The sequence below is a fragment of the Anastrepha obliqua genome, chromosome 2, assembly GCF_027943255.1.
Source record: "Anastrepha obliqua isolate idAnaObli1 chromosome 2, idAnaObli1_1.0, whole genome shotgun sequence".
Taxonomy (NCBI): Eukaryota; Metazoa; Arthropoda; class Insecta; order Diptera; family Tephritidae; genus Anastrepha; species Anastrepha obliqua.
The window spans coordinates 94,088,624-94,160,712 of record NC_072893.1 but is presented as its reverse complement, the minus strand read 5'-3'; the positions used below and the strand labels follow the sequence as shown (position 1 = coordinate 94,160,712).

At 37.7% G+C, this 72,089-nt stretch overlaps 3 protein-coding genes and 1 pseudogene across 3 annotated transcripts; 3 read left to right on the top strand and 1 right to left on the bottom strand.

Moving 5' to 3' along the window:
* The first annotated feature begins 25,042 nt into the window (after positions 1–25,042).
* On the top strand, positions 25,043–33,911 carry LOC129239095 (uncharacterized transmembrane protein DDB_G0289901-like). The gene is made up of 2 exons (XM_054874388.1): positions 25,043–25,369; positions 32,115–33,911. Exons 1-2 carry the CDS (start codon positions 25,297–25,299, stop codon positions 33,800–33,802), a joined length of 1,761 nt encoding a protein of 586 aa, XP_054730363.1. The 5' UTR covers positions 25,043–25,296; the 3' UTR covers positions 33,803–33,911.
* A 6,496-nt stretch (positions 33,912–40,407) lies between these two features.
* On the top strand, positions 40,408–41,463 carry LOC129239096 (uncharacterized; annotated as a pseudogene).
* Positions 41,464–42,435: 972 nt separating this feature from the next.
* LOC129238276 (uncharacterized) lies at positions 42,436–43,350 on the top strand. Its single transcript, XM_054873315.1, has one exon. It carries the CDS (start codon positions 42,436–42,438, stop codon positions 43,348–43,350), a length of 915 nt encoding a protein of 304 aa, XP_054729290.1.
* A 12,715-nt stretch (positions 43,351–56,065) lies between these two features.
* LOC129238275 (uncharacterized) lies at positions 56,066–58,857 on the bottom strand. The gene is made up of 2 exons (XM_054873314.1): positions 58,794–58,857; positions 56,066–56,844 (listed from the first exon to the last, which is right to left on the bottom strand). The coding sequence occupies exons 1-2, from the start codon at positions 58,855–58,857 to the stop codon at positions 56,066–56,068; spliced, it is 843 nt and encodes a 280-aa protein (XP_054729289.1).
* Between the last annotated feature and the right edge of the window lie 13,232 nt (positions 58,858–72,089).

Sequence of the window (72,089 nt, the reverse complement as noted above, 5' to 3'; positions counted from 1 at the left end):
AGTCGGTTTCTTTATCAACTAGACACAGCAGAAAATTTGAAAAATGAAAATTTTTTATTCACCCAGAGTGGTCCCATAAAGGGGCGTAATACCTCCTGTATGAGAGCATAACAACTTTATAAATTTTAGTGCAGTCTGAACAATAGCGATTACAAAAATATAATTAAAACACTTGGCTTTCAAGTTAAAGGTAACTTAATGCATACATTGGCGTAGTCAGAGAAACTTCACTTCCATTTTTATGAAAGCCCCAGTTGAGGGCAAATGAAAATTCGAGGGAGTAAGGACTTCAAATCCATCCATATCTCCTAACATCCATATCTCTCTACTTTATAGTAAGTAAGCTATTGTGTAGTTAGGCCCTCGTTCATTAAACTGGAGTCACAGTTCATGTGTCTTTTATCATACCAGCCCTATTTTATTAGAAGTAGAAGCTTGGACAATGGCAACGCCATCCAAATGGATACAGACACTCCAGCTCTGAAAGTATTCGATGCTGTACCAGCAAATGGCTCCTTTGGGCTGCCATGATGAGATATTAATTTTGGTTCATTTGGTGTGTCCAACTGCCTTTTCCTAGTGGCTTTGCAATTTTTGGCTCACAATAAATGGAATTCAATCTTCATTGAAACAGCACAAAAATATTGCAGAAGTTGTTGCGCAAAAATAATCATCTAATTTTTAAATACCGTTTTTTTAATTATTTTGATTGTTGGACATTTATGAACATTTCATCACATTTTCCATTACTTCCTGGTGATAACTGTTCGCATTCCTGTCGAAAATTCTCTTTAAGGCCTGCGATTGACTGATGCAACTTCAAGTAGCCCCACAGAAAGAAGTCGGAAATGATAAAACCGGGTGATCTTGCTGGCCATGCCGAATCGCCATAAAGAAAGATTACGCAACTAGGACAGCTTCTTTGACACTATTTATTGTGGCCCGTGCTGTGCGTACGGTTGGGCCGTCTTGTTGAAACCACTTGTTCACCAAGGCTCGCTTATCCTTTCACGGATTTTTAATCGAAGATTTTACTTATTGACATTACGGCTTTAATGGAAATGCGCCTTGTCACTCATGATGATTTTCGAAAAAAAATCATCCTCTTGTATGTTGAGATGGAAATGATTTAACAGTCGCGTGAACGACTAACGGTCAGCGGCAATAAGTAATGCACTATTTGCACTTTGCATGGAAACGTGTTTATGTCTTTCAATAAGATCCATGGCAGGCAGGGTCCATCTGGTAATGCCCCATTGCGTGCCCATCGCCTCGTTACTGTTTCTTCATTCATAACATCCGCAGTCACAGTCGCGACATTCCCGGTGGCGGCCACGCACTGCAAGGGCCGTGTGTTTCCACTCTGATCGAGTTCAGCCGGAATGTTTGCTCAGTTAGCGCAACATAATTTGGAAATTGACATCGATATTCACGCAGCACCAACATCACCGTCCGGATATTGACCAAAAAATTATAGAATGTTTTACTCAAGAGGCAGAGCATTCGGCTTAGTAAGAAAACAGGTTTCCAAAAGAATACCAAGTAAGAACTGAATTCACGTATTTGTTATTTAGGGATGGAAAGAACATTGTTTTCATTTCACTGCCGGGTGTGCAAATGTAATTGTATGTGTACTTGCCACACCATATGTTTGCAGTTATGTGTATTTGAACAGCTACTCAGAGTAAAATTACCTGCTTTCCGTTTGTCCGTCTGTTCACTTACATATGGGTTTCTCTTTCTCTACCCTACACCTTTAGTTCCACGTTGGCAGAAGACGAATGGCTGCTACAGTTATTCACTTTTATTATTACCATGTTGCACAATGCTTTAACTGACTTTACGAACACATCTTCTAAATAGTACACATGCATGATGAATACGTTTAAGGTGAAAGTGCAGGTCTGTATGTGTGTACATGCCATATGTATGTGTGTGAATTCGCAATGCAGTGAAATTTTTCAAAGTGAATTATTTCGTTGCTTAAAGAAATCATTCGTAGGTGTGAATTATGAATTATTGTGTGTGTGTGTGTGTGGATTATATGAAATTGCGAGTAAATAAAAAGAAAATTTATGCAGTTAGAAAACGGTAAATATGAGCACTCGAATGTGTTTTTAACGAAGTAGTTCTTCACTCTGTAATGCGATATAATTATCGCCAACGTGCGACGAAGCTAAAAAAAATGCCAAGTAAAGATTAAAAAAAATGCCAAGTAAAGATAATTTGGATATGGGTATGTTCTGGAAAAGAAGAAGTAAAAAGAAGAAGAACTCCAAATAAAAACAAAATTCCTTGGATTAAAGATGAATGAAAGCAAAACGAAATACCTCTGAAGACTTAACACGTTGAGAAAAGCGCCAGACCCTGCAATTGGTGATCATAAATTTGAAAGCGTTGATCAGTAGAACGGATGGTACAACAATTGTTACCCAAGAACGTGTGCAGGCTGCAAGGAGCGCGTATTTTGCCAACGTCAAACTGTTGGAAACAAAAATAAAAGTACATAAAATACTGCCACTGGTAACATGGATGTGAAAAGTAGACACTGAAAACAGATACAATTACATAATTAAGTATAATGGGAAGCCGAATACTGGGTCCAGCGCAAGAAGAAAAAGGTGTCTATCGCATCAGATATATGGTAATAATGAACTAGACAAATTCCTACAAGCTGAAAATGTCATGCGGTTTGTTAAATCACAGTGCATCCGATGTCTAGAACACGTTTGCAGAATGGCAGATGAAAGAATGTCTCACACAGTTGTGGACCCACGCATGTATGATGAAAAGCGAAAAGGTGGACCGAGGAAAAGAGGGTTAGAGGGCATTGAGGACGACCTAAGAAACATAAAAGCGACAAACTACCGTAGTAAGGCTATAGACCGAGATGCATGGAGAAAAATTGTGGAGGAAGCTACGGCGACCGCCGTAGTCGAATGGGTTGGTGCGTGACTACCATTCGTGTTGGTTCGAATCTCGGTGAAACAACAAAATTAAGAAAAAAACATTTTTCTAATAGCGGTCGCCCCTCGGCAGGCAATGGCAAACCTCTGAGTATATTTCTGCCATGAAAAAACTCCTCATAAAAATATCTGCCGCTCGGAGTCGGCTTGAAACTGTAGGTCCCTCCATTTGAGGAACAACATCTAGACGCACACCACAAATAGGAGGAGGAGCTCGGCCAAACACCCAAAAAGGGTGTACGCGCCAATTATATATATATGTATATATAATAGGCCGGGTCGATTTGTGGGGAGGCAAAAAAATCGCCCATTGCTTTGTGAAAATCGTATTCTAGGAATCAAAATAAGAAACTTTGCCGAAGGAACCATATCTCTAAAACGAATTCTGATGTCCCCCAATTTGGGTCGAGCTTTTAGTGTCTTTTGTGGGGAGGCAAAAAAATCGTCCATTGCTCTGTGAAAATCATATTCTAGGGATCAAAATAAGAAACTTTGCCGAAGGAACCATACCTCTAAAACGAATTCTGATGTCCCCCAATTTGGGTCGAGCTTTTAGTGTCTTTTCTATGACTCACTTAAATTAATTTTTTCATTTACATATGTTCTGACTAAATAAATTTCTTAAGAGAAAAAATAGATATTATTATAAAGTCAGTGGGGGTCGGTCATACATTTGGACTCGATTGGAGCACTCTAAATGGGTCAAAGTGGGATTTTTCAAAATTTTTCCCTACCCAAAAGTTCGACCCAAATTGGGGGACATCAGAATTCGTTTTAGAGGTATGGTTCCTTCGGCAAAGTTTCTTATTTTGATCCCTAGAATACGATTTTCACAGAGCAATGAGCGATTTTTAAATCGACCCGCCCTAATATATAAGCTAAGACTAACATCGAGCTGTAGTGCTATGCTTGTGATGACGGTATGTTCTAGCATTCCAGACGTTACTCACGCCCACTTTCTTTTTGTTTGCGCAGTCGGCGCAACCCATGTAGCCACTGTACTTATATTTGTCTACACGCAAGAATCTAATATTGTTTTCTAATAACTTTTTTACTAAATGCAATAAACAATATTTTGAGAGATGGAAATCTTAATTTTAACCCTTGCTTGTTCCATTGTTTGCCTGTCTTTATACTGCAGTTGTCTAGTTCACAAGTGTCAACATGAATGACGTTCGGCGCCATTTGCAAATATTGTAAATAATCCGGTAGGGTGAACAATTTTGCGCCCCATTGTATGACAACAAAAGTATTTACTACCCCGTTAATTTTTTTAATATCTTTGTTCACTTCGCTCAGGGGCAGCTCGCGTGACATCTGCTAGCTCGCGTTACATCAAACTTCGCCAAGTGATTTTTGGCCGACCGCGACCTCTGCTCTCTTGCGGGTTCCAGTCCAGTAGTATTTTCGTGATACTATCTGGAGGTTTTCTAAGCATGTGACCTATCCACCCCCACTTTCTGCGTTTGATTTGCCATAGGACGGGCTCCTCCTTCGTTGATCTCCACAACGCATCGTTGCTGATGGTGTTCGGCCAAAATATTCCTGAGATGATGCGGATGCATTTGTTGGCGAAATATTGTAGCCTCTGTATGATATTATTAGAGACCAGCCATATTTCACTTCCGTACACCAATACTGACTTCACACATGAACTGAATATTCACAGTTCAGAGCGCCTGGAGATTTGCGAACTGCATGAATTTGCCCGAACGCCGCCCTTGCTTTGTTTAGCCTGCAGTTGACATTTTCATCTGCTTCACCGTCTGTCGTGATAGTGCAGCCGAGGTAGCAGAAGCTTTCGACAAATTCCACCCTGCACTCGTCAACCATTGTAGGTCTTGCTTTATTGTGGTTGGCTATCATAGACTTTTTCTTTGGCGAAGTTTTCCTCCAGTGCGACAGTGCGTGCCAGCGTGACTAGTCTGTCCGTCTGTTTGTGACAGACACAGTTGTGTCATCTATTCGCCTTTTGCTAACGAAGAGGCCTATAGCCAATACTTTCGGATCTTCAGCCTGATGTCCAACATTCGTGCCACCTTCTGAGAGGTATTGTGGCCGTATTACGGCCGAACATGGCTGATTTCACGAGTCGTTCTGTGGTCATTGTTTTAACGTGGTTGTTCCGTTGTTTCCGACGTTTTCTATTCCATTTGGTTACGTCCTCAATTTCACATATGCCTCTTATATCGTTGCTCCGCTGGTGGTCAAAGCTGAAGTAGCTCGATATATATCACAAAGTCAGAATTTATATTGTGTTCATAATACCCTGCGTTTTAAGCGTATCCGCCCGAGTCTCCACACCATACGGACTTTAGCTCTGGGTCTCATATGTTTATTTTTCCATACTGCATCGCATGAATAGCCAGACATGCAGGATGCTCTTGCAGCTTGCTTCCCAACTTCTTTTGTTAGATATCTGCATGACGTAATGCCAGCGCATAAGTACTTAAGCTTCATGAATGCTTAACAGCATTTCACCATAAATAACAAGTTTATATCTCGAAATTGCCAAGGATTTTTTCTTTGTTACCGATATTTTCATGTTGTATTTTGCTGCAGGTTTCTCAAAGCTAAAAAGTATTCATCTTGTAAGCCATCTTTAGCTAGCTACACAGCATCGACTGCGTAGCAAATTTTTTTTAATTCTGGGTTTAATAATTTATAACCATTCCCTCTTGTGTTTTATTTCATCCATGATTGTGTTGAAAAGTATCGGACTGAGACTGGTCCTTGCCTTACAGCTGCTAATAAAAACTGAGTTGTCTGTATTTATATCTTCTACCACTGCAATGCTTCGCTCATCTAAATTTCTTTTCTGCAGTTGGTTAAGAGCTTCGTGTAACTTCACCTTGTGAAATGCTTGTATTAGATCGAGAAAGCATAAAAATGCCTGGCTTGGCGTATTGTATTATATAGCCTTTTCAACAATTTACCTTATAATAGGCGCCTTCGATTCGCTATTTCTGTGCTCGCTATCTCCGGGTTCACTTAACGAAAAATTTGCATGTGAAAGCAACATCAAAGTAAGCGAGCAAGATTCGCAGCTAGCTAATTATAGTTAACTATTTTCAATGCCGCCAACTCTCTTTCAAGAGAGGTTCATTAGACCTCTTTTGATGTTCCCTTCATGTTAACACAACTTGCAACATTAAGAAGAACGAACGAACAAAGGGTGTTTGCAGAGCACAAGAATCACATGTAACGGGTTGAAGCATCAAATGTTCCCGCGGCCATACTAATACTCATTAACTACTTGCATCCAAGCAAATGGAATTTTTGGCGGCTCCTTTCCAGCGCTATGTTGATAGTTGTTTATTTATACCAGTTGATTCATCTATTCGTCACTTGTTAACGCTTGGCGAAGCGAAGAGGCCTAATATAGTAAATAATGCATCTGTTGTCGAACTGTTCTGTCTGAAGCGTTGCTGTTCTTCGCTTATTCCTGTGGCAGCAATCGCGGAAGCAAACAACTTTGTCAACAGTTTTTACATACAGCCTAGCAGCGATATTCTCTTAGATTTTTACGAAATTTGTGTTTAGTTTTTTTGTTTTTTTGAATACTGGGATCCTTATGTAGTCTATCCATAATGTGGGTATTTTGCTGTTTATCAAAATTTGTTTAAATAAATATGTGGGCTCATTAATTAGCTTTTGATCTCCATACCTTATTGTTTCATTGGTAATTTAATACGGGCCGGGTGATATCCGATTTTCCAACGTTTCAACATCTTCTAAAGTTTTGGTGAAACTTTTATGACTTGTATGCCGACTCAGCTTTGGTCATTGCAGCCGTAGAGTTTGTTAAAGTGATCTTCCCATTAATGAAGGGTTGTTTTTGAAAATGTCAAATATTCGCTTATGAGCTTTTTTCTGTTTCTAAGCATTCCCCAAACTTTCTTTTGAGCTCCATTTATTTTGAGCGTGACTTATATAATTCTTTTTAATGTTTGCTATTTGTATTCTTCATAGGATATTTTGTTTTTTTCTAAATTGTCGTTTCACTTCTTCAATCTATTTCGCATCTTCTGAAAACCAGGATTTTAAATTTTTGTCGGTGCTATGGACGTTTATCTTTCATCACTGTCATCAATGTAAATTCCATTTTTTGAATAGAGTAGGCAGTAAGTAATCTTGGAGTAACTCTGTTTTAAATTTCGTGACACGCAATGGTTTTAGTCTTTTCTTGTTTGGTTCAGCACGTCGAATTCTCATTAATATAGTAATACTTTGCTTTAACATATAAAAAGGGGGGCATGATTTTGATGCGACCTCAATAACATTTAAGTCGAGTTTAAATGACTTATAAAAGTGGTCTTACTTATGGGGATTCAACATAAGCAAAATGTACTTTCCGTAGTTTTTCTACAGGGTAGGCCATATAGCGTTTGCTTTCTGAACCACCTATTTTTTTGAGAATGGTAACACAAATGACATGCCAAATGTGTTCATAATTTACTTAAAGGTTTGACATTTACGAAATGGGACGCTATACGCTTGAACAAAATTGGAAAATATTGAAAACCTGTATCCAAAGTGGTGAGTCTTCTTCTTCTTCCACGGTCACAGTAAATGGCCAGCGTTATCCTGACATGCTCAACGAGTTTTTGTTTCCAAAAATTGAAGAGGATGACATGGACGACATTTGGTTTCAACAGGACGGTGGAACTTGTCACACTGCCAAAGTTACACTCGAACTTTTGGGTACCGTTTTTGAAAACCGAACAATCAGCCGAAATTCCGATATCAATTGGCCGCCTCGAAGCTGTGATTTAAACCCGTTGGACTATTTTTTGTGGGGAGCCATTAAGGACAAATGCTATGCGAACCATCCAGAGACGATTGATGCTTTAAAACACGAAATCGAATTTGCCATTTATGAAATTGGAGCCCAAACAATCGAAAATGTGCTTAAAAATTGAGTTGATCGAATGGCCTACTGTAAAGCCAGTCGTGGCAGTCATTTGAACGATATTATTTTTCATTCATAAATGACAATGTTCAATCTTCAAAATAAAAAAAAAGTTTGAAAAAATATTGATTAGTTTTTTTTTTATAGCCGATTCAAAAAGCAAATTTTACATGGACCACCCTATATTTTAATCTGCCCTTTTAATTTATCTTCACAAATGTCCAAAAAATATACCAGGATAAAAAAACTAGATAAATATTTTGTGCTGCTGTTTTATTTTCCACTATAACATTTTCCACTATATAACATATTTTTTAATAAAGCTTATGGGGTATTGTTTATAATTTTTGTATATTTATACGTCATTATATACAGATGTCATTTACAGAGCTATTATTCTAATTAGCCATTTGCAACTTTTGATTTTTATATAATATTTTACTTTCCACTTTGCTTGCTATGAGCACTTTGACCTTAATTTATAGTGAATTTGATCATTGATTCATATTTGATTGCAAAGTTTTTACGGCTGACTGGCTGTACTTATAGTTTATTGTGCGGTACTTGAAATTTGCCTTTCAGCATTGATGCACTTAAAACTTTTTGTATCAAAAATTATTCACTAAAAGTTTGCCCACATGAACGATATGTTTGTATGAATATGTATGTATATATTTGCGCATATTTATTTTCAAACAGTTTTCTGCAAACTATTAATTCATTGGAAAAAATATTCCACAATTTTTAATAAAGTAGGGCAAATCGTAATTGTAATTAATTAAGATTAAAATGGTTATTAAATTAAAATAAATTTGTAGTTTTTTTAAATTTAATTGACAAGTTCTTTCAAGTATACTTGCCATTTCATTTTTAGAGTTTTAATTACAATAGTTGATGAAATAACTTTTTGTATAATTTGTAGTATAGTAAAAACAGTAGGAGAAGTATTTCACTGCATGCCAAAAGTAACTTAATACGTAAAATAATTAAGCCTGTTTTAAAATCATTTTTTATTCAAGCAATTAAGAGGAAGTAATACCATCAGCTCCATCAGAATGGGGTAGATCTCTCCAAGGCAGTTGATACCGAACGAGACATAGTGACTCACTGTCGTGTGACTTCTTTAACCTGATGCTGGAAAAGATCGTGCAGTCCTCAGATAGTATTTATTGTAATACAGTAAACTTGCTGGCGATTACTTTACTAATAGTGACATCATCGGCCTTGATAATCGTTCTAGTTAATTTTGCCTTTTTTAAACCTCGAATCAAAGTGAATGGATTTGGTGATGAGCGAGGACAAGAAAAAGTATCTCCTGCAATCACGCGAACGATGATAGAACCCTGACTGTAGACAGTTAAAATTTTCAAGTAGCAAGAGACGGTAATAATGTCAGCATTCAAATCCCACTTGCGAACAAGTACTACTTTGGACTAAGTAGACAATTGAGTAGTAAAGTCCTACCTCGACAAACAAAACAAAAAACTAAGTCTCACATCATGAGTGTCCTATTGTAACGGTGAAAACATCCGATGAGGTGTCCCTTGGAGTGTTTGAGAGAAAAATTCTGCGGAAGATGTTTTGAACTTTGCGCGCTGGCGACGGCGAGCATGGCAGGCAATACAAGACTGTATAATTGCTGGAAACAATTTAAAAGAAACATGAATTACTGCAACAGTGTCCGGATTACGACCTCGCAGTTAGGCGGCAATATTTAACTTCTACTCACCCTCCATCTAAAACAGTTCAACTACAGTTAAGACCCTTAAGTCAGCAATGACTAGCTGATTGATTGATAGCCCTTTTCTTCTTCAGCGAATAGAGTTTAATGCTCCATCGAAAAATTTTCGCAATAATTAATTTTTTCTCGTATTAATCTTAACCGGACAGATTAAGGCACTATTGCCCAATACTACAATTAAAAAGAAAATATTTGTGTAATAATTATTTAATATTTATTTGGTACTTACGTGTCAAGTGTTTATTGTAAATACATATGTAGCTACATAAATATATTACAGTAATAAGGAATTTATATCTTTTGATGCCAGACATTGGTTTTGTAGCGCCTTATTTTCAAATTTTTCTACAAATTTCAATGCTTCTTGAAATACAGTAGATTCCGAGCTCTGTGCGTCGACTTATTAGATCGTCAAATTAAAAAATATATGCGATAAAGGTGTTATGTGAATTCTAAAAGAACACTAGACTTTTGACCACATAACCGTCAACTTCCCGTTAGTAGTATATAGATAAGGAAGAGAAAGAAGAAAATTCGCTTCTGATTTCTGGGAAACAACTTTTTAGCTTAACACAGTTCCGCTAAAGTGGCTGATTGAACTACTATATTTGACTGAGGAATTTACTGGATGTCAAAGTGGGCTATTCTCACCACCGAGTTAGTTCATTTTAAGGGCAACCCATCTAACCTAACCTAACCTATAGGAATAAAAAATATTTGCTAGACATGGTCCAAAAGTCGTATATGTACCAGATTTTATTGAGATATATGTAAGCTGCTTATTTAGTCTATGTATGTAAATACTAAAAAGAAAAAGGGAAGGTAATTGACAAGAGACACATTTTAACCCTTTTAGATAAAAATTTGTAGAAAACGCAGTACCGGAACTTAATTTTAGTTTAACCGGTGAGTCTGCAAAAACGGCTCTATTGATTGTATGAGATAAGTAAATTGTGAAATCAATTTCTAATGGTATAATTAACCCTCCGTTGGACACTCGAGCCTAGTCAGAGTGGCTTATTCGACTTTGGACGTGAATTTAACCTACTTCTATAATAGATTTCTGAAGATTTGAGTTTACAAGTAGCTTCCTAAAATTTGATTTTCTATCTATTTATGGATAAAACCTTTTAAAAAGGGGCCTCGAACATAACGAAAAAAGCCCAGACCCAGGTGTCCAACCGAAAGTTTTAAAAAAAGTGTCCAACGTAGAGTTAACGTTAAGAGAAGAACCGGCTAACGCAATATCAATGGGTATGTTCGAATCGAGAATTATAGATAACCAGGCTTGGCCATAAGCTTCCGTAAAAAAAAAAAAATATGAGAGTGCCTTCGGTGGGTTCATCAACGAGGACTCGGCAGTAGAATTCTGCCCTCTTATTTCAGACTTATTTACATACTCGTCCAATCAGTCGTTGTCCAGATGGCAACGAAGTAAAATGAGTGAGGAATGTACTGACTTTTTTCTTATATCACCAACTCCATCTCAGTTTTTGAAAAGAAATCGTTGTCATGGTCCCGGTTGCGCGAGCAAATCAGCTGATTCCTTCAAATCGCTAACAGCCGGTTAACGGTCTTGTCTTGGCCACAGCTCTAAAAATCTTTCCTCATATGTTCGACTTTCTCTCAGACAAGGTTGTAGAATAATGGTCTGCGGTGGTTTTTCTGTTATAGCGCTCAACTTGCTAATTTTAATAGTGCAGTGCATTATGCATCGGCAGAAAAAATCATTTATCAGAAATAGCGAAATTGAATATTCTCTAACAGTTCTGACTTCTGCCACATAAAGAAGATTAGAACCGCGTCAAGTTAAGAGTCTTAAGTGTGTGGGGACACATAATACGCCACACAAAATTTGTCTCTCTCTGGGGTTGACGAACTTAATGACGTAATTTCTACGAATGAATTGTTAGCCGCTGACGGCTTTGACTAAAGTTTGTTTATCGTTACTTTGATGCATATGCAATGAATGAACTTGTATACACACACATAAAACTAGAATATCTCGTATAAATGTTAGAGGGTTCTTCCAGTTAAGCGAGAACTTACTGCAACGCCCTATCAGTCACGCTGCTTGATCAAAATGCGTCACTGAGCTCACGAATAAAGTTATATTAGCTGCAGCCTGATTACTGAGATATCAGTGAACGATAAAAAAATTGTTTTTCTAGTCAATCGAATGCGCATAGAAGTGTCATACACATACAAATATGTACATATGTACATACGCTCATATATACGTGAATACCTATACTACCAACCACCTACTAAAAGTAGACCAGCATTCGATTTAAAACACAAAACGCACTGAAGCGAGCAATTTGAAAAAAGGCGTAGGACGCGGTAACTGACGGCGTGAAGATGCTGAATTAGATATAGACTTATATACATATACATAAAGGGTGGTTAAGTTTCAAGGGCCGGTGTTAATTTTGAATAAAATACAATTTTTTTAGGAAATTATTGTCATTTTTCTCTATTATGATAATATTGGTATAGCTCAATTAAGTCGGCGACCTCGGCGGCACATCTCCATCCGATGGTCCAAATTTTCGATGACGCTAATTGAGGTTCTATGCCATTAATGTGCCGAATTATCTCATCCTTTAGCTCTTGAATTGTTGATGGCTTATCGAGGCACACCTTTTCTTTCAAATGACCCCAAAGAAAGAAGTCCCACGGCGTCAAATCACATGATCTTGGCGGCCAATTGACATCGCCGCGACGTGAGATTATTCGGCCATCAAATTTTTCGCGCAAAAGAGCCATTGTTTCGTTAGCTGTGTGACAAGTGGCACCGTCCTGTTGAAACCACATATCGTCCACATCCATATCTTCCAATTCGGATCATAAAAAGTTCGTTATCATCTCACGATAGCGAACACTATTCACAGTAATTGCCTGACCGGCCCCATTTTGGAAAAAATACGGCCCAATGATGTCGCCGGCCCATAAACCACACCAAACAGTCACTCTTTGTGGGTGCATTAGTTTTTCGGCAATCACTCTTGGATTATCATTCGCCGAAATGCGGCGATTGTGCTTATTGACGAATCCACTGAGGTGAAAATGTGCCTAATCACTGAAGATGAAGTTCGCGATATGCATTTTGATTTGAACGCCCATTTTCATAATAAGCCTGAATAAATTTAACGCGTTGCTCGATTGTGTATCTTTCCATGGCTCAAATTTAACTAGTCTGAAATTGAAAAATGTCAAATGAAATGCAGAAAAAAACTTGACGTTTAGGTGTGGTTTACATTCAACATCGGCCCTTGAAATTTAACCACCCTTTATAAGTATGTGTGTGCTTAAGTAACAGGGGAAATATCCATGGAATTCCGCGAAATGGAGCGAAGCATGAAGATGAGAAACTGCAAAACTACTTTTCGTTTCAAACTGTTTTTCCACACCAAAGTTTTCAATGCTACATATTTCGGAGAATTCCAATTTTGCCAGTTTAAGCTGCTTGCGTTACAACGCAATTGTACGAATATTCAGGGATTTTTCTTTTGCATTGCAGTAAGCTTCATGTCAGCCATGCAATTTTCATTGTCAAAAGCCAATTTTCAAACGATTTTGCTAAACTAAAACTGAAGTCATGGATGACAATCAAAAATGTTAAAACTTGCGAGTGACATATTGGCATGCATATGTATGGGTTAGTATGTATGCGAGGTATTTACTATTAATAAGAGTTGATGGTTTTGCTTGTTGGCAAAAGCTATACAAATTTTAACGGTAGGGTTGGATGAAAAAATTTTAGAGCGATCCGGAACAGACTTTTAGGAATTTAAATTGCTCGCTATATGTAGGCGTATGGGTGGTTCATATGCATATATGCATGTATGTACGAGTATGCACATTGAACTGTAGTGAAAAAGTGACACACTTCTGAGTCTAAAGTATTTTCACAAGGCCATTTCGAACAAAAATAGTTTTTTGGTCGAATGTTGAAGGTCTCTGTTTTATATTTTTCGTCACATCTTCGGCATTTAAAGTCTAAAATTGCTCTACTGTGTTCTTCGGAATATTTTTTTAGCAAAATTTTAATGATTTTGGGCGAGTTTTAATTTACTTGCATTGTATCGCCTCAATGTTAGAATGGTAAGAACTAAGATCTGATAGGTAAGTACTAGAACGGAGTGGTTTGAAATAAACCATCGGTAAAACATACTTGTACCGACTGTACATGTCAAAGATATGACGAAACATTTACAAGGGCGACCCTACGTTCAGCATAAAAAAGTATCCATGTTGAAAGAAAATGTATTAGGCTTCAAGTACGTTCACATATGCATTAATTAACAATAAATCCACAAAATTTATCTACCCGTTCACATATGCCAGATTACCTGCAAAATTGATAATCAGCTGTCAATTCTGTTGTGAAAGGTTTTTCTTCATAGAAATTATTTTGGTGTTTTTGGTTGGTTTAACTATTATTAACGATAGCTAATTTTGAAGTAGAAGGAATAGCTAATTTAATTGAGCAATTGGCTGCTAATGATAAACAGTTGGACGAAAACCATAAACGACGTTTACTGAGGTTTCAAAAAATACGCATTCGAAAATCGATATTACATTTTATAATAAGCAATAAAGGCCAAAGCATCTATAGGCACATGGTTTTTTTTGTTATACGAGGGGTGCCTTGTATATGTCGGGATTTGGCAACCCTGGTGTTGCAATCTGGCAACTGACAGTTGTATCGCAAGGTTTGACATTTTTTGGCTTTTACGTACTCAGAACGTTTTGAAATACCAGCGCTATTTGCGTTATTTACAGTAACTTAAAAGATTCATCTCGGTCCAAAAATGGAATTAAATCGTGAACATTTTCGTGCGATTATTTTTTACAACTTTCGACGTGGATTACTCGTAACTCAGCAATATTGCATGGATGAACTTAATTCATTTTTTGGAGTGTTTATCGATGGTATGGTGAATTCAATCATGGTCGTAGTTCACTCCAAGAAGAATTTCGTGAAGGTCGTCCAAAATCAGTTGTTGTTCCGAAAACCATTGATGCTGTGCACGAACTGATATTGAAAGATCGTCATGTGACCTATCGTGAGATTGCGACAATCTTAGGCATTAGTGGGACCAGCATACATTCAATATTGCAATAACAATTGACTGTCAAAAAAATTTGTTCGCGTTGGATCCCACACAATTTGTCAATCGCTCAAAAAAAGGCTCGTGTCGATTGGTCGAAGGAAATGCTCGAAAAATACGATCGCGGGGCTTCGAAACACGTCTATGACATCGTGACAGGTGATGAATCATGGATTTACGCGTATGAGCCCGAAAGTAAACAGCAGTCGACTGAATGGGTGTTTCAAGATGAGCCAAATCCAACAAAAGTTGTTCGCGCACGAAGCACTTCCAAGCAAATGGTCGCCTGTTTTTTCGGAAAAACTGGACATGTCGCAACCGTACCACTAGAACAACGCAGAACAGTAAATTCTGAGTGGTACACAACCATTTGTTTGCCAGTTGTCTTCCAAGAAATTAGGAAAACCAATCGCCAAAGACGGATCACTCTTCACCAGGACAATGCGAGCTCTCACACATCGGCTCAAAAAAGTATGGTTATTATCCAGGATTATTTTATACTCTCAGATTTTTGGAGAGAAATTTTGTGTGGGAAATGACGCCTTTTAATTACGGTTTGGGAGCTAAGCACAAAAAAGTAGATCATCTATGCTACTTATATGTGAACGTATTATCAGGAGTGTATGGCGCTCCGAATGGGATGGTGCGTGACTACCATTCGCAATTCACAGAGAGAATGTCGGTTCGAATCTCGGTGAAACGTTAAAATTAAGAAAAACATTTTTTTAATAGCGGTCGCCCCTCGGCAGGCAATGGCAAACCTCCGAGTGTATTTCTGCCATAAAAAAGCTCCTCATAGAAATATCTGCCGTTCGGAGTCGGCTTAAAACTGTAGGTCCCTCCATTTGTGGAACAACATCAAGTCGCACACCACAAATAGGAGGAGGAGCACGGCCAAACACCCAAAAAGGGTATACGCGTCAATTATATATATAACTTCTGCTCAAATATGAACGAGACGGTATCAATGAAACGGTCCGCGGATGACATATGGCAAAAATAAATTTTTTGTTTTTTGGTAGGACTGTTATAAGCTTACATGGCAAATTTCAGCGTGATATGTCACATAGTTTGTTTTCTGTGCTACTGTAAACAAGTCAAGCTCGAGTGTGTTCTTTGAATTTAACGATGGAAATTCAAGTTGAACAAAGAATTTGTTTGAAATTTTGTTATTCCAACAAAATTTCGGCTTCAGACGCCTTAAAAATGTTGCAGACAACCTATGGGGACTCTGCTCTATCGCGTGCACGTGTTTTCCAGTGGTACAAATCGTTCAAAGAGGGCCGTACATCAACCCAAAAAACCACGCCAAAGTCGCTCAAAAATTAAGGTTATGCTAACTGTTTTTTTCGATTCCGAAGGTGTGGTGCACTCGGAGTTCCTTCCGCAAGGCCGATCGGTTAACGCTGAATATTATTTAAACGTTTTAAAGCGTTTGCGCGAGAACATTCGTCTTAAAAGGAAGGAATTGTGGGACAACAAGTCATGGTTCTTGCATCACGATAATGCACCAGCTCACACATCACGTCTTGTTCGCGATTATTTGAACAAAAATAATGTTAATATCGTTCCGCAAGCACCGTATTCGCCTGATATGGCTCCATGTGACTTTTTCCTGTTTCCCCAGCTCAAGTTGCCGCTCCGTGGAAAACATTTTGAGACAATTGAAGTCATAAATGAGAATTCGAAGAACACACTCGAGCTTGACTTGTTTACAGTATCACAGAAAACAAACTATGTGACATATCACGCTGAAATTTGCCATGTAAGCTTATAACAGTCCTACCAAAAAACAAAAAATTTATTTTTGCCATATGTCATCCGCGGACCGTTTTATTGATACCGTCTCGTTCATATTTGATCAGAAGTTATATGGCGCCTTTTTTTTAATAAACGTGTACCGTTTAATGCACAATGTCTATACATACATACACAATACACAAATAAAAGTAAACTTTCAAGAAATGTTAATGCTCGTCAGCACGTATTAACTATGCATACATATGTATGTACTAAATACTGTTATTCGCTAATAAACTTAGTCAATTACGATAACTTAGAAAACAACAAATATACACAAATACACTTCATTAATAAACATAAAAGTAGAAACTCGATTCTTGCACGTAATAATAACAGAGTGCGGTGCAAATTTAGAGGTTTTTTGACACAAATTAAAATATAATAGTTTTTTTTACTGATAAAAATCCAAGTTCATTTGTTTCTATTATATTAACACATTAAAGGCGGGAGTCGGTAATAATATGATTTATCTAATAACAGTTTAAATAAACTTGTTTAAGTCAACATTTTCTTACTATTACTAAAAATATCGCCCCCTCTAGCATGAAAAACCAAGCGTGGCGGTCGACGCGTCACCTAGCATACTTTCGTCAAGATCCCCCGCCTTTCATGTGTTAACGAAATACTCTTGTAAGCGATAAGTTTATTTGAAATGAAAGAAATTTTCGATTTTGTACACACTCGTTTGTTCAGTACCACACTGTTTCCGAGCTTCTGCAGCGTCATAACATCGTTTATGCAAACACTGTTTTACTTTGGCCAATCCAAGCATATTTTGAATGCTGATATTGCCTCTTCCTATGTAATTTTATTCGTACTTAGTATCACATCGTTAGTTCCTTTTTATTTAAGCTGAACGAAGTTCTGCTCACGAAGTTCTGGTCACGAAGTTCTGCTCTTGCTCGATTTCAGATTGGGAAACCTGAAGAAAAGGTGCAATGAATTAAATATTAATATATGCATCATCAGTTATCTGTGATCGTAACTCCGAAAAAAGAATGATATCGTCATAACCCCAATCAGATGCTTTTTCAAACAGTTTTCGAAACAATGACTGAATTGAAGTTCCAATACGACATCCATGCACAAGCAAAAAAGCATATTGCATTATTCATGTCGATATTTCGCAGTGACTCATCGTTAGTTTCTTCACGAGCAACTTTTTGATCTATGGGATATATTAGAGCAGTGCAGTTTAAAGGAAAGCACATTAACGATATTGGATCATCATAGCCCTTTAACTCACCTTCTCTGGGATGGCATGGAGCATTATCAATAAGAAGAAATGCTTTTTCCGGAAGATTTTATGCACGAAGGAACTTTGATTATTTAAGCAATTTTTGATTAAAACAGGATTCTTTATTTTGACAAGAATGAGCATATCTTCGGAACAAATGTTCTGTGAAACCATTCTTCGAATAAAGTTAAGGTCCCCCCTAATTTTTAATGAACGCGGATTCGCCCATCTCCAATTACCATTATTTTTACTTTACAATTTCCAGCAGCATTTGTGCAGCCGCCGTATTCACAGAGAGAACGTAGGCTCGAATCTCGGTGAAACACCAAAATTAAGAAAAACATTTTTCTAATAGCGGTCGCCCCTCTGCAGGCAATGGCAAACCTCCGAGTGTATTTCTGCATGAAAAAGGTCCTCATAAAAATATCTGCCGTTCGGAGTCGGCTTAAAACTGTACGTCCTTCCATTTGTGGAACAACATCAAGTCGCACACCACAAATAGGAGGAGGAGCTTGGCCAAACACCCAAAAAGGGTGTACGCGCCAATTATGTATATATATATATTTGTACAAATAAGAAACGTTACTCTCCTTACTGATCTTATGCCCCGCAGCCGGAGTTTTTTGAGCAGGCTAGAGTTGTATCAGGTAAGAGCTTCCAGCTATTTTGTCAAACTTAGCCCCATAACCTTTTGGGTATTTGATAATTTCTCTCCACAAATTAGTAAGTTTTTAGCTTTTTGATCCGCACACCAATTGAAAAACGGAAAACGGTTAACGGAACACTGTGTCAGCATGACATCATTCAAATGCCCGCCTCGGCTTCTTACGGTGGAACGGATCCGAGTGGTCCAATTTTCAATGACTTCCGCATAGATCCGGCTGAATTTGAGCGATGGCCTGTGTTATGTTCACCTTTAGAGCATCGGTTGATTGTGGTTTATTTGCATAGACCTGAGACTTCAAGAAACCTCACAGGAAAAAGTCTAGCGGGGTCAAATCGCATCACCCCTGCGAGAAATAACCTTACCTTCAAATCGTTCATGCAGAATGTCAATCGCGGCGTTTGCTGTGTGGCACGTAGCGCCGTCTTGCTGGAACCACATGTCGTCTAGGTCCATATGGTTCAATATGGGCCATAAGAAATTGGTTATCATCGTTGTGTAGCGCTCGCTGTTGACGGTGACCGCCTCACCAACGTCGTTTTTAAAAAAGTACGGACCAATGACGCCGCTGGCCCAAAATCCACACCAAACGGTAACTTTTTTAGGATGCATTATCACCTGGTGAACCTCGTGTGGATTGGTGTTGACCCATATACGGCAATTTTGTTTGTTAACACAGCCATTCATCCAAAAATGCGCCTCGTCACTAAAGATGACTTTTCGCCCAAAACTGGGGTTCTTTTCCAAACGATTCGAAGCCCAGTCAGCGAACAAACGGCGTTGTCTATGGTCATCAACTTTGAGCTCTGGGTCAGATAGATCTTGTACGGGTGTAGGCCCAAGTCCCGACGCAAAATTCGCCAAGTTGAAGTCTGCGAAAGGCCAAGTTCTTGTGCACGGCGAGGAATAGACTGCCTCGGGTTCTGCTGTACACTTTCACGGAGCGCGGCAATGTTCTCGGCTGATCTTGCGTTCCTTGAACGTACGGGTGTTGGCTGATTGTTTACTGGCCCGGTTGTCTCAAATTTGGCCACCAAACGTTGAAGAGTCGACTTTGAAGGGCCACCACGTCTACCGAAAAATGGGCGCAATGCGCGCAACGTTTGCGTTAATGAACACTCATTTTGATAATAAAGTTTTATCATTTGAACGTGCTGTTCAATCGTGTAACTTGCCATGATGATTTGGCATAAATAACTGAATAATAAACAAAAGATTTGACAGATGTCACCAAAACAAAATGGCTGCCACAGGGCGCCAAAATCGACCCGCGCCAATTGAAAAACCCTTTATATTTTTATTTATCACAATGGGCCTGCGAAAGATCTAAGTGTGTCTTTATGACAACCACCTCACCTACCTACCTACCTACCTACCTACCTACCTACCTAAGTCATTTATTAAGCCACCGCTTTAACAAACAAAAAAATATTGCTTATGTATGTATGTGTGTTCGTGTGAAATTGTTTTTAATCTACGGGGAACTCCCAGAAACCGCTCTTCAGCGCGCATATTATTAGAAATGCCTGTTCAGATACATCTTATGAGCACTCGCTTCCGTTCGGTTTTAGTTTTCGCTGTTCATCTGTTTGACTGGTTTCATTTCGTGTTTGTTTTTGTATTGTATTACAATGATGTGAAATATTTGTGTCTTATTATTTAAGTAAACAGAATGATGAAAAAATCACAACACCACACATACAAACACAGGGTAGTCCAAATACGCATATCTGAAAAATAAAATATAATGAATAAAACTACAATTAGTTGGATATAGAACCTATTATATTATGGCTTTATTTACAAGAAGAGATTATTTATAGAACACGATATAATTAATGTATCTGGCTTTGCTCCCGGCACTTTGCGCCGATAATAATATGTCTTTGCTGGCCTCGAAGTAGCGCATATCATTCCACCAAAATCGTATTGTCGTATCTAACAACATTTTTGAAAAAAAAAACTGATTCCAATAATCCAAAATGCACAACAAATTAGCACTGTGTGCGATTGGTACCAAACCCAGCACGCAAAACTTGAGCAACACACCACCTACTTTAGAAATGTCTCCACTACATTCCCATACATTGTTCGAGCATAAAGATACTGATTTTTTTCCACGGAAGTACGATACTGTCTGGGTTCAAAATCTGCAGTATATATTATTCAAACGGATACCTCTTTTTGGATCACCCCGTATACATATTAAGCAGCATTTTAACGTAAACTATTGGTCATAGAAAAACATTTTGAGACAACAGGTTTATTTGTTATTAACTAATGTCTCATCGTCTATGGCTGGCCCAGCCACTACTCAACAGATTACACGGCCAAAAACGGAAGTTAAGAATATTAATAAGCTAAAGACACGTTGGCCAACCAAATTGTGAGCTCCAATAATATCAATTTGTAGTAGTTTGACTGAACCTTTGGGATACGCGAAAGAAAGCTTCATTATCATAAATGGACTAGCGACAAAACTTTGCTTTGAGTCCAATAAATTCAAGAAATTAATATTGATGAAGCATTCTGAACATTCAGTTTGAGCTGAAGTGCTGTGTAAAAAGCGCCAAACTATCCAAAACAAAAATCGCATTTTGATTGGTCAAAAGAGAGGGCAAGCTCGATTTGCTTTGCGATTTCAAGAAAAACCTCTGTGAAAAGTTCATTTCATCGAACTACACTGTTGGTGCATTCAGTTGGATAGTTGAGTTCGAAAGCCGCACGTTGTCGAATTTGACATTTTAAAATAAAATAGCCATTTTGTTCAAAATTTATATTTTTTACGATTAAGTTTAATAGCGGTACTAGATGCATATCCATTAACGTAGCACAGCTGATTGCATGCCGATATTCTTTGTCAAGTAGTTTCAACGCAAAAAAGTTTTAATTGATTTTCTGGAACGCTGATTTTAGATATCTACGGTTTTCGAACTCACCGATTCAATTATATCTTGGATTTTAGAATCATTTTAATTATGGTATTTATAGTACTCGCTACATCAAAGGACCATCTGAAAAATGAACAATTGTGAGCCACTTTTTTGGAACTGCGGGTTTTATTTATTTTATTTAGCGAAATTGTGGCCGTGGGGTCTACAGTGGTTCTGCGGAGCATGGAGACAGGTGTTTTGAAACACTCATTCGGCATGGCTTAGACGGTGTATGTAAGTAAAATAAAGTGGCAGTCGGTCTTTAAACCAACTCGCTTAGATCTTTACCGATCCATTGTAATACCACAGCATCATTTACCAGCTACTCCTCGTTAAACCATTTTTTTTTAGGTGCAATCCCATTATTCTGGCTGAGACCTACATATATCCCTAAGATCATCGGTATCAATCAAGAATGATGAGCCAAAGTGTCCAAACGTACTGGCATGCCACGCAGGACAATGACAAAGAAAATGCCTTGCAGATTATTCCCCCTCCTCATTCTTGCGGCTTCTGCAATAGTCGAAATGAAGCCAATTTGGAAAAGATATAAATTACGAAGCGCTTTAGATGTAGTACTAAGATAGAATCGCTGCAGAAAGCAGGGGCAATCCATAACTCCTTGAATAACATCAAGCAAGAAAAATAAAAACAAAATAGATCGAAGAGAATGCAGAGATTTCAAATCTGTAAGTAGGCATCTAAAATAGTATGAGGGTAGGGAGTAATCAAAACGAAGGGAGTAATCAAAACGATATACATATGTAATTAATATACTACTGTGGGCAAAAAGTAAGGTGAATTTATTTGTCAAACTTCGCGGGATTAAAATTTCGCTCTAGTTATTTTTTTCATGAGTTGGCAGGACTGTTAATAACATCTGGGCTTTCAAGTGAATGTCATTATCAGTAATATAATATATTTACGCTTGTGTTTACCAAACGTCCAAGAGTGCATTTTTCGATTTTTCGAAATTTCGGCTGCGGAAACATTTAGTATGTTGCAGAAGGCATTCGGTGATTCGACCATGTCGCAGAAAAATGTTTATAAGTGGTACACAGACTTCAAAGAGAGCCGAGAACGTGTTGATGACTTGGAGCGCTCCGGACGAACATCGACGTCAACAGATGACCAACACGTCAATAAAGTGAAGGAGTTAGTGAAGAATATCAGAAGGATCTGTGAAAACCATTTTGAAAGACCATATGGGCCTACGAAAAGTCAAATCTCGTTTCGGTACCGAAAACTCTCAATTTCTTGGAAAAAAATTCGTCGCGTTGATGTGAGTGAAACAATGCTTTCAGACTATCAATACAAGCTCAAATGCATCATTACGGGAGATTAGACTTGGATTTATGCTTACGACCCTGAAACAACCGACCAATCAAGCGAATATTGTGCTAAAGCCGAAAAGAGCACGTCAAAGTCGTTCAAAAATAAAGGTCATGATGACAGTTTTTTTTCGATTTTCGTGGTGTAGTGCACTATGAGTTCCTTCCACCTGGCCAAACTGTTAATAAGGAATATTATTTGAGCGTTATGCGTCGTTTACGTGACCATTTCGCCAAAACTTCCACGTATATCGTTCAGCAACCACCGTATTCGCTTGATTTGGCTCCGTGTGACTTCTGGCTATTCCCAAAACTCAAGAGACCACTCCTCGATTGAGGAGATAAAAGCTGAATCGAAGAAGGTGCTGATGGCTATACCGGAAATGGACTATTTGGCATGTTTCGGGGATTGAAAAAATCGTTGGCATAAGTGTATTTCATCGAGAGGGGATTATTTTGAAGGGAATGAAAGTGATTTACAAGAATAAATAAAGATTTTTCATTTTACAACCAAATTCACCTTACTTTTTGCCCACAGTAGTATCCAGTATGTCATATGTTGCAGTTACTCGTAATTCATTGAGTACGTGGAGTAATATAAGGGCATTTCTCAGCTTATTTTGTATTAAAGCTTGCATTAATGTGTATAATAGTTTGGTATTGAAAAAAAACGCCAATAATTTTCACAGTGTACACTAATGAGGAAGTCCAAAGCATATCGCATTGTGCTGAAAATAAGTTGTCTAAGCGGTAAAAACACAGTTGCGGGAGTTCACAACGCTGAAGTCAAGGCGAGTCATTGTCAAGAGAAGTCGGCTCGTATGTTAAGATATTCGCACTTTGAAATATTTTGCAATAATTCAATGGAAACTATGTAAATTTATGAAATCGGTAAAAACCATATATTCTAAGAAGAGAAACTTTCATTCAAACAATTTATGGAAAATATTAGAATACGCTGAGGGATTAACACTTTGCTAAAGTTTGCATTAAGAAATGCTATTAATTAATACCTGAAAAAGGAAATTATAATAATTCATCAGAAAGCGCACAATTAATAAATTGCCATAAGATTAATTACTACAAAAATATTTATTTATTTTTTAATAAACGTTTATGAGAAAGAAGCAAATGATGATTAATAAAAGTTTCAGAGGTGACAGAAGTTATTTTTAAAATCTACAAAAATTCAACAAATTTTTTAATTTTCTCATTTTTTATCTATTAAATAATACCGAATATGTTTTTTGAAATTAATCCACCCACTATTTATTTGTGTTTTTATGAGTTCAATATTTATTATTTTAAGTCAATTTCAGAATAAATCCCTAACGCATTCCATGCCAAAAAAGAAAGCAAGAACCCCAGACGTTTTACAAGAGATAACAATCCATTGCATGTGCGAAAAGCAGAATCGCCTAATCACTGAGCAAATAAAAGCATATTCACAAGCCCATGTACTTACGTGCTCATACATATCTTACAAATGCATACATAAAGGGTCCGCCATATAACTTTACGGAATTAAAAATGCTATAAAAAAGAAACTACTCAATATTTTTCCAAATTGTTTTTTTATTTTGAAGTACAATCCTTTCGCTTAATGATGGAACACTACTTCATTCATATGGCTGCCTCGGCTAGCCATGCACCCTCCCATACGATAGGTCCAATTTTTCAACATATTTTCGATTGTATGCGGCTGTATTTCAGCTATGACTTCGCGTATGTTGGTCTTCAGTGCATCAATTGTTGCTGGTTTGTTGGCATAACACTGGTCTTTGACGGCACCCCAGAGATAATAATCCAACGGCGTCAAATCGCAGCTCCGAGGCGGCTCAGAAGCACATATGCTTCATTCGGTGCTTTTCTTTTACCCATTGCCGTACGTAATTTTCGTACACATTCTGCAACATTACCATGATTTTCAAAGTAATGTCGCAATATTTCCCAGCGTTCTTTGAGTATATACACAACCATTTTCGTTCAGCGGAAGAATAAAACTAATTTTCTGTCAAATCAGATGATAGCTAAGTTTTACCATTCTTCAAATAATACCTAGTTCAAATCCGTAACGATAGATGGCGGGCCCTGTATATACGTATACGTATGTATGTTTACAGGTATTGCTGCCACACATACATAGAATATTTATTTTATGCCGAACTGTCCGTATCACCCATTTTTTTTTTCAACTAAAATCAATTCAATTCCAGTCTTAGTGATTTTACCAGTTTTTTTGTGATTTTTTCTCCTACCTGCTTTTGCGGCTTCACTGTCCGCGCTTCAAATATGTGCTTACACACAAATACGGCTCGACATTCAGAATCTGATCGTCATCAGTCGTGGTATTCGCACAGCTGCGGTTGTGCGCCATAAATTCGAAAATAGAAACGCGCTAACGAAAAGTTTTCAAATTCAAAATTGTTTAAATAATTTTGACAAACATCTAAAATCTAACAAACGGACCACAACGAATTTTTGCCCAGTCCAAATAACTGCAATTTGACAAACATTTGAAGAGAGTGTGCGCCTGCGTTGCCAACGAACGGATAAAATATATTAGTCTCCATCAGGCTCAGTGCGTGCAGGATGCCTACTACACGGCAATTCACTTTGGGCTGCGGATTAGTTGTGCTGCTGTTCACAATTTGCCAACCGAAGGGTAAATATTTTTATGCAAATCATGGCTGGATTTGGGTTAGTGTGTGAAGAGTTTTTATACTGTTGCTGTTGCTGTTGCTGTTTTCAGTGCTATGTGTTGGGTGCTGGGGCAAGTGTTAAGCATATTTTTTGCAGCCAGTGTGCCTGTCACAGTGGTGCAGTTGTTAATACGGGTGACAGGTTGAGACTACATTGCTGGTCAGCAAAATGAATTCGATGCTGTGTTTTTTCTGAGGTTGTGTTCATTTTAGTGTTTGGTGTAAGTTAGGGAATCTAATATTTACAAGGACTTACAGTATTTCATCTAAGGAAAAACTCATGTTAAAACTTTTACGAGTGCAAATGCAGAAAAAAATCCTTTATTTTCGAAAAAAACTGGAAATTCAGCAAAATAAGAAAAAAGTGTAGAAAAGGGGGTTATTATGGGATTTACTTACTGTACATACATATATATATAGTATAGTGGTAGTGAGTTTATCATGGAACGGATTTTCCTTGTTATTTTTAAAGGATTCATTATTTTTAGATTTTCACAAGTATTTCAAGTATATTTGATTGGTAATTACCTAGACGCAACTGTCCTCAAAAACATATGTGACCTGGTCTACGAAAAGGTGCCTTACGTGCGAAAACAAGTTTTCGAGAAAACAGCAGTTAAAGTATAAACTTCTAAAAAACCTTGTAACTTTTTTAAATATTAATATTTTTCAATCCGGTTTGGCTTATTTTCTTCAGCATAGATCACATTATTAATAAAATCACATAAGCAGTAAAAAACATATTTTTATATATAAATAAATAAGAAAAAGTTAATGCAAGTCGCAGAAATCGTTATAAAAAATAAGTTAGCTTTTGTACCGACATCCATGCCAAAAAAAACTTATAAGACCCGGTGACAAAAATTTTTCGAAGTACTGAATACGATTCTGGTGTCAAATTTGAAAAATTTTAAATGGCATATCCAAGATGGCGCCCCAAACATACAAAATAATTTAAGTTTTCCGAATAGCAACAATAACTATAAATAAGTGAATATGATATCAAATTGACAATTTTACAGTTGACAGCTGCGTTACGTCTCCTTATTCTACTTCGTCGTTTTTCTGTTACTACGTTTATGTAATCATTTCTGTTAGTCTTTTGTTCACAAAATAGTGAAAAATGAGTGTTGACGAGGAGTTTAGTGCCGTTTTCAGTAAATATAATAGTAAATACAGTAAAGAAACGAAAGGCAAAGGATAGTTAAGATGTTCTCAAACCTGACGCAGAAAGAAGTCCATCTTCTTTACAACCAATACGTAAAAAAATTCTGAGAAAGACGGCGACGAAAAAAAATATAAAAACTTGAAAAACGTAAATTTTTGTGCATAAAAATAATAAAAATAATAACAAAAATTTACGTTTTTCAAGTTTTTATATTTTTTATCTTAGAAGTCGATATATTTTCATTATTTTAGTTTGTAAATAGAATCAGTTTTTTTTTTGTACTTGTACTATTCTTTCTCTTCACTCTGAAAAACCTTTTTATAAACTTGTCAAAAAATCAAAGACCCTAAAAATCCCCGACTAAAAAATTTCAAACGAATCCGATTCATTTTTAGTTTCGAAAACCATATTGGATCCATCATTTAGAATCTTTTAAATTTGATATTGGATTCGCAATTAGCGATACCACAACCCCTAAGTAACGAGTTTAGAAAGAATTCGATGCATTTTTTAAAATTTGTCCGCCATATTGGATCAGCTATTTTGATTTTTTTAAATCTCACAACAGATTCGTAATCAGCGACCTCCAAAACCCCCGAGTGAAAAGTTTCAAGCGGATCTGATGAATTTTGAAAAAATATGTCCGCCATATTGGATCCACTATATTGAATTTTTGAAATCTGATATTGGATTCGTAATCAGCAACGCCAAAAACCCCCGTGTATTGAATCTTAAGAGGATCCGTTAAATTTTAAAAGACATGTCCGACATAATGGATCCGCCATTTTGATTTTAAATAGTCTCACTTCATATTCAGCGACCTCGCAAACCCCCGAATAACAGTTTTTAAATATTTTAATTAACTTTTAATGTTGAAACAATGCCACAATTCGTGACAAAAATTTTGACAAATCCTTAAAAACCACCATTTATAAAGTTATGAATACATTTTTTGTAACAAATTTTTTGAAAACAGACTTCAGTATCGTATTCATTACACCTCAGACTGTCCAGGAATGGTTCAATTTTTAATTTGCACAAATTATTGTCTTCGTTATTCTAATTTGTATCATGACAAAAAATCAGTATTTTTCGTATTTGTACTTTTTTTTTTACTTTTAACAAACTTTTAAAAAAATTATGACTTTCTGGTTTTCACCATTTTAAAGAGCCACACTATTCGAATCAACAAAAAAGTTAAAAATGATTTTTTGACACGTAAGGTACCTTTTCATAGACCAGGTCACATATATTAGTATATGTATGTATACAAAATTTTATAAAAGTATATCAGAATAATCACTGATCCTTACAAACTATTATGTATGGATTATAAATTGAGAGCTCGCTCACAAAATAAAAACGTGTTTATTTATGACGAAGCTTTCTAGTCTGGCGCTAATATATGATGCTGTATATGTAGATATAACGTTCAACTTATGTAGATACAGCATTAGTTGTGAGTCGCTAGAAAAAGTCGAATTTCAGGAGCCGTAAAAAATTGTTGATCTCTAATCCAAATATTTCTAGATTTAGGACCAGCAAAATAATAAGATACGATTTGGACTTATTAATTTATATTGAAGCTAAAAAGGACATTTTAGAAACTAACTGGTATCTTAAAAATCTAAAAACCCAAACGGTAAAAAAAAACTATTTTCGATTCTTACATTTTATTAAATTTTGGCAACTTTAAACTATTGGAACATCTAATAGATGATAATGGAATAGTAATCGACCTTCTGCCTTATCTCCGTACCCGTAAGGACTTCTCAACCACTCGTGATCACTTTATCACGGATGCCAACCGGAGGCATTGTTGTAACAGTCCTTTTTACTCCACATCTACATTTGCGATGAGTATCGCATCAATTGCATGGCATGCGGAACAAATCTGCAGCAATGATGTATTTTTTACGTGAGCATTTCATCCCATAACTTTTCATGCGAACAAAAAAAAATCCTTGCAAAGCGCTTTCTGCATTTTCGAGCAAAAAAAAAAAGTTTATTAAACGAAAAATTATGTAGAAAGAGTGTCGTTAATTAATGGATTCCCTATTCGTTAAAAATCTGAAATAGGCAAATCGAATTAGGAAGGGCAATTATTTTCTTCTTTTTTTGTAAAGTTGCCACTACAAAGATTTCTTATAAACATATCTCCGTCATAAGTTCTGGCTTTATTGCATGAGGTCTGCGATGGACGGTCTCCATTCGTATTATCTCGTATCGTATTTGTATACGATCCGCATCCGCAGGTCCGCAGATTAGGGGTTAGGGACTGGAAGCCTTGTTATTATGAAAGTCCTATTCGAAAGAAAAAATGCTACAGTTGTGCCTTGAGTTGGCTACACAGTGGTCACACTTTTCGATGTCCGATGTTCAGCAATAGTTTCGAAAAACCCTGTATACTAAATTAAAAACCCTATCCGAAGATTTATAATTTTTGCAAATGACGTCATATGTCAATCATATTTGACACTTGCGAACCAGACAACTGCAGTATACCAAAAGGCGATCAATTTTTTTTTTTTTTTTTTGTGGGTGAGGTAGGGTTCAAAATGCCTTCGCATTTACAGCGACCGTAGTCTACTGCGTCATGTGGTGTGGCCACTAAAACGATCCCTGCTCTCCTTCTGGGGAAACACCCTTCCCGGAACTGTTTTCTATATTACTTCGGGAGGGCCCAGAACGGCATCCATAAAGGACCAATTCTATTCACCCACGTCTGGGTCCACAGCTTTCATGCTATAGGCTCGTCTTCTTGTGTCTCTTTCTGTGCCGCTTCACTTTGCTGCACTGGTGATCAATGGTGCGCGCAATATTAAGATTTTCATAACTCAAAATCACTTTTTTTATTCAGTAAGAAAATTATGCAAAAAAAAAAAATACAATGACTAATTTTGACCAACCTCATATTATACAGCCCAAGGGTGCACATATTACATTAACACGGTGTTGCACAATAACTGACAAAACTCAACCTTAAAATAATCAAAAAATACTTTTTTCCAACTTATTCGCTTAACGTATCACAAATATAAATTTAAATACTCAGTTTGCGTTTTACTGCCGGCCAAATATTCCGGCAGCACAGCACGCGTGCTTAGAATATCATCCATTTTGCCGCTTTCGTGCTTCTTTTATTCATTTTAAATCTTCATGAATTATGAGGAAATAAGACTAAATTGTTGAGTAATATGGAGTTGGATCCCTCATCTCAGTTTTTCTAACAGTCTAAGCAATACCTAATCCTAGCCAATAACGTGTCTCCTCGACTTATCTTTCTCAAGGCAAGACAGGTTGCATTGGCATTTGTGAGCAATTAACTATGAAAAGTACCAAAATTTTGCAGCTGCACATCCTAGAACTGGGGTCATGATCAGCTTAAAATTAGTTAATTAAATTTTAATTAAAACCTCAATAAATCACAATAATGATTGTGTGAAACATTTATCTATGCATATCATGACTCGAAGGGGGGAGATGATGAAATTACATAAATTACAGCTTTGAATACCAAGGCACCTTTTCCAACAGAATAGTGAAGTGTGCCTCCAAGTTCTTTAAGACCATGTATTACTTGTCTCCCGGCGGACGCGCCTCCAGGTGGCGAATGGGGAAATGTCTCGTAGATGTGCCGGGCAGATGGGAAATAAAATACCACCGGCGGACCAAAAAAAGCAGACACTGTTTGGAGGTGCAGATAGACATCCTATCACCAAGCTAGAGTAGGCAGACTATCAACCTACCAAACTCCTTTTGCAATGAATCGTCAAATTTACTGCCTCGGATAAAAAAAGACAAATAAATCGTCGATGACTTTTGGCTATCGTATTAGGATTATGATCTAAAAAAGACGCCCTATGCTCCAATAGGAGTTAAAGGAAATATATACACATAAATGTATTAAAATATATATTTATATTAGTTATTATCATTTAATTTATCAGCAAAATCACAACACTATGAGGAACAAATTGCTTTCTATAATTAAGAGGATATAATTCAGGCAAATATTCCTCAATTTCATTATCTCGATCTCTCATCTTTCATGGTTTTGCCCTGAGAAAGTTCTTTAGATAATCATAATTGTCACTCATTTTACGAATGCTTTATGAAGGACTATTTAAAACGACAAGAATTATTTAAAATCTTTATCTTTTATCTTTATATGCTTAAATATTTTGTTGTACCTGAAATGTAGAGAACTAATCAATAATAGCGCAATAACTTCCATCGAACGACATTAGAGAATCTGCAAAAGAAATTGTTAAAATATTTTACTTTCTACTTATCACGAACGCTTGTGCGTAGCAAATAATCCCCAAACGGGTACCAAAAACAATATTTTTACTGAACAGTTTTTGGAGATTTTGAATTTATTAACGACTTTCTGTTTTTTGTGTATTCATTTATTTTCTGACGTACAAATTATCGATTGTTTTCTAATTATGAAGGAAAAAACAAATCGTTATGAATATAAAACTGGCTGGCAAATAAAATTTATAGCGAAACTTGTGCTAATTTGCATAAATTAATTAAATAAAACGAATCACTTAATTAGACAGGTTTACTGTGTGTCTTGGGATGAAGACGTGTTTTTAGGCACGGATCGGGTTAATGGCAGACATAAGCTGCAGTAGAACTTCAGAGATAATTATGTGTATCAAAATACTTTGTATAATTTTTATTTTACTAAGCTAAAACATAGTATTACTTTTTATTATTTATTAAATTAAAGAAGTTGATGCTCTCTTTGATTTAATTTAATAAATGTTCTCTTTAATTTAATTTGTATAAATTAAAATATTATATTTTACTGAAAAATATATAAATTAATTAATAGCTCGTTGTGATTCGAAGTATTTATTGATTTATAAATTTATTTATGTATTTATTAAAAGAAGCCAAAAGTCGTTAAGACAAAGGGAGCACGGCTGCCGGGGCATTCAGTTGAAAATCAATTTAAAAAGATCCTTTTAAAAACACATGCGTGTATTTCAAATTAATATTTTTTGAAAATAAAGGCCATAATATTTTTTTCTAAAAAAGCTTTAAAAGTTAATTTTTTTATATGCAAAAAGCACCTTCGTTTTAGAAATGAGGCAAAAAATGCTTTAGTTTTAAATATGTGTGCCCTATTTATATTATTCACATTTATTTCTCTTTATTTTCCTATATTTTGTTTTACTTAATCTGATTTTATTTTACTTTTTTACTTCATTTTCCCTTTTCTTGTTTTACTATAATTTTAATTTATTTTATTTTACTCTAACTTTATTTAATAAATTTTTTTGCCAACCTTTTTTATTACATTTCACCGCATTTTATTTTAGTTTAATTTAACTTTATACAATCTTAGTTTTAGCAAATTTCAAGATATTCGGGCCACATGCAGCACTTACAAGCAGCAACCACAAGCACTTAGCACACTTACACTGATCAAAGCGTTCAACATTTACTTACAAATATTTGTTCACTGTGCACTTCTCACTTATCACTTAACATTTATTTTCTCCTTTGTGAATTCACATTTGCAGTAGTGGATGCGCAATTCTTCCCTTTGTTCAATCAGCAACAGCGTCGTTCCGCCAACGAAGGCTCCGTTTCGCGTGCCGACAGCAATGCCTTTGAAAAAGACATCGACTATGGTCCAATCGGTATCACCAAAGATGTTTCTAATTCACGCGATGTAACAGAACAAAATGGCGGTCAATTTAACGGTGGAACCACCAGTGTGGCTAACAGTAATGCCATTACACATGAGTTAAACCTGGGACCACTAGATGTGGGCAGCACACTTACACGCACGAAGACAAGCTCAAATGACGCCGTGTCTCGCGGTGTAGCTGAAGAGTTCAATGTGGGTAATCTCGAATTTGGCGGTTCTTTGGGGAGCGACAACCTACGTAGAAGAATTGGATTGGTACGTGATCCCAACGGTGGCACCGATCTAAATTTGGGTTTCCTTAGCCTTAATTTAGATCCCAATGCTCGGCGGCAGAATAATGGGGGTGCTTCGACCAAGGCGGAAGTAAATGCGCAGGGACAGGATGCGCTGACACGCGCCAATAGCAACTCGAACACGCAATCCCATAATTTTGACGGTTTGCAAATTACCGACAAAAGTTCTCATTCTGATGCTTTTGGACGAGTCAGCAATGGTCAGACTTCAGCTAATACTGTCGGTTTCGCTGGTGATGCTTCCACGAATGGTAACTCATTCGGCAGGCCTTTCTTCCGTAGGCGCCGTGGAACTTATGGCAGAGTACTTGCAGTTGTGAAACAACGATCTGCTCGTCCCAAACGCCGCGCACAATTCCCTCCATTTGAAAATCCAAACTACGGTTTCCAAGGCCCACAACAAGGCCCACCACAAGGCCCACAACGTCGTCAACCAGGGGGTTTCTTTTTCCCCGGCGACATTAATTCTCAGTCACAGGGCACAGCTGAACATAAAGGCAGTCTCTTTGACCAGCAAGCTGGCTCTAATGCACACTCAAACCGTCACGCAACCAAAGACGGTGTCTCTCAAGATAATGGTGGATCCAGTATTTCCTCGAATGTGGCCAAAGATGGTTCGAGTGGTCAAGTGAGCTCTGCTAATGTAAATAACCAGAATAAACAAACTAAGGACGGCAGCTCCAGCTCCAATGAGGGTCAGAGTCAGTCACTCAACTTCAACAAAAATGGGCAGCAGGCATCCTCGGCTAATGCCGGTACAACGCACACCCGTACGAAAGATGGCGAAGACATAAGTTCACATGGTCATTCACAGTCGACGAACAATAATAAACACGGTTCATCTAGTAACACTGCCAACACCAAAACGGATGTCATGCGCAATGGCAACTCAGAAAGTGTGACAGCCGATTCGAACAGTCAGTCGATCTATCAGGGTGCTAACGGCCAAAATGCTGGTGCTTCTACAAACGCGAATGTAAACTCACATCGAGGAGCCGACGGTTCTGTAACCAACTCCGCATCCAGCAGTGCGACGGCTAATAGTCAAGGTGGCGGTGATGCCAATGCATCAGCATCTGCCTCATCTGGAAGTAATGGTAACAGCGCCAACACCGATGCAAATGCTAATGCTGGTGGCTTCAATAACTTTGGTGGTTTTGGCGGATTTGATAGAAATGGCGGTGGTGGTGGTGGTTTTGGCGGTTTTGGCGGCTTTGGTGGGGCACAAGCTAATAGTGGCGCTCAGGGCGGTTGGTTCCGTTGAGGGAGAGGGCAAGAGGAGACAGTGAGAGAAAAATTGCGATTGTCGAAGAGATTATTTCAATTATGCTGAAATTTTATTAGAATAAAAATAAAATAATTTATGTTTCTTATTTGTGATTTTGTTATTGTTGTTAATGAGGCATAGCTGCACCGCTGTTGAAAGCTTTCACAAGACCCACATGCAAGTATATCACGTAATCTTATTCAACTAGGTAATCTACATGATTTGTAAAATTAAAAAATATTAGGATAAAATGTTTGCACCCAATTGCACTTACTTTTGATTAAGAACAAAAAGTAGCTCACAAGCCATAAATTCCAATCTTTCTTTACGAGTGAAATTCACAAGAGTCAAAAATTGCTTGCATAAGAATAATATTAGAGGATCGAGGTGATCATGATATTCGACGGTGTTTGAAGGGTGAGTTTTTAAGAGCTATAGGAAAGTTTTTCAAAAAAACACACTAAAATTCAGAAAAATTCATGACGTTTTTATTTAAATCGATATAAATCCATATAATTTAATGTTTGGAAATTATTTCATGCAAATGTTGACCGCGACTGCGCGTCAAATGGTCCATCCGCATAGTCAAATTTTGCCATACTCCTTCCAATGTTTCGGCCGGTATCTCACATATAAATGCTTTAATGTTGTCTTCTAATGCGTTAATTGAAGTGGGCTTGTCTGAATAGACATAAGCTTTAACATAGCCTCACAAAAAATAATCTAAAGGCGTTATATCGCACGATGTGGGTGGCCAATTGACAGGTCCCGAACGTGAAATAAAATGTTCACCGAACTCGCCTCTCAACAAGTCCATTGTTACGCGTGCTGTGTGGCATGTGGCACCGTCTTGCTGAAACCACATGTCATGCAAGTCAAGCTCTTGCATTTTGGCAAAAACAAGTTGGATATCATTTCACGGTAGCGCTCACCATTCACAGTTACGTTACGATTCGCAGCATCTTTGAAGAAGTACGGTCCAATGATACCTCCAGCCCCTAAACCGCACCAAACTGTGACCTTTTCTGGATACATTGGTAGCTCTTGCAATTCTTCTGGATGATCTTCACTCCAACATCCATTCGACAATTCTGCTTATTTACGTACCCATTGATCCAAAAATGAGCTTCGTCGCTGAACACAATTTTTCGATAAAAAAGTGGATCTTCGGCCAACTTTCCAAGAGCCCATTCACCAAAAATTCTGCGTTGCGGTAGGTCGTTCGGCTTCAATTCTTGCACTAGCTGTATTTTGAAAGGCTTCACACCTAAATCCTTTCGCAAAATTTTCCACGTTGCTGAGTAACAGATGCCCAATTGCTGCGAACGGCGACGAATCGATAATTGATGAATTGATGGTCATCATTAACGCCGATACAGCTGCATTATTTTCTTCAGTGCGCACTCTACATAAGCGGTGGTTTGATGTCCAATAAAGTAAATTTGGTTCTAAATTTAGTCACAATACCTCGAATAGCTGCTTCAGTGGGTCGATTAAACTGACCTTAAATGGAAGAAGCGAGCGATGAACTTTTTTAACAGAACACGCATTTTTGTAATAAAATTCAATGATTTGCAAGCGTTGTTCGTTAGTAAGACGATTCATGGTTAAATTATAGACCAAACTGAAGATGTTTGACAGTGAAACAAAACACGAAACGTGCGTCAGCTGTTTAAACAAACTGTTTAAAAAGAGAATAGCTAAAAAAATCACCCGTTAGCTGAGCAGAATTGAGCTGGCAATGGTACAAAGAAACCTCTAAGTATTAGGTGAAGTTAGAAATTCATAAAGTATTTTCGCTTTATTATTATTACGACGAAATTATCATAGTTAGGATTGTCTGATTCAGATAAAAATTTGTTTTTTCCTTTTGAAAAAATCTTCAGTTCATGGCACATTGCTTTCTGTATCCATGATTTCCACGACTTCATCGACGCTTTTGGTGTTATCAACGTTCATCTGGTCTGCAACGCTCACATGACCTGAAGAGAATCATTAGAACCACTCATTTGCTGTTGCTTCCGATACCTTATTGGATTCACAAGCATAAACATACAAGCCTTTGGTTAGAATCAAGATGCTACTTCCTGCTCAGTCTAATATGCTGCAAGACTCTAGAGTCTGTCAATGCGTGAAAATCAAAGTAGAACTATACTAAACCAAGCCTCACTTTAAATCGAGTGACAACCTCTAGATGAAACACACGGCTCCGACCCAAATTGTTATATAGTATAATACAATGCGAGTATAATTACTTGACCAACAAAGATATCCCAGCAAACACAAATAACATGTGGATGCAAGAAAGTAGTTTAGGTACACATCATATTAGACTCCAATTGGCCAAGTCTTCTTCAAATTACACCAACTAATTCGTTCTGAAACTTTCTCTCCCCTTAGTTTTCGTTTGTTGACATCTTATTGCATATTGCAGTCCTCTGACTAATAATCATCATTATAGTTCCTAGGGCACCGTTGCCGAGCACTCCCCACTCCGCTTGCTTTTGCCTTTGCTTGCTGCCACCTCAAGTTTTTGTTCACAGCTTTTATTTCACTCTCGGTGCAACCGTGCCATGAGCCCTCTGCCTCTCGGTTCCGCTGACCGTGGGGATTCCAGTCTAGTGCTTCACTGCTGATATCCGTGCCTCCTTTGAGTACTGTCTGGCCGAGGACAGACTTCACATTTGAATTAAAGATTCGAAATCTAGTATGTACGCTGTTGGAGACTCGCAGATGCGTTTCTTACTTTGTGCAGCCTTGCTAAAACATCACTTTTGCATCCCCCATCTGCCGTGAACTGGCTTCCAAGATATTGAAAGCCGCTCACTTTGTCAATGCTGTTCTCTCCAATATCGAATGTCATTTGCCTTTGTCTAAGAGCGCCACCAATGGGCATCATAGGATAGTTTTTAGCGAAAATTTCTATTGCGGTAGACTCTATTGGCCTCAAAACTTTCAACAAAATGGCCACCAAATTTCGCAATTTTTCCCACTCTGAAACTAAATGGATTCACTAGGACGGAATACTTCACCAGTGTGTTTGTAAAACTGCCAGCTTAACAGCAACAACACTAAAAATGTGCTGCAAAAGCAACTTTTTCAGAATTTTTTTGGCTATACAGACAACGACCGCCTCGGCTTCGGCCATAAAGTTTCAGTTCAGTTTCGGCTCGGCATCGGTCAAAAAAGATCTAAGTTTTACCCGAACATTTCTTTTTCGTTTTATTCTTAGAGCTTCACGTTTGGTTTTTTGGGTTTTTCATATAAGTTTGCTATCAAGTTGCATGCCGAGATATTTAGAGACGTTAGTGTAGGGATAATTATATTATTGAGCTTAACGGGTGGGCACGTTTTTTAATTTAGTGGAAAAGTGACTTGGGCAGATTTTGTCTCGTTTGCCTTAATGCGCTAGTCTTTCGACCAATGAGTTATTTGATCAAGACCTTTCTGGAGGAGGCTAGAATGAGGGTGGGAGTCAATTGTGAGTATGGCAGTGCCATTCGCCAACGTTCCGACTATTGCGCCTTCGGAAGGTGGTAGATCGTGTGTGTATAGCAGGTATAGGATGGGGCCCATAATATTGCCTTGGGGTAACTAGCTGAACTTTCACTAAGTTCAGACTGTTCTTCGCCTTGTTTGACAAAGAAATATCGATTTTCGAGGTAGAACTTAATTAATATGTAATAGTTTATTGATAGAGTGTCTTGTCAAAGGCTTGAGATATATCGAGGAAAGCCGCTGTGCAGTGTTTTATGTTTTTTTTTTTGTTCAAATGCAAGTTTTTATTCGATGGTACTGATGGCATTTTAATTGTACTATGTATTTAAAAAAAAATTAAAATAAGTTAATGTTAAATGTAAAAAAGTCGAATTATATGATAATTCCACCATCTAATAAAATGAGATTAGAACGGCACAATTTATCTATTAGAAGCGAAAGAATTTCAGAAGAAATCACAGTTAAATCGAAATTAAATTAAATTTCCATGACCACATTGGCTATACGATGGACGAAATAGCGGAAAAAAGTTAATTTATGAATAGAACTTGTAAACATCTAAGAAGGAGGTATAAAATTCTAGGTTATAAGTCTATTATTGGGCCACATTTCATATACTGCCTTACTATTTTGCTTATAACATCTGATACTCAGATAGATAAACTCGCAAAATATAGTAGAGCTCGGCCGCCGTAGCCGAATGGGTTGGTGCGTGATTACCATTCGGAATTCACAGAGAGAACGTCGGTTCGAATCTCGGTGAAACCAAAATTAATAAAAACATTTTTCTAATAGCGGTCGCCCCTCGGCAGGCAATGGCAAACCTCCGAGTGTATTCCTGCCATGAAAAAGCTCCTCATAAAAATATCTGGCGTTCGGAGTCGGCTTGAAATTGTAGGTCCCTCCATTTTGTGGAACAACATCAAGACGCACACCACAAATGGGAGGAGAAGTTCGGCCAAACACCCAAAAAGGGTGTACGCGCCAATTATATATAATATATATATATAACATACAAAATAGTTGAAATAATAATATGATTCTAATACGGGCGATAGCCATTGATGTTGTGAACAACATATTAAAATTTCAGACGATTCGAGTGAATAGTTGTTTTTTTTTTAACAACACCAGGCCGAAAAAAGTCGTTTCGAGACACATGAGTTTAAAGTTTGAGGAGCGCACGGACCGCTCTCTACCTAGTTAATGGGCTGTGGAAGCTATAATATTGGGAATTTCCGCATGAAAATTTCACAGTATAAAAAGTAATGTAAATTCGGGTATTGTGGGCACCAACTCTGCCAAAATAATCCTAATGAAAAAGGGATATTTTTTTCTCTCTTACAGATATTGAATTATCTTTATATATTATTCCAAAATATACCCTAATATAATCGTTTTCATCTGATGATATAAAAAATCTGAAACCACCTTAAAAGTTGATGAAAAGAAAAGTTGTGGGTAATATGGCCCAAGGTTTTCGGGTAAAGTGGGCCTCTGCATAAAATCACCAAAAACAATTGTAAGAGTTAATAATAAGTCAATGAATATATTCATGCATTTTTTTATTTTAATTATTGACCTTCTTCGTTCACTATCTTAAAAAAAAAATTAGTAAACTTAGGTAAATATAAATCCACATTCTGTACAGCAGATGGTGGAAATTTGTGTTTCTCATACTCTTGCTCAAGTAAATCGAAAAACCGTTTTACATTTTCTTTTGCGGAACCCAACGTTCCCGTTGGAGAGCGAAAACTAAGCTCATATTTGTGCCTGCGCAGGAATCCAAGCAGCCAATCTTTCCCGCACATTACTTAAGGACCGAAAATTTGTTTGGCACTTTATTTCTTTCCGCCAGCTGAAACGCCAGTGAGACCCCAAAGTCTTGATTCCATTTCTAATGCATATCTTACAAGGTATTTTTCTGTGGCTTTGTGCAGTATTGGCTTACCTCTAAGTGAGGTTTTTAAAAGCAGGCTCGGGGATGCGTTACTTCTGGCCATTCTTTGCATTGTAGAACGATGTATTGATGCAAAAAGTGTGTCCATCTCCTCATTCCTAACAGCTTCAATGGCTTTTTTCATCATACCGGGGTCCCATTTCCTTATTTCTCCATTTTTAGCATGTCTAAATACATATGCATAGTTGGGAAAAAAAATGTTAAGGGAGCAATGTGGGCTATTAGTTCACAATACCCGACGCTGACTAGCCCACATCAGCCACTGCAGCACTTACAAGAAACAAGTATTACAAACTTTTGTTCAAATAATTTAAAAAGAGTTTCTTACGGCATTAAAAAAATTGTAATAGTTCAATACTTGTATCTGAACTTTCACGCTCTAAAAACGGCTGGAATTTAGAACAATGTATATTTGGGAATTTTTGGCAAACTATAATGTTTTTTTTAATGTAACTTGGTGGAGATGTTAGTGAGGTGTTAAGGAACACTCTTTATAACTTTAAATTATGCGGGAAATAATAACTTTGTAATTATTTGCCTTCAAAATGCCCTCGGGAACTTCACTATAATTTGCCACATTACACTCTACGAGTATATTTTTTAACATTTCACTAAAATTCACCAAATATACACTCACACGCGTGTTTTTACTGATTTTTATGCTAATGTTCTAATTATTTCATTTAAAACTAAATGCAAATTCATTTGCCCATGCAAACACTTTCCAAAAATTCTACAATTTTACAAAAACCCTTCTAGTCGATGCTCCTGTAAAATGCAAAGGAACCTCCGTATGTATACCGTTTGTTTAACTGTTGTGTTCCAATGTTATTTTTTCCATTGTTTTTGATACGTATATTGTTATTGGTAAGTACATCGTAGTATACGAGTATTGTTACTGATATATTTAAGCGTGCAAGTTTTAAATCAACTGAAAAGTTAAAATACGCTCTTTAAAAGATACCATTGAAAATTTTAAGAATGAATCCACCTGAAAGCGGTAAGTTTATAATTTTATTTATAAATATATCTCATAGTAATAAATTTATTTACAGATTGTGAACTTCCCACAACGAGCAAAGCGATTTCAACGCCAGGCAATACTCCTTTGCCACATAGTCTGACGGCGTTGGAAATAAAGTCTATGTGGAACTTTTCGAAAGTAATGCAAAACCTGAACACAACGGAAAAGTGTGTAGCATTTGCGGAGGAAAATGGCCTTGTGTTGCGTTCCAGGCTCTGTCGCACCCTCAGGACCCAAATGAAACTACAAGTTAGAGGAAACGATTCTTTGGGTACCTTTAGGTGCAGTAAGGGACAGTGCAAGAGGAAGTCAGGAGTGTCCAGAGCTACTGGAACGTGGTTCGAGCAATGCAAGATTTCGCTGCCCACATTTTTTATCTTATGTACGCATATGCGCACCGCTGGTCGCACGAAAATGTACGCTTTGAAAATTATTTGGAAGGATCCTGTCTTTCAACAGCCACCATTTGCGACTGGTTTAATTACTACCGTGAGGCGGTAAGTTTATACCAGATTGACAGGCAGGAGTCGGTGGGTAGGATTTGGGGTCCTGGAAAAGTCGTACAAATTGGCGAAAGTAAATTTGGCAAGCGGAAGTATAATAAAGGTAATAAGTTGTATTTGTAATAAAGTATGAATTTTTTTGATCAGTATGTTTAAATTTAGGAAGAAGAGTGGAAGGCCACTGGGTTCTCGGCATTATTGAGGACGGTAGTGAGGATCTCCGCCTAGAAGTGTGTCCAGACAACATACGTTCCGCGGATGTGCTCATACCTTTAATTAGAAAGCACGTCAGAGAAGGCTCTATCATACATACGGACTGCTGGAGAGCCTATGACTGCTTGGCTAATTATGGGTATGAGCACAAGAAAGTAAACCACAGCGACCCCGACAACCCCTTTGTGGCGGAGGATGGTACTCACACGCAAAGAATTGAGTCTCAATGCCGCGTTGTCAAGAGATATTTCAATAAAGAAAACTATAACCACCCTGTTTGTTCTACAGATGTTATAGTTGAATATTTGTGGAGAAAATCTGTAAATAAAAATCACGAAGACCCATTTGTTAAACTGATCGGAGCAATAAAATACAGTTATAAACCGTAATTTTGGCTTTTAATTACTTTATTAATATCATTGTTTTTAAGTTTAAATGAGTTGTATGTTTTTATTTTCAAAAATATTTCTCAACTTTAAATTACAGCAAAAAATACTGCAGTTTTAGAATGAACCTTCCACTGAACATCGCTGCGTGCGAACTTCGTTTTCATTTCAGGTGTATGGCAACACCAACTTTTCGCTAAATTAGAGAACTTTAACATTAAATTACTTAAAAACTATAAGCCTCCGGCAGGTTCTGTTTTCAGATTCAAGATGGGGATACACCCATCTATCCCCCCCCCCCCCCCACCCTTTTAACCGTTTTTTTCAAAGCGATATACACTATACTAAAGTTTTCCCCTAAAAATAATCACTTGCTAAAAACTATCATTAATATTACACGCCACTGAAAAACCAATCGACTGCACTTCACAAAATATTTTTATCAACTGCTCATCAGTAAAGAGTCCAATTCAAAAGGCGAGCAGCCTAGTGAGCTTTGAAGTTCATAGGCAATCATTCTAGTGCTGGCTTGTTATTATGAAAAAATCAAACGTTGACCACATAACTCGAATAGCCCACAATACCCGATGTTCCTCTATGTGCTTTCATATGCACGTATCAAGGTATGTAAGTACATATATGTATGTAACTTTTTGTATTACCTCGATTCAGTGCCATGCAATGGACCAATATCTTGCAAAAATATTTCCTAGCATGTCACTAATACGCCTATGTATGTTCTGAACATGTACATAATCGACCTATAAATTAATTTTTTTAAATACCTGAATAAATTTTTAAACAACAATAAACACACACACACTTTTACTTTAGCATATTCAGAAGTATTTTTAATTAAATTTTTTCCCATGGTAAATTTTTTACCGTGAATAGCTCTTCTTTTGCGGGCAGCCTGCCCAACTTGAAGTCCACTTATAGGCATTCCATATAGGAAGCGCTTAACGTGCTCTTTACATGCAGTGCACTCTAACTTTTTAGCATACTTTTAGGCGAAAAATATCAATCACACTTCCATTTTTGCAGATATGGAACGCAACTGGATTCACATTTTCAACAACACGCAATCACCAATAGAGCGCTGGCAGAGCCAAAGCAATGCGCCGCAGCAAAGAATTCAGCAACAACAACAAACAATACCGCAAACGCCCTATACACCACAGCAATTGCAGCAAATATGGCGACAACAACAAATCTTGGCCACCGACTTGCGGAAGCCAATCCCCAATAACAACAACAAAAATAACTATAACAACATGCCACCATTGCAACCACAACAACCAGCACTCTACTACAACAATTACAATAGCAATAGAGAGAGACAGATGCAGGCTCAACCATCGTCACTGTCAGCACCCAACTTAGCATATCCCTATAACAGTGGCGGTGATGGTGGTGGTGGAAATACGTTCACCTATGTGCCAGTGCCATCGTTGTCCACCCTAGTAAACAACTCGAACGTCGAGCAGTTCGACATGATCAATCCATCGCAACGCAACGCCCGCACCTTTGGCTTCCTTAGCGATTTGTTTTCGAGCTTTGCGCCGTCATGCGTCGATCCGTGCACCATAGAAGCCTACAATCAGAATCGTTGTTGTATTGTTGTAGTTAACCCTCCGTCACCCGCTTGCTGCCAGTACCCGGCACCACGTCCATTTCCACCGGTCAGCCCACCGCTATCGCCGCTACCACCGCAGATAGCGCCGCCTCCCATGCTACCACCACCTAGACCGCCAATCAGCTGTTGCAACACCTGTAGCTATGGTTTTTATGGTCCACCGCCTTGTCGTTACTACTGGGGTGGAAATGGAGGAGGAAGAAATTTGTATGGTGGTAATCCAGGTGGTTTGATTATCGGTGGTGGGTTGAATAATTTAGGCTATGGAGTTTTAAACACCGGACAGCTGTTGAACTACTTTCCCCGGCAATCGTTCTTCGGTTAGCGTATTAATGCACTTTTTAGTTTAATTAATTAATGAATTATAAAATTTATAAAGTTATCCCAATGCATATTCTATTCTGAAATATTAATGTTGGCAATAAGATAATTTTTCCTTTTTTTATCACTTTTATCAAATTTTTATTTTTCAAAGTTTGTTTGGGGCAGAAAACACTTGTTGCCTTCGTAGGCAAACAGTTTCGGTCGTTTGCCTTCCTTATCCAATTTAGAGAAGTTAGTTCTATCGCTATTCCATTTCTTCTCCAACATCAGATTAAAGTAATGCTTATTACAATGGAAAATACTGGTTCCGCGATAGGATTCATAGTTTACAGAGTGCGAAGAACCATAGTGAGAAGAATTCAGAGGGTTCTGACAACAGAATACTGTTCACCGGTTGTCGCGAATTCGAAAGAGTCAGCTGATTTACTAACGTCTCTTGGGATGTGATGACGGTTATTTTATGGCAAAACTGAGATTGTGATGGTGAAATACGAAAAAATCAACGCAGTCAGTCCTCAAATTACTTTGTTGCCATCTAATTACGCGACCGTAAGAATACGTGTGAAATGTGCCGAAAGAATTCTGCTGCCGAAACATCGATAACGTGGCAGCCGGGCAGGTTAAAGTCGTCGGTGAAATTTTAAGCAAAAATTACTACATGCAAGATATAATAGTCTCCCCGCAGTAGTGATATTCCTAATCACCATAGTCGTAGAAACCGTCATTCACAATTGATCATTCATCGTGATGCCTAACAATAACCTTGACTTTCTCGGGCGATGGTGGAGCTATCGATTTTAGAGTTGTTTGCTTACTAAGCCGCCACACATTCACATCACTCAGTTATAAGTAATTGACCTTAATCTGTTTTCGTCTTAAACGAATGCGGCCCGGTCTTAAGGACTTCAGTAAGTACTTATCAGTTGTCTGTTACCACTCCCTAATCTCAGTCTTTATATATCATTGTCACTTACATCCTTCATTGAGTATTTCGGTGAGCTTCTCTTGCCATTTGCGTTGTGGGTGTTGATATTTTTCCCCGAATAGCGTGCCTACAGTTTTATGTCGCCTCCGAGCGGCAGGTGACCTTTTTATGAGGAGCATTTCCGTAACAAAAATATACTCGGAATACCGACTTTGCCTAGCAAGTGGCAATCTCTGTTAGAATATACTTTTACTATAATTTCGTGTTGCATGCCTGGGATTACAGACCGATAGCCTTCAAGCATTTTATCGGGTAGTCGAAAAAGTATTTTCGTATTTTGTCAATAGATGTCGTTGGAGTCATCTATCTCCAGTGCTACTAATCACATTGTGTCATATCATATGGTGTTAGAAAGGTGACATTTTAAGCTTCATTCAACAAAAAAAAAATTAAATTCGGAGTACTTGAAAAAAAGTTATAGCTGTTCGAAAATGAGTGAAAATAATGAAGAAATTCGCTATATTTTGAAATTTTTGTATAAAAAAGGAAAGAATGCCACGCAAGCCAACAATGAAATTTGTGAAGTTTACTTAGACAATGCTGTATCAGTTCGTGTAGCACAACAATGGTTCGCTCGCTTCCGTTCTGGAAATTTCGATGTGAAAGATGCACCTCGCTCCGGTCGACCTATCGTTGAAAAAGTCTATGAAATTATGGAAAAGATTGACGAGAACCGTCCATAAGCTGCCATGACATCGCCAAGGCACTAAACATTCACCATCAAACGGTTTCGAACCATTTAAAAAAGGCTGGTGACAAAAAGAAGCTCGATGTTTGGGTACCACATGAATTGTCAGTGAAAAATTTAATGGACCGAATTAACATCTGCAATTCTTTGCTGAAACGAAATGAAATCGAACCATTTCTGAAGCGAATGGTAACAGGCGACGACAAATGGATCAAACACGACAATAATGTGCGAAAAAGATCATGGGGCAAGGGTGGTGAAGCTCAACAAATGGTCGCAAAGCCAGGATTGACACCTCGAAAGGTTATGCTGTGTGTTTGGTGGGATTGGAAAGGAATCATCTACTATGAACTGATCCAGCCTGCTCAACTATTGATTCTACACTTTACTGTCAACAACTGATGAGATTGAAGCAAGCAATAGAAAAAAAACGGCCAGAACTGATCAGCAGAAAGAGCGTCGTCTTCCATCAGGACAACGGTAGGCCACACACATCTTTGATGACTGGGCAAAAACTGCGAGAGCTTGGCTGGGAAGTTTTGATGCATCCACCATATAGCCCTGACCTTGCACCATCGGACTACCATTTGTTTCGGTCAATGCAGAACTCTCTTAATGGAGTAAAGTTGGCTTCAAGAGAAGCCTGTGAAAATTACTTGTCACAGTTTTTCGCCGAGAAACCACAAAAGTTTTACACTGATGGAATAATGTCTCTAGAAGAAAAATGGCAAAAGGTGGTCGACCAAAATGGTAAATATTTGGTTTAATAAAGTTCATTATAAATATAAAACAAATGAGTTGAAGTTTGATTAGAAATACGAAAAGACTTTTTCGACTACCCAATATTGTTAGCGTCTATATTTTCCAATATTTCGTTTTAATGAAATGCTAATTTATGTCAGCTGCAAAACAAGCGCTTCAAAACCGGTTGAGTTTTTCCAATATAGCGAAGGCACAACACCAGAGCTCGACTTCCTGGCTGGTTTTTTGTTGTTGTTGATACCCAGACTATATTTCCGTACTATCGTTTGGTTAGGTAGGACAAAGTTCTCAACTGCAAGGGAGCTTTGTTCTTAGATACACCTAGACGACGCAATCAAAAAAGTTTCATACTCAAGGCGACTGTCGTACACGGTACAAGTGGTCCCTGCTGTGCTTTTAATAAAATATACCTGTAATTACAATAGAAAATTAGACCTCGAGCAAATTATTAATTTCCCGCTTTTATGAAAACACAAACACACGGAAATTACGTTATTTTTGTTTATATATTCTCGGGGCCTGACGACACAGCGATTTCGGAAGCCGCAATCTCTTATTTTATCATTCTTGGTCTTTAAATCCAAAGTAGAGGTGCCATATCCATAACGCCATAAATTTGCTGCAATCGACTAGAGGTGCCATTTCATAATTCTGTAGTCCTAAGCATAACCATGATCTGTATCCTGTGGGGGTGACTGTACGAGTATTCACGAACGGACGACAAGCACTAACGCGTAAGGTAAAGCCTTAAGACGAACCCAAACAGACGACAAGTCGATATCGAGTAACGAAGAATTTTCCGATGCCCCACTGCTCGCAAAGCAATCAGAGAGGAACCTAGAAGCAGGTACCTGATGTACCTCAAAGGCATAAACACGGCTCCACCTTGATGAAATGCTTTTAGCAGTCCCAGGGTGGTATCAGCTGACAGGAAGGGAATGTTATAGGGTCAGTGGGTGCATGCCCCACTTACCACCGGTGTGATAGATAGCACCTTTGATGATGTTTCTGACATATTCGATTTTAACCTTCTTTGAACAAAAAAAAAATAACCATAACCATAGAGACCAATGGAATTTTGCTTTTCGCCGTAACCATAACCAGTTGCATGGTGTTGCATTGTGATTTGTTGCATTGTGGTATACATGTTGTTGTCTTTGCTTTAGTTGCGGCATTTCGAAATGCACAAATGTTATAGTATGTAAATATCAGTTGCTATGGCTATGGCCCCAATAATTTATGGCGTCATATAGTTATGGTTAATACCACGGTTAAGGTTATGGCGTTACACTCTACTAGAGGTGCCATCTATTTTGCTTTTTGCTTAATTCTACCCACTCATTTCACCTGTCCTCACACACTCTTCCGTCGTTGTTCTGGCGGCAACGAAGTAACATGAGGGATGGTTGCGTTATTTTTTTGTCTTATATTACCAAAACAATTTCAGACAAACCGCTGCCATAACCCATGTGACGTCTACCAGTAAGAAGATTCTTTAAATTCGCCTTCAAATTCGGCGACATTGGCCATACCTCTGAAATATTTTTAACAAGTGTGTGAACCACTAGATTCTAAAGAAAGCAGCCTTTTCAGAACCACCTGCTATCCGACTGCTATGCGCTAAGCTCTATCACATCATCAAAATAGAGCGATAGGATTTACATGTGCAACTGAGCATTATTGGAATCGTCAATCGAATTAACGTTAAACCACAATTAATGAATTAAATGAATTTGTAAAAGTTAAATGGAAAAGAAGTTCAGTAAAGACTTTCCATATACAAATACTGCGTTTGATGTATGTAAATGAACAATTGTCTTACTGAAAAAATTTTTAAATTATTCAAAATATTTCTTTCTTGCAATATGGCACCACCCGTCTAGTCTGGGTAGTGTCAGTTTCCGTCACCCAATGACCTAAATATCAAAAGTCACATCTATTGCATCTGCCTAGAAATTCAAAGTAGAGAACAAAAACAACTATCACAGCAATTAAGTGCTATAACAAAGTTTTCATTGAGCCCTCGCCCCTATTCGCATGGCCAGTATAAATGTCATACACGACAACAGTTGCACCCCACTTATACACACACATTCAGACACAAAATCACGTACTAGGACGAAAATGTGCAAAAAGTTCTTATCGCCAAGTTGACGCCAAGCGTCAGCCAAGGCCATCAATGAGAGGAAAAACACTACAAAGCCATGGAATGCATGCACAGTATGCGATACTCGTAGGTGTAATTCAAGAGCCATTGTTGCGCTCGAAATGAACCGATTACAGTGATTGCGAATACGACTGAAGCTACATTGAGGATGAAAAAATTACACAAAAACAGAAGATTATAAACTGAGCAGAAAAAGAAGATTCAGTTGTTTGAGAGCAGAAAAAAACACTAAAAGTGACAAACTGAACTGCAGCGTTGCTGATAAGTTTACTTCAGCGGGAGACACATAGGCCCTTTCACAAAAATTGAGCTTCACATCTGAATTAATTTTCTGAAAGAAAAATGCGTTCTAAATGGGTTTGAGTTCAAGCTCACAACGAAGTATGTACAAAGTAAGTGAGTTAGCTGGTTCTGAAATTTGTATGACTACGCACACTTTACCTTGAAATTCAAGCTCGAGAGATGGCGTACTTTTCATGCATTTGCTTGAACATCCCATCATTTCTGACTGAAAAAAAAGAAAAAATTCATTACGGCCAAAAATCTCGCGAGATGTCGGTATGAGAAAAAGGATACCAAATTTGGAAAAATCTTCTGATATTAGCAGGCCTTTTATAGCTGGTAACAAGCATTTCGTCACAATTGCCGTCTCATTAGGTAGTATCATCTGGAAGACCATGGTGAAAATATACATATGTATATAGAGGTATGTCAGAATCAGATCGTAAATCGGCTGACGTCACATTGGTCATAACAGTAGTTTGTTTTCGAAAAAAAACTGAGAATGTGTAGGTGATATACGAAAAAAATCAAGCAATATGAGGTGTTACTTATGAATCCTGCTGACGAGTCCTCGGAGACGTGGCAGCCAAAGTTACTCGCTCAATTTCGTTTTTCACGTTAGCTGAAGGCCAAACCTGTAAGGCAATTCATCAACCTGAAGCGATCCGTCAATTGTTATTTTTGTCTACATATTTGCCGTTTGCTCTAACTATTGTGGTATTCACATTAAACAGCTGTTTTCTTCCATTTATTCAAACTGATAGAGAGTGCCTTTTCAAACAATATTAGCTTGGGGAAAAGAAATCCATTGTTTTAGTGCTCGATATCTCGATCAAAAAATTTAAAGCTTATGCTCGTTATGCTTGACATTTCACTCTAAATGAATTTTCTTTACTGATTTTGGGTCCATTCAGTTATGAGTAACAGGGTGTTAGCAATGGAAGTCAACAAAAAGAAAATTCGATACATTTTAAAGATTTTCTTTGAAAAAGGCGAAAATGCGAGCCATCCGCTGAAATTGCTAATGGTGTTTAGGGTGCCTATACTGTAACATCTAATGTGCCATTTTGGTTCCGTTGTTTCCGTTCAGGCATTTTTGATGTTAAAGCAAATGTCGATAAAATCTCACAAATAGTCGAAGTTGACAGCAAATTAGTGGGCGTAGCATCGCCCAGGATCTAAAGATCGAACATCAAACAGTTTCAACAATTTGCGAAAAAATAAAGCATTAATTTTTGGTGCGTGATTACCATTCGGAAGTCGGATTACGTTGGTTCAAATCTCCGTGAAGCACAAAAATGAAGAAAAAGTTTTTTCTAACAGTGGTCGCCCCTCGGCTGGCAATGGCAATCCTCCGCGTGTATATCTACCGTTCGGAGTCGGCTTAAAGCTGAAGGCCCCTCCATTTGTGGAACAACATCAAGACGCACGCCTTACGTAACAGGAGGAGCTCCGCCAAACACCTAAACGAGGGTGTAAGCACCTTTTATATATGTATATACACATACATAAACTAATTATAATGAGCCAAAAACGCAATGAAGAATACGAAAAAAACCATCTAGCCATGCTTTTAAATTCAATTTTGGGTGTTTTTTCCACTTATATTTGCGCAAAGTAAGTAGAATAAAATATCTATTTATTTGAAAGTAATGTTTACTTAATACTTTTTGCATATTGCTTTAGGATGACATCGACATAACTCAATCCAAAATTACTTTTGCAACTTGCCACTCCACTTGGGACATAGGACATCTCACCTTTGCGCAAAACATGGAACGGTAGCCACAAGATATATACTACGACTAACGGAACACTGGTTCATGGATTTTACCTATAGCTCACCTACGGGTCCAGTTGCGAATAATCGCACTACATCTAGAACTTGGTAAGATATGAGGGTTTTCCAATAACAGGTGAATGGATTGCGCTATCGAGAGATGATTAACGATTTTTTATGACTAGAATTGCACGGTATTGATTTGGACAACGTTTATTTTCAACAAGACGGCGCTACGTGCCACACAAGCAACGAAACTATTGATCTTTTACGGGAAAAGTTTCCGGACTGTGTTATCTCTCGAAGAGGTGATCACAATTGGCCACCGAGATCTTGTGATTTAACACCTTGTGACTTTTTTCTTTGGGGCCACGTGAAAGCGAAGGTCTACGCCAACAGCCCAGGGTCGATTCAAGACCTCAAAGATGAAATTCGTGAGCCTATCGAGGACATAGGGCAGCCAATTTGCAATTCGGTTATGGAAAATTTCATGAAAAGCATACTGTCCTGTAAGCGTGGTCGTTGTGAACATTTGCCGGATGTTATTTTTCACTATTAACGACATACCTTCCTTTTTATAATGAAATAAACATCCGATCATTTACAATATATTAAAAAATAACATTTTTCTTTGAATAGCAAAATAACACCTCGTATTAAAAAACCCTTTAGTAAAAGCAGAATTTCGAATTGAATAAGCTAGAAGATATAAGATTTACCTGTTTCTCAGTCGAAATTGCTATTATTCTGGAACATCTAAGTTGACTGCCGGAATAGTTTCTGGAGCGGAGCAAATGTCGATCCGCTGCTTGAAGGCGCAATATCAGACAGAGCGCAAGTCATAAACCAAATACTCGCATTACATATTCGTGTTTTGTTTTTCATAAGTTTTTGGTAATGTAATTTCACAGTTTTAATTCAAACTACTAAAACTTGTTTTCTCGTTTGATTTAACTACACCAAAATTGTTGTCGTTTACTTATTTACTTACTTAGGTGGCCATAACAACTCGTTACCGAGTTACGGCCGACCTCACTAGCTCTCTCCAGGCGCCTCTGCTCCGCGCGCACCTTCTCCAATTCTGTACACCAAGCGAGCTTAGGGTTTCCTCCAGCTGGTCTTTCCACCGGAGCAATGGTCTTCCTCTGCGTCGGCTCCCTTGGACTTCGCCTTCGAACACCTTCTTTGCTGGAGCTTCTTCATCCATACGCACGACATGCCCTAGCCAACGTTGGGCGTTGAATGGCGATGCGTTGAACTACGTCAATGTCGGCGTAGAGCTCATACAGCTCGTGGTTCATTCTTGAACGGTAGTCTTCGCCAACGCGCACAGGACCGAAGATCTTACAAAGAACTTTTCTCTCGAACACCCCAAGAGCGGCTGCATCACTTTGTGACACTACCCATGCCTCTGCGCCATAAAGCAACACGGGTATGATGAGCGTCTTGCAAAGTGTCAGTTTGGTCATGCGAAAGAGGGCTCGACTACTCAATTGCTTACTTAGCCCATAGTAACACCTATTAGCAAGACTCATTCTCCGTTTGATCTCCAGGCTGATATCGTTGTTGCTGTTAACGGCGGTGCCAAGATAAACAAACTCTGGCACAACTTCGAAAGTATAGTTGTCCGCAATGACGTGCGTTCCTACACGCCGTGTGTTCCGCGTTGTAGACAACATATACTTCGTTTTACCCTCGTTCACCGCCAGACCCATTCGTGATGATTCCTTCTCGATAGCAGAAAACGCAGCCGTGAAATCTCGCTTACAGCGGCCGATAATGTCAATGTCATCGGCGTACGCAAGGAGCTGGACACATTTGTAGAAAATAGTGCCATTACGATGCATACCTGCTTTTCGGAGCACCCCTTCCATCACAAAGTTGAAGAGGTTGCATGACAGTGGATCGCCTTGTCTGAAACCTCGAACGGTACTGAATGGCACGGAGAGGTAATTTTCTACCTTGACGGAGATGGTTGTGTTGCTCAACGTCATTCTGCAAAGCCGTATGAGCTTCGCTGGTATATCGAACTCAGACATGGTGGCGTAGAGGCAATCCCTTATCGGGCTATCGAACGCAGCTTTATAGTCGACAAAGAGATGATGGGTGTCGACTTGCTTTTCATGGGTATTTTCCAGGATTTGGCGTAATGTGAAAATCTGGTCGATGGTGGACTCACCACTTCTGAAGCCGCACTGATAAGGCCCGATCAGTGTGTTGGCAAACGGCTTAAGTCTTCCACATAAGGAAAAGACAGGATCAAATCCAGGGGGCTGTGTGTCGACTTGGATAAAGCAAGTGACAAGAATAGATCCCTGGAGTTTGCCATGTTAAACCCAGTCAAGGCCGTTGCCTTGTATTGCTAAATCCCATACATCCCATTGTTGTCGTTTAGTTTGCGATAATCGACTTATTAACCAAAACAACTGTCTTATTGGTCTTATCGATTTTGTTATGAAATGCGGTTAACCCATTTTCGGCAGCTGGTCGATTTTTCGACCACCAACTTCGGACTCCAATATCTCAGAAAGTAAATGTAAATTTATTGATCAGTTTTCACTAGTTTTAAATTTGGAATCTAGTTAATTTCCAGAGCATAATTTTTTAAGAAAAAAAGGTTCAGGGCAGATTTTTGTAAAAGAATGAAATTATCACTATTTTTACATGATTTTTGTGCAGATGAAAAAATAATGAAAAACAAAAAAACTAATAATTGTTACTAATTTATTGGGAAGAGAAAAGATGAAATTAAGAGAATCAAAAAAGTAACATATCGATATTGCAATAATTTTTACTGTTTCATGGACGTAAACTTTAGTGGTCGAGAAATCGACCGCTGGCCAGGAACTGTCATGTAGGATAGAACAAAATCTAGCAATATTTTTTTCTTATTGAAAGAGATGGAAGTGAGTATCTTTGTGGTATAGGAAAGGTACTACCCCTGCAGGGAAAATCACTACTAGTGAACCAAAATTCTAGTTCAGCACTAGTACCTTACCTCCAAAATCGAACTAGTTCTCATTCGTCTAATATCGAACTAGGGCGGAACTATCCTAAAAGGGATGCAGCGGTGGAATGTTGGTATTTCGCTAAGATTTTTAGTTGTAGAGTTCTTCACTTGAGTAAATCGGATTTTGCCCGTCCCATATGGCGAAAACCCAGAGATTTTCAATACACAAGGACGGCAATAAATGTGGAAGCAATCAAATTGGAAGAAATGTTTTCTGAAATTGGTAAGCAATCAATCCTTTTTGTATACGTATATAGGTATAATTGCACCATTTTGTATGCTCAAAATCCCCCTATGATCTCTTTACATTGTTTTTTGATAATAATATTATCACAAATATTACCACTTTCACGCCAATCGAAATACGTAGGTTTATTGGAATATTGTACCAATCGGGGTATCATACTTTGCCACACATTGACCACTACCTGGTCTGTTCGACCGGACATGGGAGTTCCAATTGTCAAGCAGGCTATGAGTCGTAATTGGTTTAAAAAAATTAAGCAGTTTTTCCATCTCGCTGACAACACGAATTTAAACGCAGCAGACCGTTTTGCAAAGGTTCGTCCTATTACTGACGCTCTCAACAAAAAGGGAAAGCCAATCCGGTTTGGGTTTAAAACATGGTGCTTGTGCTCTGAAAGTGGGTACTTATTTCCTAGTTCATTGTACGGGGGAGCAGCAACCCCTCACGATAAAACTATTGGTCTAGTGCCACATCATTTTCTTTGATAATTTTTTTCTCTTCATACCATCTAATGTGCCTTCTGAATGAATGTCGATTTTTTGCAACTGGTACTATACGCGAAAATAGAACGGGCGATTCTCCTTTGAGAAATTTAAAAAAAGAAATACGAGGATCATTTGGAATGATAATGCTGTAGTCAATGTTATAACTAATAAGTCCACAATCAATCCAATTATTAGCACTAAAAGATATTGTCGGAAGAAAAAACAAACTATCACTATCCCGCAGCCAAAAGTTATTCAAGAGTATAATCATAGCATGGGTATGTATGAGAGGAAAAAAATGGTGGTGGCCAATATGGATAAATGCTCTTGGTAACGCAATGGTCAATGCATGAAAACTTCATTGTATGATGGCAAAAATTGAAATTGATAAAACCACTGTCACAAATTGATTTTCGTTCCAAAGTCACAACAGAATTATTGAATTACGACAAGGACGAGAACGAGTATGAAAACGAACATGGAGATGAAGGTCCATCGAACCTTCCTCGGATCAATGAAAGGGTACACGCCATCATGAGAAGCATTGAAAACAAATTTTGGCGGTGTAAATTTTGCAAAAAACATACTATTTTTACTTGCAAAAAGTGCAATATTCATTTACATACTAAATGTTTTGATGATTATCATAAAAATTTGTAAGCTGACTTTTCTATCAATAAAACAACAAAAAAATATTTGTATTTGAAATAAAATGAAATAAATTGACTTCGTGTGCTAAATTTTTTTCATAAATGTTGTATTTTTTTTTTAATATGTTTGACGGTTTTTGGCCAGCGGTCGATTTTTCGACCAGTCCATATCTAAAACACCGATGGTCAGAATTTTTTTTTTTTTTTTAATTTTTCTTGATTATGGTCCTATAAGCACTGACTAAAAAGGAAATGGAAAAATTATGTCGAATTCTTGTAGCGGCCGAAGATGGGTTAAGGAAAGATACCATTGCGAATATGAAGTGAAATGTGTGACTGAATTCCACTGGTAATCCTTGGTATCATCCTTGGACTCGCTGATAAAATGGTGGTTCACCTTTTCATCACACAGTACAAAATCGTCTATGGTGGGTTTTATGCTTTTGGCAACGTTGCTAGTGCACCAGCATTGTGGTTATTTTTAGCTAACCAAATTTGCTGGTAATAAAATTTTCGGTAACGCTCAGACTAGACCTGTAATACATATTTTATTCGTTCAAGGCGTTCGCAGGCTAAACTATCCTTAACCAGTTAAATTGGCTATGAACAAAACGACACATAGCCAACGAAACCTATAGCACCACCACATTTTGACCAGATTGGACTAACCTTCCTTTCTTTTTTTAATTTCATTAAATGTTTATAAAAATGTACACAACACCGCCTGGAGAAAAAAAGATAAAAAACCAACCAACTACATCAAAGTAGCACTTCTCTATTCTTGGATTTAATGGGTTGTAAAACTGTGTACCCAAACTGTGTACAATTCTGTTATCATAAAAATCAATATCTATTGTAGAACGACCTATGTATATTTCTTAAAAAAAAAACATAAAAGTACTCAATGCTGGTACAAATGTTGTGGTTCCTTCGCGGGCGTCCTTTCTTTCACCTTCAGCGCTCGCATAATTTGCGCCGAAAAATTTATCCATTTGGTCATCCACTTCACTAGAAAAAATGGTATAGCTCTACACACGAATATTTCAAATTGCATTTCATCATACGAATAGTTTTCACCGTACCGACTCTGCCCATGATTCACTTACGCTAGAAAATACTCGTTCCACGAAGCGCTCGTCACCGGCAAACACAAAATACATTCAACCAAAATAGCTATGTCAGGCAAAGGTTTCAATCTTTCTGTCCATTGATTTGGAACTGAAGCACACTCTCCTCTCCACTTTTTGATTTTATTGCCGCACCAGTAAATCTGTACTCAAAAGCTTTCCAGCATCATCTCCTTGTCATTTCTGGCTCACCAAAATGCGTTAAGAAATGAACGTGAAAAAAAAGAATTTACTTATACGATGAAAAAGTATTTATGTAGTAAACAAAAAAGGAGTAACCGCGAAAAAGGATGATTGAGATGCATAATAATACTCATTAAGTTATCAAAATTTGAACAGTTTTAGCCTAATGGCGAAACATCAGAAGAATTATATTCTCAAAGCGAATTAAACCACTTACGAAAAATATTTAAAAACGCACTTAAAATTTTTCTTTTATTTATTTTTTTATTCTTCAGTCTAATCGCCTATAACATACAAAATATTAAATCCATCCACCTCTTACACCCAACACCTTTCCCTTCATAAGCTTCTTAGGCATGGTTGCGACGTCCGGTATGTTTCACTCGTTGAATTCCTCCCTTGCGGACAGCACGGAGTACTTGTGGCGTATCCTTGGCAGCGTATAGGAATAAAGGAATCTCCTCCACTCCAGCTTGCAATTGTGTTGTACGCACAACGCTTGGGCGTACCAATTCATCAGCAGCCAAACGACGCACTGCCTGCACATCCGCTGTCGCAACCTTGGTCTTATCGACGGATACATTGTTCAATAAACGGTCTACATCATCTTCCTTCACGTTCAATAGCTCGTCCTCTGGGTTGGGCTGTTCATTGATCACAGCAAGAGGTTTGTCTTCAGCCGCCGCTTCAGCATCACCTTCTTGAGCTTGGTTCAAAAGAGATTCTATACTCTCCAAATTAGCCAAACCATTCAGTTCGAGTTGTTGATGCAATTCACTGGGTATGGCAATGGCTTGAACATCACGATGTCCGGAGATGCCGTTTGGTGTTGGAATGAACTGTACATCGGATGGGATCTCGGAGGTTGGATAAACAGGAACCAATTCAGCTTCATTTTCGTCGCTCGACTTCAAGAGAATCAACGAGATGGGTACGATTTTTTTGAATTTCAACAATACTAATTTTTTAATAGCCAATGCGCCGGGGAAAACACGTGCCTGTTTTGGTGAGAGTGCGCGCTCTGCATTATGATGAGCTCGACGGGCGGCTACGCTGTCGTAAATAGGCGACACGTCATCCTCGTCGTCAACTTGCACGTTTCGGTTGCGGAGGCGTGGAGCATGGCGAGCTAGAAGGACATATAAAATGTATATTAATTTTTTATTTTAAATATATTCTGAAAATATTTTAATAAAAATGCTTAGTAAAAGTTGGGTGTATGTTGCATTAACCAATGTTCATAATGTAAGCTAAGTATCACTGGCGAGCTCTTGTGGATAAGTACCTTCGCATTTAATGGCATTTTATGAGGAAATTACCTCTTATGAAAGGTATTACAAATATGATGCATATATGATACGTTTATGCCATATCTAATTTTTATATCACTGGGCTTATTCCGAAGCTGTAATTTGTACTGAATCAGTGAGGGAAAAATTTACCAATAATTGGTGATGTATACCTACATAAAAATATATATGGGTTTTTAGCTCCATGAAGGAATGATATATTAGCTGGGAATTAATATATAAAAATAATATGATGGTGAAAAAAAGATCAACCCAACTCCAAATCAATTTCTAAGTAGCTCATTTCAAAAGAATAAAGAAACAGAAGAACTGAATAGAATCAGATCTAATTCGCTCTACGAAATGAGGGCAAGTGGTTTTGGGGCTACTTGAATATTATAAAGCTCAAGACAGACACAAGAAGCGAGATTTGGCATTTCGGTATTGCAAAAAAAAATGTTCACATCCATAATATCCAACATAATAATTGTGCGTCCTATGGTTGCTTAAGAAATATTAATTGGTGAAATCTAGCGCGTTGGCTTGCTGTTGTCCTTTGATTCATTTGAAGTTAGTTAAACTAATAAATCAAAGAAAACCTTCAAAAAAGAATCTGTCCCAAAGGCCCATACAAAAAAGAGCAGCCCACTGGGACACACGAGTTAGGCTGCACCATACGACGGAATTATATCCTAATCACTGTCGTTGTCCAATGCGTCCTAAGCTATAGTAAAGCAACAAGTTCTTGATATTAAGGCATCTATCTACGGCCGCCGTAGTCGAATGGGTTGGTGCGTGATTAGCATTCGCAATTCACAGTGATGTCGTTGGTTCGAATCTCGGCGAAAGCAAAATTCATAAAAACATTTTTCTAATAGCGTGCGCCCCTCGGCAGGCAATGGCAAACCTCCGAGTGTATTTCTGCCATGAAAAAGTTCCTCATAAAAATATCTGCCGTTCGGAGTCGGTTTGAAACTATAGGTCCCTCCATTTGAGGAGCAACATCAAGACGCACACCACAAATAGGAGGAGGAGCTCGGCCAAACACCTAACAGAAGTGTACGCGCCAATTATTTATTTTTTTATTATCTACTGATGGTAGGGCAAAAGGGCAAAATGACCTTTACTTTTTCGATTTTTTTTTTTTAATTCGAAAGGGGAAGGATTTGATTTCACTTGTGTTTTTAATCTTGTTAGCTATAATGGCTCGCTCTCTGGGGCATAACCATTAAGTAATGAGGCTTCTGCCATTGTTATAGACGAAGGACGTATGCGCCAAACGTCAACGATCACCAGCCTTTAAGTGTGGAGTATTTTCTTTTGTTTGCACTGCCTCTACTTTTATAAGCAAATGGAGTATTGTAGGGATAGGGGAGCAGTGTATAATGGAAGTGATAAAAGTCAATGAGTATGAAATCAAAATATAATGTTTCACAGCGTTAATATCGTTAATTGAAAGCACCTCCTCTTATTAAGTTTAATCAAAATCAATTAGGTGTGAGTAACGACGGTCGAGAAGAAGAACTTCGCCTTATAAAAGATAGACCTACTCCAATACTACTAAATCCAATATATGTATGTAACCTAAAACTCAATTATCATTACATTCGGTCTCATCTCAGTATCTCGTGTAATTGTTTCTAAATTTGTCTATTCGTAGTTTCTTTTACAAAAAATCTTATGGTTATGAACAGATTTCATCCTTATAAGACTATTATTATGACATTTCACTAAATCCAACCACCGCGCTGGGCTACCATTATAAATTCCAAGGCGATTTACGACTTACCTTGCGCCAGGCAGGCCAACACCAACACGAGGAATGTTGCACTTAATACGGATTTTGAGTTCATTTTTTTGTTTCTAGAATTATTTTAATTACTGTTGCGTAAATTTCAGCAAAACAAGACGAAGCTGCTCCTTACGTGTCTTCTGTAAAGCGCGACTACTAAATGCTATAAGGAACCAACACCCATAGACTTTTTATATGAACAAATTCGCAGAAGTAGAAAAACGAATTAAAAAAAATGTATATAAGTTAGTGATACGAACTAAGTTCTAAAAGCGATTAATAAAATTCACTAATTTAAATGAAAAACTTAACTTATAAAAAAAAGTAACACAGTTGAGAAGGAGAAGACATTTATTAAACCATCAGCTATTTCGAATTGTCTTTGTATCTACAGATCAGCTGCATAATTTGAAGAAAGTAGACGCCATACGAAACTAGGGAAATAAATAATAATTAGAGTTTAAGTAGATGTGGGACAATCGCATGCGGGAATGCAAAAAAAATGCTAATTTTCTAAAAGTAGCTGCGTTGATACGTTATACGGCAACAAGCAAAAGACAAGAACAATAATAATTACAACAAAATTTTTACAAAATAAACTCTACACACCGCTCACTGAAGTGTCTTTAGTAGCGATGAAACTAAGTTAGCCATTCCAGGTGTCTTGGCTAAAGTCGTTGAGGAGGTGGCTGAACTAGCCAATCGGTAAGCTGGTGGGCCACAATCCACGCATGTGACAAGTGCTAGCAGCGCAAAGGTGAAGATATTAGAAGAAGTTAATAGTTTCCGCTAAAGGTGGACCGTCCTACTTCGGCAAAAATGAGCAGCTATGTAAATATGTATAAAAGCATAATATGGGAAAAGTACCGAATACATAATTTGCATTTAGGTCAAAAGTTTATTCAAATATATAAATGCGATAAAATTAAGAAGAAAAGAAAATATGCAAAGCAAAATTACATGGATAAGAAATTAAGTGAGTGGCCCAATATAAAAAGAATTATCAAGGTATCACATACAGGTCTATTATGTGTTACAATTTTTACATATACATTCTTATATGCATATAATTAATTCTTTATGAACCACTCACAATTTTCTTGATTTTATCGCATTGATTAAGTATCAACGATGTGATCTATTTTACATCAGCAACAATTCTACAATGTCACATTTTTAATGTTAACAATTTGAATGAATGAAGAGATTTCACTGTATAGCGCATCAGCGTGTGAACCACATCTGAGAGCGTCGCCCTCTGGTGAAGTCAATTATTGGTCACTAAAATATGAAATAAGTTTTGGGTTTCTCACCTCGGCAGCTGTTGAATTAGCAACCGGCTCTACCGAATTTTGGTTTTTATTACAGGCCAAATACTACGAGAAAGTGACAATTTCATCACTACAGATTTGATCTCAGACAAATTTTTTGACAACCAAATTTGCAGTAAATTGTAGGTACGAATTCCAAAACGATGAAGAAGCATTAAAAATTATAGAAGATTTTTGCTCCGCAGCAAAATAACAACAGAGTAACTCAAAGGCAGAACACCGAGCCAGCATATACCGTATCGCTTTTAACTTTTAACACTTATGGTGTTAACTAGATTTCTGGTGTTGCCTGGTTTCTTTGCCAGCTTTCTAAGCTGGACCAACGTGTCCACTGGTGGTGTTGACTATTAATATACTATTTAGCTCGGTATACTCTCTGACTCAGTTTACGGGTGCTAGAAGGGAAATCATCACTAATAATGTAACCGATGTAATACTGTATCTGCCAGAGTTTGACAACCTGGATCATTCTACCTTCGATGCCAAGTTTAATTTTTTTTTTTTGGCGGTGAGGTTGGGCTAAAAATGCCTTCGCACCATATAGTAACCGTCGCTACTACGTGTGTTGTGATTCCACTAAAAATATCCCTCCTCTTCTCTTAGATTTTCCCTCCCCCCCGGGACTGCTTCCGCATTGCCTTGAGGTAGAGGGCCAAGACGGTGTCCTAAGAAGGACACTTACTTACTCACCCTGCGTCCAGAGTCACCTGTTTTGAGAAACCTATGCTCAATGCTATTTAGCATAAGTTTCCATTTCACGCTTTTTTCGGATAATATCCCCACGAAATTTGCGACGGCATTGCCAATTTTCTTCTTGTTTTCTCGATAATTTCTTCAGGTGTAAATAAACCAATAGCTCGTTGCAGATCTGTTCTCTCTATGTTCCACCTCTCGCATTTAAAGAAGCTGTGCTCCGTACCATCATACTCAGTATCTCCATATATGCAGTTTGGTAAGCTAACTTTTCCCATTCCGCACAAATACTTGCGAAAGGACCCATAACCGGACAAAAACTGTGTGAGGTAATAGTTAACCTCACCCTGCTCCCTTTCTACACACTTTTTTAGATCGGAATTGCCATCTGGTCATATCATAGCAGGGGAATTGGCTCCTAGCTTTTTCATAACGATTTTGTAGCCCAACGCCCAAGGGTTACTGGTTAGATCGTTTCTTAGCTCTTCCCATTTGTCTTTTTTGCTTTGGCTTATAGCTTTCCTCAATTCTTTTCTGCCGGTCCCAATCTTCTGGCTCTAGTATACTTTCTACGCTTATGGATGCACATATTTATAAGTTCTGCGATCTCGTGTATCCACTAGTATACAACATTTCTTTTTTTGTTGTTATCTATTTTAGGCATAGATGCATTGCAAGATATCGTAATGCATTGCATTGTTGTCTTGCTATACTATTCGTACAGACCATCGTTTTATTTTCGACAATGGTTGCAAGAAGCGTCACTGGGTTTAGCTTGTTTATGTGCCATTTGCGCGTACTTTTATTATGATTTTCGCGCACTCGCTGGTTTTCCATTTCAATACAAAATGTGATGTATTGATGGTCACTCCCATTGTAATCTTCCAGGACTCTCCAGTCTTTAGTAAAGGTGACTATGCTTTCCGATGCTAGGGTTATGTCGGGTGTGGTGCCTTCGCAACCTGGCTTTCGGTACGTAGTCGCTCCTGTGTTAAGCACCACTAAACCTAGTTTGGCTGCCATGTCCAGCACTCGTCTACTTCTTGAGTTCGTTGTCGCCGAGCCCCATTAGGTTCCTTTTGAGTTGAAGTTTCCCGCTATTATTAATCGTCCCTCTAAACTAAGGGCTTTGTCTTCAATACTTTCCAGTCTTCGGGTGAATTCATCTATATTGTCGTTCGGTGTATGTTAGCAGCTTATCATTGTGAAATGGCTGTTTTGAACATAGACGAAACTATCGCCTGATCCTTTCGCGGTTATTACGAAATTTGTACCCCTAGGCAGCCAGATGGCAGCAGTTCTCGACTCGTCTTCGATCAAAGCTTTCTCAGATTGAGCGTATTGTTCGCTTATCAATACTGCTTGAACTCCTTTTTCTAAGACCATCTGCTCCATTAGCAGGTCTGCATTTTTACTATTGTGCATGTTTGCTTGAAGTATAATCATATTTTGGCATGTTCTTTTGTCATCGGCATCAGTACATAGACAGCATTTGGGCTCTTTGGAGCGTAGCGGTAATCTGTATATCTTGGAAACTTCACATTCGTATCAAGAGGGTATCCAGCTTCTTAATGGCTTTCGGAGCTGGCCATCAGTCATTGTTGGGTTCTGATGGAATATCTTTCTTAAGAGAGACAGAGAGGTCGGCAAAATCTCCACTAAGGGCCTTTCCATACCTTTTCCGAAGGGTAAACGTTTCTTTTAAGGGGTTTATTATTCAGATTTCTGCTTAAACTAATTTGGTAGTACCACCGACTTTTTGCACTAGGTAAGCTAAAAATTAATATTCAAACTGTATTAGCTGAAAAGATGTTTCCTTTTAATCTCAAAAGGCTTCTCAATTTTTACAATTATATCCTGAAGTTAATATTTATATTCTCTACATGAGAAAGAAGAATATGATTGTTAAAGTACCAAAGCCTATATCTGCCTAGACCCTTGATTACAAAAAAAAAAAAAAACAAGAAAAACATTCAGTAATACAGTGCAGGTCTATTTTCAAAACTATTTTTATTTTAAAAATTTTTGTGGGTAAGCAGTTTTGAAGCCCATGGAAGTGCTTTGTTGCACAAGTGTCAGTTTCAAGTGATTGCAAAACACGGTTGTTTTTTGATAACTTTTAGTGTTTCTTTCCTTTTAAAAAAATATCTTGTTTGTAACACATGGACTGAATAGTCCCGGGCCTAACACATAGATGTCACTAGTTTTATTGCATTCACCGCTTTTTCAGTTGGTACAGACAGCTGTAAAAATTTCTCTTTTGTTATTTTCCAAACAATAGATCAAAAAGAATTTCATATTCTAATTTTATATTGCTTCTTTATGGGAAAATATGCCGTTCTAGCGAAGCAATGGCTTGAAGAGTGTTATAGGGACTCCGCTCCATTAGAAGAAATAATGATCGTAAAGGCATCGATGATGCACAACGCAGTGGCCGTCCAAATGAGGCGGTAACACCAGAAAACATCGAAATAATTCACTAAATAGTTTTGAGTTATTGAAAATTTAAGTTGCGTGAGGTAGCGTATGGATCTCAAGATAAAGTGTTGGGTTTATGTTGTGTAAGCATTTGACAATGAGAAATCTCTTTTTAAAGTACCTACGTAAAACAAGAACGTGCTGATGATTCAAAACAGTGGCAAAACTACATGAATTCAACTTCAAATTGTTCTCACATCCGACGTATTGGCCAGGTTTGACTACCATCGACTACTGTCTGTTCTCAGACCTAAAAGAAATGCTAAACCCGTGAACATATCTTCGAGACGAGTGTACCAACATAAAAAATAATAATAATCGAAAGTGAAATGTACGTAGCCCGCGAAATTTGAAAATTTTTCTTTTTTTTTAACACACCTCGTATGTATATATAATTCTTCTATTAAATGAATAAATGAATTTGAATTGCGGTGTGTTTATAATTTTGTAACGGGGTGTATAGAAGAAATCGGGGTATAAACTAATAGTCGGTATGGCCAGTAAAAAACAACCTTCAATAAACTAAAAATTGGTACAGAATTGCACAATTGCGAATTAACTTCTTCTTTAAAATTATTTCTTTTCATGAAATCCCTTCATATTTCACCTTCACCGGTCTATACACATATATTTTTTTTTAAATACAAAGCAACAAAAGATAGGTACCTACTCATACAGTAAAGATCTTTCCGAGTAAAAATGTATTTAAAAGAAAAAAAAATCGAAGATTTATTTCTTTTAATTTCCAGGTGAATTTGCAGTGCAAAAACGCTTCATGTTTGGGAGAGCTCCGAAGCTTCTCTATCGCGATCCCACCTCACAATGAAAGTAGCCCCTACTGCAGGAATTTCACTCTTTTGTACAGGTTCTGACCTTTAACATGCACCATTTCTTCTTGTGTCTTCGTTTCATGCACTTCCGCTATGCCTTTTTGGAGTCACTAAGTATGATGTATAGGCACAGATATTTACCCAAACCAAGATGCGTATCTAGACGATTTTGGTAGTTGATCTTTGAGCATTAGCTTTGCTTATTGTTGAATAACTTATAAATAATTTCACCTCTTCCCATAGCTAAAGCCCGGAATAAAAGCTAATGGTTGCCTTGGAGTCGACATTGCTTGTTTTTAACTGTTAGAAACTGACTATATCAGAGTCGCTAACGATATTTGGATTGTAAATGGGTATAATGTATAGAAAGACATATATGTAGATGAGATAACTAGGATAAGCGTGAAAAGTTGTGTCTCAAAGCAGAAGGCCCCGTCTGGCATGCCTCAAAGTAGGTAATATTCTCTTCTGTCCACTTTATTAGTAACAGTGGAACTTTTTTCAGCATGCACAATTAGCTTTTTTAAAGTGTCATGCGAAAGTTTTTAAAGATCCTTGCATAAGAAAATCACTGTTTAATTCTCGAGCCCGATTATATTATCTGGAATCCGTTTTATGTCTCACACTCTCACAGAATTGAGGCTTGCTTGTTTCGACCACCAAACTCTCGATCTTGCAATGCTTGTTACTTGCTGATAAATCAGAAATCCAAGGCAAGCAGATGAAACATTCATGTTTAATTGCGATGTTGTTAGAAGTTTAATTGAATGTCAGTCATTACTTGAGCACCTACGTTTCAGTGTACCAAACATTACGTCTTCATTAGCCCTTTCATGTTGTGGCAGTTAAATTTAATTGTTTAGTAGGTCTTAATTTTAAATTAAAGATGAGTTGCTATTATGCATACGAAAAACTTTTTGTTGTAGAATTAATAAGAAACAAAGATTTAGAAAATATATATTAATTAATAAGAAATATGTGTTACACGAGTACAAGCACACGTTATACATGGGTATTTTCTATTTCCTTTTTGTAAAAAGCTGTTTTTTTAATGGGGTGTGTAAAGAGCCTTGTTTGATGTTTACATTTGGTAAGTAATTATTTTATTCATAAGATTAGTAAAGAGTATTTGAATGTGGCATTTTAAAAATTATATTTATATAGGGTGGCCCATGTAAAATTTGCTTTTTGAATTGGCTATAAAAAAAACTAATCAATATTTTTTCAAACTTTTTTTTTATTTTGAAGATTGAACATTGTCATTTATGAATGAAAAATAATATCGTTCAAATGACTGCCACGACTGGCTTTACAGTAGGCCATTCGATCAAAGTTCGAGTGTAACTTTGGCAGTGTGACAAGTTGCACCGTCCTGTTGAAATCAAATGTCGTCCATGTCATCTTCTTAAATTTTTGGAAACAAAAACTCGTTGAGCGTGTCACGGTAACGCTCGCCATTTACTGTAGCCGCGGAAGAAGACTCACCACTTTGGAAATAGGTTTTCAATATTTCCCAATTTTGTTCAAGCGTATAGCGTCCCATTTCTTAAAAGTCGAACCTTTAAGTAAATTATGAACACATTTGACATGTCATTTGTGTTACCATTCTCAAAAAGATAGGTGGTTCAAAAAGCAAACGCTATATGGCCCACCCTGTAGTACAGTTCTTTCATATTTAGACTATACGAGTATAAATAACTGTTAGTTAAAAGTAAAAGAGTTGAAAATAAATGAAAGAGATGAAAAGATAAAAAAAATAGTATTGAAAGAAATATTTATGTTGATTAAAAATTTCTAGGCCTTGTGTATTTTTATTCATCGACAAAATATTTTCACTTTCCTATTTGGCATTCTTCTTCTCTCCATCGTTATTCTTCATGTGATCACTTTTCAATTAATTTAAATGTATGTAAAAACTGAAAAAAAAAATAATTAGAAAGTTGTACTAGGCTGTCAAATTAAGTTAATAACTAACACTGAATATAAAGCAAATTTGAGATTGCAAAACAGCAAACAAAAAGAAATTAGTTTCAGCGACATGCGGGATGGGTCAAAGAGGCAAAGCTGAGAAGCAACTATCTACTGCACCGTGCGACAGTAAAAGTTATCCATCAAAAGTTTCATATGAACGTGAAACTACAGATTTCATATAGTTAGGCTGCATACTCAGTTGTTCATTTTCTCATCAATTTAAATTTTTAAAGGGCTTTAAACTATCAATGGACTAAATTTTCAATAAACAGCTATAAATACTATAATAATACTCACTCTTTGATATTAATATCTATCTCAAACGAAAGAGGATGTGAGAATTGAGATTAAAGAAATAGTTGAACTTCCCTCCCATGCAATAAAGTATACGCAATTTGTACTATAAAAAATCTTTTCATCCTCTGACATACTACTGTGGGCAAAAAGTACGGTGAATTTATTTGTCAAACTTCGCGGGATTAAAATTTCGCTCTAGTTATTTTTTTCATGAGCTTGCAGCACTGTTAACAACATCTGGGCCAACTTTCATGGGAATGTCATTATCAGTAATATATTTACGCCTGTGTTTACCAAACGACCAAGAGTGCATTTTTCGATTTTTACAATGTCTGATTTGATTGAGCAGAGAAGTGCCATCAAATTTTGTTTGCGGAATGAAATTTCGGCTGCGGAAACGTTTAGCATGTTGCAGAAGGCATTTGGTGATTCGACCATGTCGCAGAAAAATGTTTATACTCGTAAGAGGTGCAAAGACTTCAAAGAGGGTCGAGAACGTATTGATGACTTGGAGCGCTCCGGACGAACATCGACGTCAACAGATGACCAACACGTCAATAAAGTGAAGGAGTTAGTGCTCAAAAATCGTCGGTTGACTGTTAAAGACCTTACTGATATGATCGGAATATCAGAAGGATCTGTGAAAACCATTTTGAAAGACCATTTGGGCCTACGAAAAGTCAAATCTCGTTTGGTACCGAAAACTCTCAATTTCTTGGAAAAAAGTCGTCGCGTTGATGTGTGTGAAACAATGCTTTCAGACTATCAGGACAAGCTCAAATGCATTACGGGAGATGAGACTTGGATTTATGCTTACGACCCTGAAACAACGAACCAATCAAGCGAATATCGTGCTAAAGGCGAGGCCAGACCGAAAAGAGCACGTCAAAGTCGTTCAAAAATACGAGTAAAGGTCATGATGACAGTTTTTTTCGATTTTCGTGGTGTGGTGCACTATGAATTCCTTCCACCTGGCCAAACTGTTAATAAGGAATATTATTTGAGCGTTATGCGTCGTTTATGTGAAGCAATTCGTCTAAAAAGACCAGAATTATGGGCCAACAACTCTTGGTTTTTGCATCACGATAATGCACCGTCTCACACTGCACTCGTTCTTCGTGACCATTTCGCCAAAAATTCCACGCATATCGTTCCGCAACCACCGTATCCGCCCGATTTGGCTCCTGTGACTTCTGGCTATTCCCAAAACTCAAGAGACCACTCCGGGGAACGCGTTTCGAGTCGATTGAAAAGATAAAATCTGAATCGAAGAAGGTGCTGATGGCTATACCGGAAATAGACTATTTGGTATGTTTCGGGGATTGGAAAAATCGTTGGCATAAGTGTATTTCATCGAGAGGGGATTATTTTGAAGGGGATGAAATTGATTTACAAGAATAAATAAAGATTTTTCATTTTACAACCAAATTCACCTTACTTTTTGCCCACAGTAGTACATATTAATATCATAGAATTTAAAGTCCTTGAAAAAATTTAACTAGTGGGAAAGTGAAAAACCTGATTATGCAACTTTACTCTATAAGATATAGAGTTCCACGTGCAGATAACATTTTTCATGGATAACAAAAAAAGTATATTTTTGTTGCACGGTGTTATAAGTGGCACACGAAAGCAGACAATGTTTGGAGAGTTGATAATTAAATAATAATTTCACAAGGAATATATTTTAACGCTCAAAAGAAGCCAAAGCATTATTAAAAATGTCTGGTATCGTCTTTCTGAGCTAAAACTTGTAATGATGGCCCGTAGTCAATGTTAAAAAAAGGTTTTAACGATCAAAATAGTGTTTTATAGTAGGGATTATTTTAACTCTGTCATAGTCAGCTTGTATTTTATCACATGCATTTAATCACAAAAACAGAGTTTTAAATTTAAAATTAGAACATTTTTTATGTTAAAATAAGATTCTAAATTGATATTTTGCTGTCAAAGTTGTGAAATAATATAGGTTTAAGCAATTGGCATGACCTCATGAAAATAAAATTCAATTGAAATAATATGACTCCTAATCAGAAAATATAAATATTGTAGTACCCACTAATAAAAGAAATCATACAGGGATGCATAGCTGTCACAGGGTGAACTAATTAAAGTAAAGAATTTTCCAACAACAGGTGTTATTAACGATACTAACAGGTATTATAACGATTTTTTATGGCCGGAATTGGATGGTATTGATTTGAACGTTTATTTTCAACAAGACGGCGCTACGTGCCACACAAGCAACGAAGCTATTGATCTTTTACGGGAAAAGTTTCCGGACTGTGTTACCTCTCGAAGAGGTGATCACAATTGGCCACCGAGATCTTGTGATTTAACGCCTTGTGATTTTTTTCTTTGGGGACACGTGAAAGAGAACGTCTACGTCAACAGCGCAGAGACCTCAAAGATGGAATTCGTGAGACCATCGAGGACATAGGGCAGCCACTTTGCAATTCGGTTATGGAAAATTTCATGAAAAGGATATTGTCCAGTAAACGTCGACGTGGTGGTCATTTGCCTGAAGTTATTTTCCACTATTAACGGCATACGTTCCTCTTTATAATAAAAGAAACATCCGATCATTTATATTAAAAAATAACAGTTTTCTTTGAATATCAAAATAACACCTCTTATTGGAAAACCCTTTATTTCTCATATTTCTTTATATTGCCAAGTAAATTTGTTGTGTTAGTTTGACATGTAAAGTTTGCCATCTGGTTTTGGGTGCTACATAATCCATTAATGCTATTTGGAGGTAAGGGAAAAAGACGCATAAGTTTATTACCTTTCTAAAAAGGTAGTAAAAAATTGACGAAGAGGCCAATGTAAGCCATAGAATAATTTTATATTATTTTATTTTATTTCTCGTGGATTTGCCACATATATAATATGTTGACAATGCTGAGTTCTTTATATACTATTCTTCATGGTATTTTCATTTAGTAATGTTTCCCAAATTTACCATTCTTTTTTTAGGTTTTTGATTTAGATTTGTTGGAGGTTTGCACTTCGACATTTTGGTCTTTTGTGCTCTCTACTCATCACAGTAACTCATCCAGACGCTGTTCCCTTATTAAACTTAAGATACCACCTTAGTTGAACTGAGCGTATGTGCTTTTTCTCCGGCTGCAAATGGCCAAAATGTCTCAACCTTCTCCGCGCTATAGCGCTGCATTTGAGGAAAAGGTGTATTGGAGTCTCCTGGGAGGCTTAGAAAAATAAATACCCCAAATCCAAAAGCCCGTAGTTTGACAAAAAATTGTGTTAACCAATTAAAACCACATTAATTTAATATTTGAACGTAATTTTTTTATTTTAACGATTTCTGCAACTTGCGGTACGTTTCTCAAACGCTTTGACAACCAATATCTATCGCAACATGCTTACCCGAAATCCATGGAATCAGCCTTTCACGAGGTCGTAGGGACTGTGGAAAAATCTCTAGAAGGCACACAATCCACTTGGCGGCCTTCATAGATATAAAAGGTGCTTTTAATAACATCAGGGCGGAGTCAATTGTCACTGCGTAACATAGACTAGAGGTGGAAAGACCTATATGTCTCTGGATCTCGTCCGCGCTTGCCTGCTAAAGTCACTAGATTTGTTCACATGGGGACACCGCAGGGTGGTGTCTTTTCGCCCCTACTTTGGCTAGTTGCTATTGACGAAGTTCTCATAATGCTAAATAAGGGTAGGGTTAAGGTAATAGCCTACGCCGATGACGTGGTCCTAATGATATCGGGACCGTTTTTCTCAGTCATGGCTATGATTTTGGAATGGTCACTGGCTGTACTCAGTCGCTGAGCTACCACTTGCAGCCTCCGAGTCAACTCTGACAAAACGGACCTGGCGCTATTTACCAGAAAATATGAATGTCTATCCTTTCGACTTCCCAAATTAAACAACCCCGTTCTCCCGCTTTCATCGCAAGTTAGGTATATTGGAGTGGTATTTGACTCCAAGCTCCAGTGGACGCTACACATTGAAAATCGGGTAAAGAAGGCCAGTATAGCCTTCTACTCCTGCAAATCTATGTTCGGTAAAAAATGGGGACTCAAGCAGTACAACTCAGTGGTTTTGCTAATTTTGAAGTATGGATGCCTGGTTTGGTGGGAAGCTCTTCGGAACGGCTATAATATCACAAAACTGTGGAGGGTGCAAAGGACTGAATGCATTGGCATCACAGCATGTCACAGCATGCCCCAGTGCTGTGCGGAATGTCGTTTTGCACTTATGTACTTCTCATCGACTTTTACGTTATTTCCATCGTAGCTCAAAGTGTAATCAGGTAGGTTAAAGGAGGTTGGTCAAGAGACATGGTAGCATTTTCGGGCAGTTAACACCGTTTTTCTCCGAACTTCGAACATATCTCTCTATCCACTAATTAGAGTTTGAGGGTCGTGCTAGGGCAATCTTTCCAAATAGGCAGGATTGGATCGAGGGGAAAATCTGAACCGAAGCTTGCACCTCTGTCTTCACTGATGGTTTCAAGATGGAATCGAGAGTCGGAGCAGAGATTTTCTCTAAATCAGCCAATTTATCTATATTCTTTAAACTGCCGAACACTGCTGTGTTTTTCAAGCAGACGTTTTTGGGATCCTGGAGATATGCAAAATGCTTAGGGAACGCGGGAGCGAGGGAGATATTTACATTTTCTCCGATAGTCAAGCCGCAATAAGGGCTCTGACGACGCCATGGTGCAGTACGAAATTAGTAAACTCCTGTAAGGAGGAGATCAAATCCCTTGGCTGTGCAGGTAACATTTCTCTGATCCGTTTTTAAAGGGGAACTGAACAAATTATTTCTCAGGAAGGCGCAGAAAAGATGGAGCTCTATTTCTTCATGTGAATAAGGTCACTGGGTACTCCTTTCTTCGACAATCTGAGACAGTGCGCCAACTTGAATCCCATCAATCTTTTCCATTATATCAACAGCTCTGGCTGGCTGTAGATATCTGCCTGTTGGAGGTCTCATAGTGGTGTCAAAACGGCGCTTCAGTGCTACTTGAGGAGTGCCAGACTAGCACTCCAACCATTTCACCTACTTACCTACCATTATCTTAAAAGCATAAGTTTCTCACAAAAAAGTTATTTTACTCTTTCTCAGAAGACCTATGTTAATTAATGTACGAATTTCGAATATTGCCGTTTTCATGTTTTCCCAAGTCCAATTAATTGTTTTGGCGGTGTCTTCTAACTTTTTATTCTGCCCCTCAGAAAATAGTGCTGACATGGGATTAGACTTTATCCAGTTTCACAAGTCACTCCTTAAGGTGAGCCAATTCTTTTCCCAGGTGAAGCACACGGCAATCAGTATATGATCCAAATCAAAATTCTTTTAAGTAAAACTACACTTTTTAAATAAGAAAGGATTTATTCTGTCTCCGTCTCGGGCTCATTCTAGCGATGCAAAATTTCGATAGGCATCGGAAGAGCATCGCTAAACAACTTGTTCTTTAGATTTGCTCTAAAATAAAAAGTAATTTTTTCAAGAGGATATCACGGATTTATTAAGTAAGTAGCTCAAAATGACTAACACAGAGTGAAAATTAGACATCTCACATCACCTTTAGTTATTGCTTCTTGACGTTGGACTATGACTACGGACTAATGTACATAGGTAGTTACATATTAGGCAATTCATTTAAATTTCTGTAGAATTCAGTTTCAAAAAAACCCGTATAACACTGT

Bases quoted from the DNA above. Each gene is read 5' to 3' on its own strand.
- LOC129239095 (XM_054874388.1), top strand. From the start codon at position 25,297: ATGCCTACTACACGGCAATTCACTTTGGGCTGCGGATTAGTTGTGCTG. The intron at 25,370-32,114 runs GTAAATATTTTT...TCACATTTGCAG, and splicing joins CACAATTTGCCAACCGAAGG to TAGTGGATGCGCAATTCTTC.
- LOC129238275 (XM_054873314.1), bottom strand. From the start codon at position 58,857: ATGAACTCAAAATCCGTATTAAGTGCAACATTCCTCGTGTTGGTGTTG. The intron at 56,845-58,793 runs GTAAGTCGTAAA...ATGTCCTTCTAG, and splicing joins GTTGGCCTGCCTGGCGCAAG to CTCGCCATGCTCCACGCCTC.
- LOC129238276 (XM_054873315.1), top strand. From the start codon at position 42,436: ATGGAACGCAACTGGATTCACATTTTCAACAACACGCAATCACCAATA.